Source organism: Eurosta solidaginis, unplaced genomic scaffold (assembly GCF_040869045.1).
Source record: "Eurosta solidaginis isolate ZX-2024a unplaced genomic scaffold, ASM4086904v1 ctg00000120.1, whole genome shotgun sequence".
Classification (NCBI taxonomy): domain Eukaryota; kingdom Metazoa; phylum Arthropoda; class Insecta; order Diptera; family Tephritidae; genus Eurosta; species Eurosta solidaginis.
The window spans coordinates 378,269-450,357 of record NW_027136879.1 but is presented as its reverse complement, the minus strand read 5'-3'; the positions used below and the strand labels follow the sequence as shown (position 1 = coordinate 450,357).

Genomic DNA, 72,089 nt, shown 5'->3' with positions numbered 1-72,089 from the left:
CTTTATTTTTGGCTGAATATTTGACATATAGCTATACCATTGTCTTTCTTTGTTTTGCGAAACATTTTTATCCTCTTCGGTTAATTTAATCATAATTTTTGATTTTACATACATAGGCAATTAACAAGGAAAACTATTTGCCGTATGTGCTATGATGTGAGCAAATTGTAGAATAAAAACCATGTAAACAACTAAAAGCTTAAGACTTTAGAATGAAACACAGAGACTCTTGTGGAGTGCCTAACAGTACCTGTAACATGGTTCTGATACAACATGACACTAATAAGCTATCAATGGCCCACCCTTGACTTCTCTGACTGGGCCAGCCTATGAAACACACGGCAGTACCCAGAAATACCACACTTGACCTATTCGGGAAGATCCATTAAATTAAAAGAGAGAATGTAGTCATTCATGAAGCTTTTTACTATTTTTACTGATGAGGGTTTGTTTGTTGATTCTCTCACGGAGATCTTTAACTCTTAGGTCCGGTGTTTCAATACAAGTTCAACTCAGTTTTAAACTACGTTTAAACTTATCCAGCAGCTTTTCCGTCTAATTTAACTGAAGTTTAAGCTGAGCTTAAGCGGCCGATCTGGCAGGGTTAAACTCTAGTTAACCTATCGGTGATTTGCGTTCGTTCGAAATGGCGTCGAATATACCCAACAAGCATTTGGGCTTGAGTACGATTAGAGCCCGTGTTGATAACTAGCATACCTTTAAATTCTCAAGAGTTGTTACGAAACAGTGGCTCAAACTGAGAATCATAGTGTACTCAGCAAATGAGGAAATTTATATAAAGCGAAAAATGCTATTACTTAAGTTGAAAAAATGATAGTTCCCAACTTGTGGTTCATTGACTGGACTCAAGTGTAAGATTCCAGTACTACATTTTTTTTTTACGAAAATAAAATAAAATCATGTTGATTTCTTGTTATATTCAGCTGAGCAGAGCTCACAGAATATATAAATTTTGTTCGTATAACGGTAATCCGTAACGGCATAAACTAATCGATACAGATATAGACTTCTATATATCAAAATGATCTGGGCGAAAAAAGAAATTTAGCCATGTCCGTAAACACGATAACGTGACTAAATTTTGAGGTATCTTAATGAAATTTGGTATGTAAGTTCCTGGGCACTCATCTCAGATCGCTATTATAATGAACGAAATCGGACTATAACCACGCCCACTTTTTCGATAGCAAAAATTTCGAAAAACCGAAAAAGTGCGATAATTCATTACCAAAGACGGATAAAGCGATGAAACTTGGTAGGTGGGTTGACCTTATGACGCAGAATAGAAAATTAGTAAAATTTTGGACAATGGGCATGGCACCGCCCACTTTAAAAAGAATGTAATTTAAAAGTTTTGCAATCTGCAATTTGGCAGTCGTTGAAGATATCATGATCAAATTTGACAGGGACGTTCCTCCTATTACTATGTGTGCTAAATAAATTGAATGACGAACACGTTCACTTAAAAAAAAAATTTGTTTAAGTCAAATTTTAACAAAAAATTTATTATCTTTACAGTATATAAGTAAATTATGTCAACATTCAACTCCAGTAATGATATGGTGCAACAAAATACAAAAATAACTTAAAATTTCAAAACGGGCGTGGCTCCGCCCTTACTCATTTAATTTGTCTAGAATACTTTTAATGCCATAAGTCGAACAAAAATTTACCAATCCTTGTGTAATTTGGAAAGGACATAGCTTCTATGCCGGTAACTGTTTTCTGTGAAAAGGGCGAAATCGGTTGAAGCCACGCCCAGTTTTTATACACAGTCGACGGTCTGCCCTTCCTCTTGGCCGTTAACACGACAACTTGAGCAAAAATCGATATATCATTATTAAATTTAGTTCACGTACTTATCTGAACTCACTTTATCTTGGTATTAAAAATGGGCGAAATCGGACTATGACCACGCCCACTTTTTCGATATCGAAAATTTCGAAAAATTAAATAAATGCCATAATTCTATTATACCAAATACGAAAAAAGGGATGAAACATGGTGATTGGATTGGTTTATTGACGCAAAATATAACTCTAGAAAAAAAACTTTGTAAAATGGGTGTGACACCTACCATATTAAGTAGAAGAAAATGAAAAAGTTCTGCCGGGCGAAATCAAAAGCCCTTGGAATCATGGCAGAAATACTGTTCGCGGTATTACATATATAAAAAAAATTGCCGGTACCCGACAGATGATGTTCTGGGTCAGCCTAGTCCACATTCTGGTCGATAACTCGAAAACGCCTTCACATATCCAACTAAGGGCCACTTCCTTTTAAAACTTTCATTAATACCTTTAATTTTATACCAATATCGTACAAACACATTGTGGAGTCACCCCTGATCCACCTTTACGGCGATATCTCGAAAAGACGTCCACCTATAGAACTATGGCCCACTCCCTTCTAAAATACTCCTTAGGACCTCCATTTGATACCCATGTCATAAAAACACATTCCAGGGTTACCCTTGGTTCATTTTCCTACATGGTGATTTTCCCTAATTTTGTCTCAAAAGCTCTCAGCTGTGTATGTAATGTTCGGTTACACCCGAACTTAGCCTTCCTTACTTGTTTTTCACATACAAAGGTAGATGAGGGCACTGCTGCCGCCATCGCCCATCCATGCAACTAAGTTCAACTAAGAAATGGACTTCAGCACATTTGCTGATAAGCAACACCGCTACTTGTGAAATAAGGTCCAAGTTATTAAAAAAGAATGAAGAAATTTTTTTTTAACGGGTTAAATGAGTAGGTGCCCACAAAAGTGCATATGCTATATGCACGCATGTGATAAAGTATGAGATTACAGCCCTGTATTCAGTGCCGGATTAAGCAATTCTGAGAGTGCTGAGTAAAATTTTGCGATACTAATAAGTTTTGTTATTCAATTTAAAAAAATTAACTTTTTTGGGAATTTTTTCAGCTTATTTATAGGAAATTAATTCGTACAAAATTTGGTCGACATCTCAGAAAACGTTGCAAAACGTTTCTTCGCTATTTCTGTACACATTTTGGTCGTTTTATTATTTGTTACTTTTTTAATTTGGTGCCATATAATCCAGAAAATATTAAGTTGATATACTTTTGTCTTCTGCTTGACCAGAGCCGATTGAGATATTAAAATTCAAATCGGTTTGCTGCAGTAGTCCTGTTAACGCCTTTCAAAGATCTTTCGGTAACCTGAATTTTTGATCTTCGACTAGCTCAAACTTTTTAAATAAAACAAGTTTTTGCTCTTGCCAGAGACATTTCAGATTATTTTACAAATGCTCAGATGAACCATGATAAAAGTGAATAAAAAATTACGAAAATACGCCCAAACTAGCTCCTTAGAAGATATTCCGCTTTTTGTCAGCCTATGAAGACTGCTAAATAAATTATGTGTAACCAACGAGGATGTCAAGACCAAAATACTGAAATATGAAATTTTAATGTAATTTAATTTTAATGTAATGTAATATTTTATTTTTGGGCCAACATTGTACCTTACCTTTCGCTTTAATGTAGTTTTCGGCCCAGAATTGAAAAGTTTAATTTTCCTAGTGTTTTTTTTTTTTTAGTAAAATATTCGGACTCCCTGAAGAAGAAGATGTAAGGCATCGAAACGCGTACAAGAAAAATTTTATTTTCCCTTCTCAATTCTCGGCTGAAAAGCTCCATTAAAGCAAATAAAGTTTTATTTTGATTTATCATAGATAAGTCCCAAATTTAGGGTGGTATTTTGCAGCTTTTTAGTTTATGTGGGTCGGTTGTTGTTGTTGTTGTTGTAGCGATTAGTTACTCCCCGAAGGCTTTGGGGAGTGTTATCGATGTGTCGGTCACCCAGTTCAATGGTACATCTGTTTGCATATACATATATGTTTGTATAACTCTCTCAAATCATGTTTTGACTTTTAGATGCGGCATATATCTGTCGCTGAGAGGTAAAGTCGTAACAGCACTTATGACCCAAATGGAGTTTACACCATTTTAAGCTTGAGCCTGTCTTCTTGACCTTCTGGCAAAAAATATCAACCCAGATATTGTTGATTGTCTATACTTTTTTATTTCAGAATGTTGTAACTCCGATTTTCATTGAGGTGAAGAATTTTCTTGTTTTGCTCTTTTCTCATTATTTATTTTTTTGTACATACGACTGTTTACCTCTCAGCTAAAGATATAGAAATTTGTACTGTAGCTTGACTTTGCTAGAAGCATTATATCAGCCAGTAATGACGTCTTCCAAAGACATGCAGAGTTTTCGAAGCAGTAGCCTACGCTATAGGAAGACGGACTAGACTCCTGTCGTAACACAGCCAACTAAGCGAGCTTTGTCGATGCAAGATGGCCTAAAAAACATTCGAATGAAAAGTGATGAAATGGGAAATGGTTAATGTTGAGTGCCGCTCAATATCGGCGAAGAAAAGGTTGATGAGGGTCAGAAGTTATTAGGTGATCTCTTAGGGAAGTTTTCTGAAAAATGTTGTTGAGTATAACTCGTCAGCTTATCTCCTGATACAATCAATGTTTTGTTTTATAATAGGTGACACTTTTAAACTCCACAAAGCTATTTTGAAAACAAATCGGAAAAAGAAAGCTACCATCATATGAACTAACCGTGATGAGGTCGAAGTCTCAAAGTTATTATCACCTTGATAATAGTTTCTTTTCAAACTAAATAAGTCTTTAGTGAGGGTACTTAGAGGAGACAGCAGTGGAAAATGTATTACAGGGTGCCAACACACTCAGAGAAAAAATTGTTCTAAAACGAACGAACAAGTTCAAAACTAAGAACATTCGTTGACAAAAGTCTGTTAAGTACCTTTTTTCTTAACTCGTGACCGATGGGCTTTTTTTAAGAACAGTTTTTCCAAGCACACCGTTCGTATTTTATGACCACTTTGGTATTGATTTGTGAACCTTCTATGCTCGTTTCAAACACTACTCGGGCTTGATTTAAGATTTTCGTTCTCACGATTCGAGAAAGATTTGTGGTCGATTTAACAGTTTTCGGTCTCAATTTAAGAACGGTTTGTGCTTGACCATTGGTGGGAGGAAGATAATTTTTTAATTATTACCCATTTATTTATTTATATTTTTTATTAATAAATAATTTTTTTGTTATTAATAAGAAATATTAATAACAAAGAACTATTATTAAATGCCATTTGCCAATGCATTTTTTTTTCATAGATTTCTCGATAAGAGAAATCTTTCTTATTTGATGATGCAATCTGAATATATATTTAAAACTTTTCATAACAAGTTTGAGAATTACCTGAATGGAACTGAACGAAAAATAAGAGTTAAAAAAATAGAATATAAAAAAATTGTTTTAAAAAACTTCAGAGTTTGACGGCGATCGAACTCGCGCCACACGATCGTAACCGCAACAACATAGCCTCTGGGCCACTACAACTGCTTGGTAGCTTGTGCCAAATGTTGTATTTAACATTGTAGTGCACACGAATTATACCGTTTCTTTTTTCTTGAACTTAATTTAAGAACATTCGTTCTCATTAATAGAACATTTGTTCATAATTTAAGACCAGCCGTTCTCTTTTTAAGAAAATGGTGTTAGTTCAAGAACCAAAAAGTAAGAAAAGCTTAAATTGAGTCCGGTGGTGATGGATTTTAGAACGGGGTTTTTCTCTGAGTGTAGGCGCCATTATGGAAGCAGAGGAAGAGGGCGGGCGCACTCCGCTGGAAGGAACAGGCGGAAATCGGTTTAAATTCTTTTGGTGTGACCAACTGGCGCCAGTTATTAGAACGAAGAAGCGACTGGTGAGCGTTTTTGGACGGGCATAACCGTTTAAACCGTTAAGCGTTAATTAAGTAAGCAAGTAATAGGCGCCATTTCCAAAACCTGCGAGAATGGAGAGCATTGCGACTATTGACAGTAGTCATAATAAGCGTATCCGAGCAGAAGTATGGGCATTGTAATGAACGTCTTCTCATCCTAACCAAAGTCTGACGATAATATCATATGATGCAAATAACATCTAAAATACCTTCACACATATGTATGTTCATATGTATGTACATATTTTTATACTCAGCTGAGCAGAGCTCACAGAGTATATTAACTTTGTTCGCATAACGGTAATCCGTAACGGCATAAACTGATCGAGATAGATATAGACTTCTATATATCAAAATGATCTGGGCGAAAAAAAAAAATCATTTAGCCATGTCCGTCCGTCCGCCCGTAAACACGATAACTTGAGTAAATTTTGAGGTACTTTGATGAAATTTGGTATGTAGGTTCCTGGGTGCTCATCTCAGATCGCTATTTAAAATGAACGATATCTGACTACAACCACGCCCACTTTTTCGATATAGAAAATTTCGAAAACCCGAAAAAGTGCGATAATTCATTACCAAAGACGAATAAAGCGGTGAAACTTGGTTTGTGCGTTGATCTTATGACGCATAATAGAAAGTTAGTAAAATTTTGGACAATGGGCATGGCAACGCCCACTTTTAAAAGATGGTAATTTAAAAGTTTTGCAAGCTGTAATTTGGCAGTCGTTGAAGATATCATGATGAAGTTTGGCAGGCACATTCCTCCTATTATTATATATGTGCTGAATAAAAATTAGAAAAATCGGATTATGAACACGCCCACATTAAAAAAAATTTTTTTTTTAAGTCAAATTTTAACAAAAAATTTAATATCTTTACAGTATATAAGTAAATTATGTCAACATTCAACTCCAGTAATGATATGGTGCAACAAAATATAAAAACAAAAGAAAATTTTAAAATGGGCGTGGCTCCGCCCTTTTTAATTTAATTCGTCTAGAATACTTTCAAGGCCATAAGTCGAACAAAAATTTACCAATCCTTGAGAAATTTGGTAGGTGCATAGATTCTATGAAATTCTGTGAGAATGGGCGAAATCGGTTGAAGCCACGCCCAGTTTTTATACACAGTCGACCGTCTGTCCTTCCGCTCGGCCCTTAACACGACAACTTGAGCAAAAATCGATATATCTTTAGTAAACTAAGTTCACGTACTTATCTGAACCCACTTTATCTTGGTATAAAAAATGGCCGAAATCCGACTATGACCACGCCCACTTTTTCGATATTCAAAATTACGAAAAATAAAAAATGCCATAATTCTATACCAAATATGAAAAAAGGGATGAAACATGGTAATTGGATTGCATTATTGACGCAAAATATAACTTTAGAAAACACAATCAAAAGCCCTTGGAATCTTGGCAGGAATACTGTTCGTGGTATTACATATATAAATAAATTAGCGGTACACGACAGACGAAGTTCTAGGTCAGCCTGGTCCTCATTTTGGTCGATATCTCGAAAACGCCTTCACATATACAACTAAGGGCCACTCCCTTTTGAAACCCTCATTAATACCTTTAATTTGATACCCATATCGTACAAACACATTAAAGAGTCTCTCCTGTTCCCACCTTATTGCGATATCTCGAAAAGGCGTCCACCTATAGAACTAAGGCCCAATACGTTTTAAATAATCATTAACACCTTTCATTTGGTGCCCATATCGTACAACACACATTCTGGAGTCACCCCTTGTCCACCTTTATGGCGATATCCTGAAATTGCGTCCACCTATAGCACTATGGCGCACTCCCTTTTAAAATACTCTTTAGTACCTTCCTTTTGAAATCCATGTCATACAAACACATTCCAGGGTTACTCTAGGTTCATTTTGCTAAATGGTGATTTTCCCTTATTTTGTCTCCAAAGCTCTCAGCTGAGTATGTAATGTTCGGTTACACCCGAACTTAGCCTTCCTTACTTGTTACCTCTAATTTTATTTATAGTCATAACTACAGTTTTTTTCGATGCATTGTTTTAAGCAAGTATGTGCAGAAATACAATATGCAAATTAGTAAATATGATCTTGAATTGGGTCACGGTATATCTAGCAATTATCACAAACATAGAAACACAAAAACATTCAAATGTAAATGCATGAAAAGTACCAATTCATAGTCCTTCAGTTAATTTAGTGGTTGTAATTATTGTAATAAATACACTTCTTATATGGTACATATGTGTATGTATAGTTAAAATACTTTACTTCTACCAGTTGATAGCTAAGTGTATTACAAACATAAGCGTCACATGGTGTTTTGTTTGCATATGAACCGAAAACGAAAATTAACATTTAATGTTACGTAACGTTAACAGTGCCTTGTAGTATGGTAACATATTTTCGGAAAGTTTTCGGATACCGGTTCCCCTTATTGCTCATGTTATACCGTAATACAGAACAACAAAATTTTTTTTTTGCGCTCATAACAGTTCTTTGTAGAAAGTTCAAATTTAACAGTATTTTAACATATCCCACCAAACAAATTTAACATCGTTGTTAACACTACAACAGCATCAACTTTTTCATGCCAGTGACGCCAGATTGTGGGAAATTTACTTTTTTAAGCAAAAGCCTGTAAAAAGGGGAAAAAGCGACATTTAAAAAACAAGATTTCTTGTAGCAAAACCACCTATGTATGATAAGCTCATCATAACCCAACTTAAAATTAACAGCACTCTGAACAATACTGTAAAATGATACGTTGCTTTAATTCGTTTCTAACCTCGCACAATATCACTAGGAACTATATTTGTATATCTGGCAACTCAAGAGACAATTGTCATTATTTGTATTGCTTCGCCTTTATCGTATTTTGCACAATTCACAACAGCATGAATTTATTAAGTACCCTACAAATTTTGCGACTTTCTTCAGAAGATATAATATGAAATATTTCACAAAATTCGTAAGTCCTCTGCAAATAAAACGTATTTCCAAAAAAAGTAGCCAGGAGAACAAAGAGTACAGTGGCTGGTTGGAATCTGTGGCGAACGATCCATTCGAAGCCTTTTGTAAGGCGTGCAACGTTTCAACTCTAACTCAAACATATTTGATAGCTCGGAATCCCCTTTTTTATATAAAACATTCTGTTCTCATCTATCTTAAGAAATACTTAAGTTACTTAGCTGATGATATCGCTTCTATAGCTAAGAAGCTCTTGATCTCGACGCTTAGCAAACCGCTTCCCATCAACATCTCGGCAACCCCCAGCGGGCTAGGGGGCCGAGAATATACCCGCGGCAAGTATGCCTGTCATACCAGGCGACTCAAATACCAAATTTATTCAGGAGGTTGTGTAGCGCAGTCTTTTCAAGGGGTTGCCAGCGCAATATAAAGCTTCTCCAAACCAATTGTCAACCTTACCTATCCGTGGCGAATACTGTTTCTTTTATACCCGAGGCTCTGGCGACTCCAATATCCTCATGAATCTAGGAGGGTGGGATGGCCTATACGGTTTCATGTGGTCATAATGAATCGTTCCCTAGATGGTTGGCATAGTACCTTAATGGTGCTTGTTATCGAAACGTATAGGATCTGCAACCGGCAAAGGACCATCAACATCGATAACACTCAAATTAACAGGATTAGCTTTGTGTGTCATGTGGCCACTAGAAGACAGTGCATTGCCCCAAAGTTCTACAAAAGAAATAAACACTTTAAATCCGGAGGGAATTTCATGGGATTTTTTTATTTAGGATGTGAGAAATTAAGGAATTTTGTTTAATTTTTGTGGATAATTCCACTGTTTCAAGTCCGTACTTGTGCCAACGTGCTATTTGCTTTGTTCCTAATGTTGTTCACACTATGTAAGCAGTGATGCTGACATGCCAACCTAATAAAACCGCACTGCGTTTTTTTAGCGCACGCAAACAACCGGCGTTTTTTGCCCAAACCCAAATAAGCATGCGTTGCGACAATGTAAAGCATGTGTGCAAACGTCAAATCTAAATATCACGCAGAACAAAAATTTGAAATCGAGTTAGGTTTTCACGCAGCAAATTCAATTTGGGTTGCTCTCATACAAGTTGTATGTGCATGAGACATTTTTGACAGAAAATGTCTTGCGTTCGTTTATATTACGTTGGCATTTGAGAGCGCATCAACACGCGACTCAGTACGATATAACGCTATCTTAACACGTTCGCCACTCAGCGTCACATATATGTGACGTGGGGTATTTAAAAAAAACTCATGTCACATATGTATATGTGTCGTAAAATTACTAAAATGTATTGAGCTGTTATTTCATGAAGGTTTGTAGGAAGTATTGCATGTTTTAGTATCTGGCAAGGTGTCAAATATATACAAAATCTGCGGTTTGGGTATGGGCTAAGCCGTTATTTTAAAATTTCGCTTTTTAAAGGGGTATTCCCCGAATTTTTTCAATGTGCTAATTAATGTGAAAATAAGTTTGAAGTATGCTTTCATCAGTTCATTCGTGTCACAATAGCATTAGAAGAAGGTTCTTATAAGTAAAAGTGTGCATATTTTTTAAGGTAAGTTTTTTTACAATGCTTCAACTATTTTATACTAACATAGAAAACATATAACTATTTATATATATGTGTATATTTTTCGTTTATTGTTTAGAATGGAGGGTCGTAGACGAAGGCAAATATCTGAGGAGGAAATTCTTGAAGCCATTTTGAATTCCAGCGAAAGCGACCTGGACTTTGAGGATTCTGGAAGCAGCTTCGCCCCAGAAAGTGAGGACGAAGAGTCTGGGGAAGAAAATTACTCAGAAGGTGGGATAGAGATAGAAGAAACCGATCTTGGTGGAGACGTTACCAATGAAAATGAGTGGATGGATTTAGAGCCCGAAATCCAAAACATGGAATTTACAGGTGAAGAGAAAATTTCTATTGATTTACCACCTAGTGCAAAACCCATAGATTATTTTATGAAAATATTTGATGAAGTGCTTGTAAAGAAAATTGTTTTGTGGACAAATGCACGTGCTAATTTTTTATCTAAAAATGAGGAATTGGGGACGAAATCTAATCTTCTCAGATGGAAGGACGTAACCGCTGAGGAAATAAAAAAGGTAATCGGTTTATGTATTACAATGCCCTTAAATAAAAAGCCGGAAATGAGATAGTTTTGGAGCAAAGATCCTCTTTATTTTCAAAATATTTTCGGAGGAACTATGAGTCACATAAAATTTGAAAATATACTTCGTTGTATGTGTTTCTATTTTCATGACCAATGTGATAGATCCAACCGTCTACACAAAATTGAAAATGTGGTAAACCATATTCTTCAAAATATAAAAAAAAATCTATAGTCCCCCGCAAAACTTATCTTTGGGTGAAGCTCTTCTTTTGTGGAGGGGAAGGCTTTTATTTCGGCAGTATATTCCAAATAAAAGACATAAATATGGAATAAAATTTTACGAACTGTGTACCTCAGATGGATTTTTAATCAATTTACTTATATACACTGGAAAAACTACCGTGTGCAATGAAAAAGGACATGCATTTGGTGTTGTCGCTAAATTAATGGAGAATTACTTACAAAAAGGGCATACGCTTTACTTGGACAACTATTACAATAGTGTAGATCTCGCTGAATATTTATTGAGTAATAAAACAAAAATGTGTGGAACGTTGAGAAAAAATAGAAAACGGAACCCCTCATATGTCATCAAAAGCAAACTGACCCAAGGAACAACAGCATGGAGACGAAACGCAAAAGGTGTTGTTGTTTTAAAATGGAAAGATAAACGGGACGTACTCATGATTTCTACAAAGCATAATGCTTAAAACGTAAACACAACATCGAAGAGAGGAGTAAGTACAGTCAAACCGAAAATGGTTCATGACTATAATAAAAATATGTCAGGTATCGATCGTTCCGGTGTCGTATTATGCGTGTCCCAGACGATCAATTCGCTGGTATATGAAGGTATATTTTCACCTAATAGATATATCGCTTTGGAATGCCTGCTGGATTTACAACAAAATAAATTTCGAAAATCCATTGACACTCCTGTCGTTTAGAGAAAAAATTATAAAAGCATATTTGGTTGAACCTCCAAGACAAAGATTATCTGTTCATGTAACACCCAGTACATCTACTGCTGCTCATTTTCCAGACATGACCTCTTCAAGCAAACGATGTCGCCAGTGCAGTAAAACTAAAACGAGGACCGCAACTAAATATATATGTGGAGTCTGCAGAGACAAAAATGGCGATGTAATTGGATTATGCCCATATCCATGTTTTAGGGACTGGCATATCCAATAAAGCAGACATATGTACATATATAGAAAATAATAAAAATGTTTAATATATAATAAAAAAATTCAGTTTATGTTTTATTGATAGAAATCAAACTATGTAGTGACTCCCATATGTGACACAAGTACTTCCCAAAACTCATGACACTTATATGTGACTTTTGTGTATGTCACAAATACGTGGCACACAGATTCTCTTAAGAAAATTGCTTAGAAAACTCATGTCACATATATGTGACATATTTTTTTTTGTTCGTGAGTTTTTTTTGAAAGCACAAAAAATCAACGAGTGGCGAACGTGTTAAACAACAAAAATATATACCGCAACACAACCATATCTATCACTAATCCGAACATCATTTAAAACGCCACCAAACCTACACATACATACATAAGCTGTTAACACTAACCACCGTCAAGTAGAACAGCAACGCCTCCCTCTCAAAAGGAACATGGTAAACTTGCAAAATAAACATCGCAGCGAGGCGGTAAATGCATATTTCGTGTACATATGTCACGTCAGCGGCAGCAGCCACAAAAACACACAAGCAATTTCACAAAAGATTGGAAATGTAAGAACAAAGAGAGTAGATAATCTATCTACTCTCTTTGCCTGCGACACAGCCACACAAAAATCATCACAAGAAATTGTAGTAGCAACTAGAACGTCGCGTTGTAAGTACACGTGTTGTTTCCAAAATTTAATTGAATAAAAATTTGTTTGAAATTTATGAAAACTGTAAACATTAATGGATTTAATAAAAAAAAGTGTGGAATAAAACGAAAGATGAAATTGGAAAATGAAAATAAAATTTTGTACGTAAAGTTTGCATAGAAAAAAGGATAAGAAAGCGCGTGTTGCAAAAATACGCAAACTAGAGCGGAATTAAAAAAAAAAAATAAAAATTTTTAAAATAAATAACAAAAAAAGTATATTTGGAGACATTTACTAAAAATGTTCACTGTGCAGTAACTATGAGAAATTATTGACGAATTTCGTAAAAGAACAACCGGTTTCTTTAACATTGTGAATAACTACAAACACAACATTTGAAGTGTGAACTCGAAAATATATAATTATAAAAAGATAGATATGTACTAATTGGCAATATAAATAAGAAAAGTGAACTGCATTTTTGGAGCACACTGTGTGAAACCTTTTCCACAAAAAATTTTGTTTAATTATGCCACGCGCCGCCATTTTCCAACGGAAATCAAAATTACGGTAAACGCCAACACTTACAAAAACTCAATTTCAATATTATCTGCTTAGCACTATTGGCTGGCTGCTAGAGTATATTCTAAAATTTGTGTGTTAAAATGTATTTCGCTATAGGTACTACGAAATTGCCGTAGTGAAAAATTACTATGTGAAAATCATTGCCGTCGCTAAAGCTGTATTTACTGATTTTCACACTTTGGTATTGAAAATAAGCTAAAATAAAGATTAACGTTGTTAATTACCTAAATAATTTAAATCCAATGTTGTCTTGTTTGGTGCCGTCGTCATCACGTTTTGGCCAAGAGGATAATATTATAAGTCAAAGTATGCCATCATCACCAGCTTTTGCCGTACAATGTAAGTTCACATTTTTGAAAATTTGTCTTTTTAGCTTAGAGTAAAAATAAAGATTGACTCCTTAAAAATGTTCCTTTCCTTTCCATTTCACCTTTCGTTGTTAATTTGTTTATTAAATTTTGTTTATCTATGAAATAAGAAACGTACAGTGTTTTTGGAATCTTTGAGTCTTCTATAATAAAATTGTCAAGTTCTAGGGAAATCTCAAAACGGCTTATAAGATCACCCAACAAACATCAAAAATATTTCTCTGGTCTTCAAGAAATATATAGTTCTCAAGTTGATATCCAACATCATTCTTCGATTATTTTCCAGTTTTTGACAATTTATTTGAAATGTATAGCTCTCGAGTTGATCTCCAACATCATTATTGGGCTATCTCGTTTATATGTTAGAAAATGTTATATTTCAGGAAACCAAGAGCACCTATCCTAGAATTAGTGGGAACAAAAAATTTTTTCACAGACCCCGCCTTCAAATTTTATTCAAAACATACCATAACAAAAACTGAGATATGACTTTTTTGACAAACATGTTGAGATAGTGTGTTGCAACAGGCAACAGATTATTTACCTTAATATGAAAAAATTTTATGACGTGATATTTTATGATTAACTTCATCGATCCAACATTAAAAAAAGAAACACCCATATCATATAAAATTACATGCGCGCTTTCTTCAGTATGCTGAGGGCCGTTTCCTGTCTTCTTCTATATGACAGCCCATTAAGACTCAAGAAAAATGTGTTAACTAATGTAATTAGAAAATGTTCGGTACGAGTCACGCAAGATTTCTTAACTAATTTAAGTAGAATTCGAGAGAGATTAACCATCCTCTTTTCCTTCTTTAGTTCCCAGTTTATAAAGAACAAGCTTTGAAAGCGCTGTATGATGTATTTAAAAACCTTATTGTATTTATTATATTGAGTAAATTCGGCCATAGATATACGAATATACATACATATTTTTGTAAGATTTTATGAGCCAGTTGATAATAACTGTTTATATTTTATTAGTTTTAGATCCTTTGATAGAAAAAATCATCAATCATCATCGTCAGTCCAATTTGTATTTTTAATAGACATCGGGGTCGAGATCTGGATCAATAGGAAGCTCACTAAAAAATCTGAAATTTAGAAACTATGATTATCTCCAGACTTTCCAGTTCAATACCTAACGACCTGTATACTCGATTTATTAACACCTCCACTAATCAACAAGAAAAGACTGTAAACATTTGAAATTGCATTGGCGCATATGGGAGAGGCAGTCAGTTTTTCACGTTTTCTGAACATTGCGATTTTTTAAGTTGATCGCTGTTTATCTAGGTGTGCGATATGATATAAAATTTAATGCCCGATTTCTTCAGAACAATAAATTTTTAATCTTATTAGAATGCTGAGGGCGATTTCCGGTGTTCTTCTAAGTGACAGCCGATTGTGACCCAAGCAAAATATCTTATCTAATTTAAGCAGAGTTTTGAATCTCGAGCTAAGCGCCGTAAGATTAATTTAAAAACTTCATTCTCTTAATTTCTATCAAATAAGCTAACTCAGAAGGGTGGAGCCGTGTATACAAGTCCACGAAAGTGGGGAAAGCTTCTGACCGCCATTTACCTGGGAATGGCCAGAGCGATTCTTTTGCATGCGGTTCAAGCAGCTCACTACTACCGGTCGCTTGCGGCCAAGTATCATCTAATTTGAGAAGGCGACAACCTGCCCAGGCCACTCTGACATAATCGGTTTAAGGGCTAGCTGGGGGAGATCTCATCGGCAGCGTCTGTACACCTCTAGTTGAGCCTGCAAGCGGGCGTCAGCCTTGGAGCAAGCGGCTCGCTGTATAAACGTGCAGGTAATATTTTCACCTACTCTGAGCGGGCTGTGCGTTGGGCTTGGGACCCGCCACGTAAAACCATACTCCAATGAAATATAACACCAAGCCTCGGATAAATACACCCTCTATTGATGACGACCATGGCAAACGTTTGAAGGACAATGAATTGAGGGCATGCACCTGGAACGTCCGCTCCCTGAATGGGATTGGTGCAGATGCCCGGCTGGTTGATGTCCTCGTCAAAGCAAAATCTGATATCACCGCCATCAAAGAAATGCGTGTGACGAAGCAAGGAAGAAAAAAGGTCAACAATTGTGACATCTATTGAAGTGGTCATACGAATAAGCGCAGTATAATAAGGTATTCAAATAATCGTTGAGTTGCGATTAGTTATTTATCTAAAGCAAATCTAAAATCTTATAATCGAATACACGACTAATCGAATTATTCCAATAGTTTAAAGCCGTGTGTAGAAGTCCACGAATGTGGGGAAAGCTTCTCACCTCAATTCACCTGGAAATGGCCAGAGCGATTCTTTTGCGTGCGGTTCAAGCAGCTCACTACTGCCGGTCGCTTGCGGCCAAGTATCCTCTGGGTAGCCGCTAAACATCCGTTAAGCGGTGAGCTAATATGAGAAGGCGACAACCTGGATAGGCCACTCTGACATAATCGGTTTAAGGGCTAGCCGGGGAGATCTCATCGGCAGCGTCTGTACACCTCTAGGGGCGGCTGCAAGCGGGCGTCTATCTTGGAACAAGCGGCTCGCTATATAAACGTGCAAGTAATATTTTCACCCCCGCAGAACGGGTTGTGCACAGAGCTTGAGACCCGCCAGGTAAAACCATACTCCAATGAAATATACCAACAAGCCTCGAATAAATACACTCTATTGTAGACGACCATGACAAACGTTTGAAGGGCAATGAATTGAGGGCATGCACCTGGAACATCCGCTCCCTGAATGGGATTGGTGCAGATGCCCGGCTGGTTGATGTCCTCGTCAAAGCAAAATCTAACATCACCGCCATCCAAGAAATGCGTTGGACGAAGCAAGGAAGAAAGAAGATCAAAAATTTTGACATCTATTGGAGTGGCCATACGAATAAGCGCAGTTTCGGCGTCGGAATCGTGCGTCTCGCCGCTATCCGAATAAAAGGAAAATGTTTTAATATATCATTCATCTGCAACAATGCGCCGACAGAGGAGAAAAACGATGAGGCGCTTTTTATGAACAATTAGAACGCACATACGAGCGCTGACCCCGCTATGATATAAAAGTCGTGCTTGGCGACCTTAACGCCAGGGTGGGCAAAGAAGGTGTTCTTGGCACTACAGTCGGAAAGTTTAGCCTACACAATGAAACTTCTCCTAACGGGCTGAGGCTGATTGACTTTGCCGGTGCTCGAAACATGGTCATACCAGCACGAGGTTCATGCATAAAATGATACATAAAGCTACATAGCTGTCTCCTGATCGAAATAATCGCAATCAGATCGATCACGTTGTGATAGACGGACGGCACGCCTCCAGAGTTTTAGATTTGCGCACGATACGAGTACCTAACATCGACTCGGACCATTATCTTGTTGCAGCCAAAATACGCACCCGCCTCAGCGCGGCTAAAACCAAGGAACAAAAAACACAAGGAAAGCTAGACGTCGAACAGCTTCAATCACAACAGACTGCCAATGATTTCGCAACTCGACTCTCACACCTGCTCTCTGAGAGCACAACTCATCCTGAAGAAATACAGGGGCAGTGGGAGCATATCTCCAAAGCACTTCGTTTTGCCGTCGAGGAAAAATTTGGTTAACGGCGGCCACGAAAAAACAACTGGTACGATGAAGAATGCCGCGTTGCAACCGAAAGAAAAGACGCTGCCTACAGGGCTACGTTAAAAGCGAGCGCGACAAGAGGAGTGTGTGAACGCTATCGTGAGTTGAAAAGGGAAGAGAGACACCTTTTCAGGAAGAAAAAAGCAGAAGCAGAAAGGCGTGAGTGCGAGGAGCTTGAGCTGCTAGCCACCAGAAATAACACCCGAAAATTTTACCAGAAAATACGGCGACAGACGGAAGATTTTAAGACCGGGGCAAACCCCTGTAGGAACGAAAACGGCGACCTTGTAACTGATGTCTTGTGCTTAGATTATGGAGGGAACACTTCTCTGCTCTCCTAAATGGAGGCAGCAATTCACCGCGCAGACATGAAGAACCCGATCCCGCAATCGATGATGATAGAATATATGTCCCCCGCCCAATTATGACGAAGTTAAAATAGCAATAACCAGATTGAAAAACAACAAGGCCGTGGGCGCTGATGGATTGCCTGCGGAGGTATTCAAGTACGGCGGCGAGGAGTTGCTAAGGCGCATGCAGCAGCTCCTTAGCAAAATATGGGCTGCCGAGTGCATGCCCGACGATTGGAATCTAAGTGTTCTTTGCCCAGTCCACAAGAAGGGGGATACTGCAAAATGCACCAACTATCGTGGAATCAGCCTTCTTAATATCGCATATAAGGCCCTTTTAAGTGTATTGTGTGAAAGATTGAAGCCCACCGTGAACCGGCTGATTGGACCTTATCAGTGTGGCTTCAGATTTGGCAAATCCACCATCGACCAGATTTTCACAATATACTATAAAAGCGGCCATACAAGTCACTTATCGTACCCGTCCTGCTATATGGGGCAGAAGCATGGACCATGACAACAGCAGATGAAGCGGCTTTGGGAGTGTTCGAGAGAAAAGTTCTTCGAAAGATTTATGAACCTCTACGCGTTGGCGTTGGCGAGTACCGAAGAAGATTTAATGATGAGCTGTACGAGCTATACGCAGACATCAACATAGTCCAGCGAATTAAAACGCAGCGGCTGCGCTGGCTAGGCCATGTTATGCGAATGAAAGATGATGCTCCGGCCAAGAAAGTGTTTCTATCGGAACCCGCCTATGGAAGCAGAGGTAGAGGGCGGCCCCCACTCCGTTGAAAGGACCAGGTGGAAAACTCCCTTGGTGTGACCAATTGGCGCCGGTTGGCGGAGCGAAGGAGCGACTGGCGCGCCTTGTTGGACGGCCATAACCGTTTAGACGGTTAAGCGCCAATTAAGTAAGATTTGGGTAAAAGTGTGGTATTACAAACACAAAATGAAATATACAGACCATTGTGTTAAAGAATTTTATTTTGTTCGTGAATGCAAAAAATGTCCACAAACATACAAAAAAACAATTAAGTTTAAAAATTCCAACTTAACACAAAATTTAACAAATCTGTCACAAATCTGAAAATAAATTATAAATTTCAAAGAAACCCCATGAAAAAGCAAATTTTTATAAACAACATTTTATAATATACGTACCGAGAAGCAAATTTTTTTTATAAATATACAACATATGTATGTATGTATATGATTTTGTTGTTTTGTAAAATTTTCTTATCATAAAATATTGTTGAACTCAAGTGTACCGTTGATGTAAAAGTATTTTGTAGCCATAAAAACAAGAAAGAAAACACAGCCAATCACTGCGATTAGTAAATATTTTGCAGTAGTACAATGCATCAACAAATAAATATTTTTCTGTAGGTACGAGAGCGTTTGATTCATTCATAATTCTTAAATAATAAAAATTAAATATAAGTAAACATATGTACCATATTCACTTAATATTTTTGTCGCTTAGCAGTAGATTTTTTTCTTTCGTTGCTTTCTTTCCATTGAAAATATTTTATCAACAAAAATAAGTTTATAAATTTCGTTCTTGTTTTTTGCACTTACTTATTTCGTTTAAAAATTCCTCGCAGTATATATCTATTTTATTTGTAAGAGGTTCATACCAATATTTTTTTGTTTTTATAATACCTTTTACCAAAAGTATTGTAACGAATTTACTTGCAAATCCTCTTATTTGCAATCCTCTGCTAAGTTCGAATCACTAAACTGTTGAATAAATAACTCCAATTTGTAATAATGCAAAATGACTTTTATTAAAGTACTTCACAATAACACTCTAAATGTGCAACGAATAGCTTGCTTAATAACCAAACTGATTGATAGCTCAAGTGAAACTCTACTATTCAAAATAATACTGCTCTTGCTCGCTAGATAGCGTCTTAGTCGAAACTGCTTGACAACTCAAATCAAACTGAATTCCAGCGCCTCTACAATTGCCGCCTTTTATACTCTTGGATTTCAACGTTCGCATCTTCTAGGCGCTTCCAGAATCTACTAGTCCAGCAGCTCTCAAACTTCTCAGCTGTAACTACAATTGCACAATATTATAGTTTTTCTCATTGCATACTTTCATGAGTATCTCATATATATGCATTGACTCTCCGCTGCTCGTATACGTACATTGTACATATGCGTAGACGCAATTATTGTTTCGTTTATGTAGATACATAATGATTGATCTATGGATGTGAATTCGCGTCACTGCTTAGAATCGGCTTAGAGACGATAGCATCGCTCAGTGCTGCTAACATTCGTTACAATATTTTTAAGAATCAATCGGAAAACTAATTATATTTTTGGAATTTAATTTCATACCTCCATAATTCGAACCTAACAATAATTTAATATTGAACAACAAAAATAAAATTTTACAGATGTTACCATGTAGCCAAGAGGGAAAATCTCAAGAAAAAAAGTTAGGATTTTCCCACCTCTTATAAAGTAACATAACACCTTGTATAAATTATTTTTTGTTGGTTACACTAAATTTGCTGTCAGGTCTTCATATTATAAGTATTTTCGAAAATTCGAATATAAGAATTTAAACAAAGTTACCAGTTCTTGACTATGTTGCTGTTTTCCATTATACTAATCCGTCACACTTTTAAAAGGAATTCGTTACAATAAAATTCATGGATATGCATTTTTATATCGTTAACAGGCTTTTGAACTTAAACAAAAAAAAACTACGCTGCTGATTGTTGTTTTTGCTATTTTGCTCAATATTTAATTAAACAAAAACCTACTGCCCTTTTCTAAAAATATTCATTTCATGGTAAATAAATAAATAAAAACAAACTTTTAAAAAGAAATCAACAATCAATATAATATATCCAATTTAAAAACATTTAAAGTACTTTACCGTACGCTCTCATTAGTCATCATTAATTCCTATTAATTTAAAATTTTCATACGCCAACGGTTTGCGTCTCCAATTTAAAAACAAAGAACTACCTACAATGTAAATTTATAAGCACGTTTTTTATGCTTAATTTTTGGGATGCTGTACTCGTATATAATTACATATATATGTATGTCTGTGTCGTTTTCAAGATAACTAAAACCCAGTGTGTGGTCTCTAAAACCAGCATTGAGCCCATCGAATATACACACAAAGTCTCTAAAAAGGGATAATAAGCATAATGCTTAAAGTACAATATAACCAAAAATCATACTTCATATAATAAACAAATAAATTCACCTTAAACCGTAGCAGAAAAAAATTGTATACAAATAAACATACTCACATGGGCATGCATCAAATTACAGATCATCACAACAATACACTGTATCTTGCTGTGAGGTAAGAAAAAAATTATTAAGAGTTTGAGCTTAGCACGCTTTTGTCAACAACACCGCCTGCATAAAAAATTAAGGATATCAATCTATATATATATGGGGTATTCCATTTCGACCAATTTTGAACCCGACCCCTTTAGAATTGGCTGAAAGTTTTTCGTCTTTTTCTAGCTTACGAAAGACGTTTTTCAGAAGTTTTTCAAATTTTTTCATACAACCTCAAAAAAGTTATGAATTTAAAAAAAACACCGTTTTTGTTTTCAAAATGCTATAACTTTTTCAAAAATTTACCGTTTGGGATCTTTTTTTTAAATTTGTTTTTAAATGTACTTTTCGGAAAAAATTCAAAGAATTTTTTAAAGTTTTTTTTTTGGTATTTTTCAGTTTTTCGAGACTTTTCGAATTTCGCCATTTTTTTTCTTATAAAAAACTTCAATCAATTCTGCAATCATCCTCACTAATCCCGGAGTGGGCCGAGAATTTTTTTTTTATTTAATTGAAAAAAAAACTTAAAATTTTTTTTTGTATTTTTTCCGAAAAGTACATTTCAAAACATATTTAAAAAAAAAAATGATCCCAAACGGTCACTTTTTGAAAAAGTTATAGCATTTTGAAAAAAAAAAAAAACACCGTTTTCCAACTCAAAATAAGTTTTAAATATTTTTAAAAAAAAAACGGTGTTTTTTTTTTCAAAATGCTATAACTTTTTCAAAAATTGACCGCTTGGGATCATTTTTTTCTTAAATATGTTTTTAAATGTACTTTTCGAAAAAAATACAAAAAAAAATAAAAAATTTTTTTTTTTCAATTAAATAAGAAAAAAAAAAAAATTCTCGGCCCACTCCGGGATTAGTGGGGATGATTGCAGAATTGATTGAAGTTTTTTATGAGAAAAAAAAGGCGATATTCGAAAAATCTCGAAAAACTGAAAAATTACAAAAAAAACTTTAAAAATTTTTTTGAATTTTTTTCCGAAAAGTACATTTAAAAACAAATTTAAAAAAAAAATAAGATCCCAAACGGTAAATTTTTGAAAAAGTTATATCATTTTGAAAACAAAAACGGTGTTTTTTAAAAATTCATAACTTTTTTTGAGTTGGATGAAAAAATTTGAAAAACTTCTGAAAAACGTCCTTCGTAAGCTAGAAAAAGAAGAAAAACTTTCAGCCAATTCTAAAGGGGTCGTGTTCAAAATTGGTCGAAATAGGATGGAATACCCCATATACATACATACATTGTATATGTACTTCAAAATTACTTATATGAGAAGACGTCTTTAGGTGGCATACATTGTTACCTCAACGCTCGATAACTCAGCTCAGAAGAGTAATAATAATAAACACCTTAAACGCTGCTTCATCAATTTGAGATCGAATACGTATGTACGAGTAGCAACGAAACCAAGCGTAGGGGTATATGAAATTAAAAAAAAAATGTTTTTGTAAACAAAAAAGAACAAACAGCGTTAAATTTTTAAAAAATTATATTATTGTATATTGTTTTTAAAAAGAACAGGGGTCTTTCAACTCGTTTCACTTAAAATAAAAATAAACATCTGACATCAGCCAAACAGAGATTTGTTTGCACTGTGACAAAGTGGTAACACAAAAAACGTAGGCAAATTAACATCTATTTTATTAGAGGCCAAAATGATGAAATATTCCTTACTTTATTAGTTTTTGCGATATGAAGCTAGTTGTTAAATAAAGATATACTTTCTGCATCTATATGAAATACAATAGATGAGTTGTGTGAAGAGTTATAGAAATAAGAGAAATAAGGGTTGTCGCAACTGGCCAATTGAATACCTAAAAGTAATTTGAATGTACAGAATGTAACACTAGAACTCACGTTCATTATGGATCATCAAGTATATCTGAAAAATGTTCTGTGTCGAAAATAATATATCTGGTACTGGTTTGATCCCCTACCTCAGTTTTCTTTATTCTATCTCACACCTTCTAAATTTCCCAACAAACATCGTAAAACTATTTCTCCAGCCTTCAATGAATATGTATGTAGTTCCCAAGGTGATATCCGACAACACTACCAAATTATTCTCCAACATTAGAGAAATTTGTTTAATGGTATGTTCAATTTATACTTATTATTTAACAAATCTACAAGCAGGATAGCCTAGTGGTTAGGGTAACTACAGTTTCACTGTGTGATTCGCGGTCGAAATCGCCTGATGATGATTACGTGGCGGTTTGCGAAATGGTACCATCGCAATATGCCAGTAAATCTTTGTTTCTTTCTTTTCAGTTTCTCTTAGAAAAACATAATAATTGAATATTTAATTATTATAAGCCGATGTTAAGCTCATGAATTCTTAGGATAGAGAAATTTGTTTGAAAATTATAGTTCTTTAATTGTTCTTCAATATTATTCTGAAACTATTCTCCGACGTTAGAGAAATTTTGACATTGGATCTCTAGTTGAGGCGAAGTTGAAAATTAAAATGCTCTCAAAGATGGCAACACTAAAGTCAACAGCGGTTCTTTGAAGCGTTATAAACTAGAAATTATTTATACATGGTGAATTATGATTTTTTCCTTAAAATACTGCAGTACTGCAATCTTACATTTGAGTTCCATTAGAGAATCACACTTGAGTACAAGTTGACAACTCTCTTTTACTAAGCTTGAGAAACAGTATTTTTTCCCATAAAAACACTTTTTGCTTACGAATCTTTCTATTTTCTTTTTTGCAATATGCATCCTGAATATTAACTAAATGTATCCCAACGTACTAGTGTTCCGAATATTTCGACTCTTATTGCAGGTCGCAAGCTATATCTGAAGGCTTACGTTCCTAGCTTACGGGGAAGCTTTTAGATTAGATTAGATTTATTCATTCATTCCGTTCTTAAAATGTAACATTTCAACTTAAAATTAACAACATAGATATTAGCATTGAAATTTCAAGACATACAATTCTAATATATAGAAAAAGTTAATTAAAAGTGAGGGCCCACAAACACATAGCATCAGGAACTTTGCCTCGAGAATATTGATATATAATATTTGAGGACAAGAGCGGGAGGGATTTCAAACTTAACCCCACCTAACCATCTCACCTATTAGAGATAGTGGAAATCTAATCGGCTGCGATGTTACACAGCTCTCTTGCAGGTGATTCTAAGACAAGAACAAGCTTTCATTGAAAGCGCAGCCCAGCAAAAGAATCGGAAGTCTTTCATGCGTTGCCAGGTTTTTGTTCATCCATCTCTAGAGGTCTCGTTATAAATTAGCGAACAGAAAATATTGGTATTGAGGACAAAAATATCAAACATGATTTTTACAATTATATATGATATACATAATATGTATTACAAGAATAACTACTAAGATAAATTTTAGAACCCGCTTTACTGCTGAAAAATATTCTAAAGCCGTTGTATCCAGTAATCCCTCATTAGGATAGGCACCTTGTCGTTGGTGTGAGGGCTTAGCCGAACTCCATAGCGCCCGACTATGAGGCGGAGCTGTTTAGGACTAACATCTACGCCGTTTCGCCTCATAGGAGGGCGGCAGGATGTCGGTGACCAAGAACCGCCAGCCCCCTAAGCCAGGGTGTTATGCGGACCGTGCCTATTGGACGATTTGCAGCCAGGGGATAAATTCGGATGTATTCGAACGGGGACTTCCCCATACCGGGCCACCTCGGGAAGTATTGATAGCCTTACCACAGTAAGGGGCGCTGCTGTGGCGGATGGTTCTTTCCCCGTATATAATACTGGACCGCTGATCCCACTTTGTCGGGCAGGTGGTCGTACGACCAAGATGAACGACTCATTAACTAATTGTAATAAGGACGATGATAAGAGGAGGACTGAGTCGCAAGCGAAGGACGACAAATACGCATTAAGCGATGCGTCGGACTCGGGGAGCGAGAGTAGTGCTGTTTCAATGAACTGGAGAAGCACACAAATGAAAACGGAGTAGAGGAGTGGAGAAGGGTACGGAACAGAGGAAGTAAAAAAGCTCTCTCGCAGTACCTTGCAGCACTAAGAATTGTCCAACGCCTGGGAGCAGTGGTCAACCCAACAGAAGTGGAGATCGAGCGCTTGGAATGGGCCCATGAGGCGGTAGAAGTAGGTCGATGGCAGTTCAAAAGATTTGCTGCGATAAACCCTCGGTTCTGCAACCGGTACGAGGAGGAGGAAGCGTCGAATGGCAGAATGAAGAGGCAACGTTCGGCGGAAGCGACAAGCCTGCTTTCAAGAGGCAGAAAGGCCCCCACCCCTAGAACCGCGAGGCAGGGCAGTCGCATAGACAAGACAAGTAGGCCCAAAGCTGTAGGACAGATGTGCCCCAATATATATGATAAAGCGCAAATCCCCACGGTACCAAAAGTTAAGGTATGGATTCCATGCGTGATGAAGTCGGAGGATACACTGCGACTTCTGCAGAATCAGAATCCGAACATACTGACACGGGATTGGAAGTTACTTACTGTATCTCGGCCTACCGAGGAAAGTCAGTTCTACATCTTCCAAATAAACAAGCAGGCGGAGGATATATTGTTCACGCAGCTTGGAAAAATGTCCTTTGGCACTGGCAATATTTACATGCGACTCAGGAAAAGAAGTCCCAAGGATAAAAATCCCAACACGCTAGAGGTGGGCGAGGTCGAAAAGGACCTCAAAAGCCTAAGGAAAAAGAGACAGCCTACAGATAAACCTCCAACACAGTAAAGTGGCGTCGAGCGAACTCCTCCTAACCCTTGAGGAGGGTACGTTTGACGTGGCGCTGATCCAGGAGCCATGGCTCTCATCGGGGGGAAAGGTTTCTGGACTTAGCGCGCGCGGGTTTGGCGTTTACTACGCGCAAACGGAAGGACGGGTGCGAGCTGTAGTAATGACAAGGAAACAGCTGCACTCATACATGCTGCCTAATTGCACTACTGAGGACGTCGTAGTGGTTGCCGTTGAGCAAAAGAATAAGCACATGGCCCATGCTGCGGAAGTTTCACCGATGGAGTGTAAAAGGCTAGTACAGGAGGAAGGGCGCAAAGGGCGGTTGGTCATAGGCGCAGATGCAAATGCGCACCACAATGCGTGGGGAGGAGCAGATACGAACGAGAGAGGCGAATCTATATTTTGTTATATCCTGCAAACCAATTTGCAGATATCCAACGGGAAATCTCCCTACATACATTGGTCCAACATCCCGCAATGTTCTGGATATTACATTGAGCTCCGAGCGTGATATATCAAGGTATGATTGGATGGTTCTTGATAGACCATCCTTCTCCGACCATGCGTATATCAGCTTCAGCATCCCCCTAAAGAGGGTAGAGAAGGGAGGAACCTTTAGAAACCCTAGGTCAACGAACTGGACTAAATTCCAGAAACAGGTAGAAACAAAACTGGGTACAACCCAAAGAGATTGCCAATGTGGAGGAACTGGAGGAGTCGAATGAGTTCCTAACAGGGACGCTTATGACTGCATATAACATATAAGAAGATTCAGAGGAAAATCAAAGCCGCCATGTTGGAGCAATGAGCTGAGACTCCTAAGAAGACAGGTAAAAAAAATATTTAAGCTCGCAAAGACCGCGGAAAGCGAAGCGTGTCGGGACGAGTACAGGCATCTACTGAGGATCTACAAGCGTGAAATTTCCAGGAAGCAGAGAATCTCATGGAAAAGTTTCTGTACTGATATAGAGTTCTCCAGCGACACAGCACGGTTGAAAAAAGTCCTAGCAAGGGGAAACATAGTCCAGGGACTAATAAAGAAAGAGAACGGGGAATGGTCACGTAATAGGAATCCCTTGAGGTGCTTCTCGACACACATTTCCCATCGGGAGACGGTTTTGAAGACTCAGCAGAAATCACTCACACTTCGATCACAGAGCGGGTAGTCCCGGGCTTGGTGACCGATACCAAGATCGAATGGGCAGTGAAAACGTTTTCTAAGTTTAAATCGCCGGGCCCAGATGGTATATTTCCGGCCATGCTTCAAGTTTTAAGTTTGGCGGCCGTGGAATGGCTTAAAATAATATTCGATGGGTTCATAAGGCTGAATCATGTACTGCACTCTTGGAGAACTGCTCGTGTGCTTTCCTACCAAAGGCGGGGAATATCGGTCACGTTTATCCCAAAGGCTATAGACCCATTAGCTTAACATCATTTCTGCTCAAAACCTTTGAGAGGCTGATAGATGTGTACATAAAGTCCAACGTGTATGAAAAGCTGCTCTCCACAACACAGCATGCGTACACTAAAGGCAAGTAGGTAGACACCGCATTGCATATGGTGGTAATTAGCATAGAGAAATCCCTGGAATATAAGGAGTATGCTCTGGGAGTCTTCTTGGATATTGCCGGGGCTTTCAATAATGTTTCTAAATGTGGGTTTATGGATGGTCTTAATTACATTAAAGTACATCCCGCCTTAATCAGATGGATCGGCTGCATGTTAAATTGCAGCAAGATTACATAACAATGGGGATTGTACGAGGCCACGAAACCAGTGGACAGTCCCAATTAGACTGTGCCAGATTAAGCGAAGGCGAGAGTTGCACATGATCGACCAAGCAGGAAAGGCTAACAAAGTTGCTTCTATCATTAAAAAGAGAGGACTGTAGACTCACGACGGGTATTCTGACTGGATACTGCCTTCTGGCGTCACATGCCTTCAAATTAGGCTTGGTCAGTGATAGCAGATGTAGGAAGTGCGGGTTGGAGGAAGAAACGATCGAGCACGTTCTGTGCTCGTGCCCTGCACTTGCCAGACTAAGACTCCAGCTATTGGGAGTGATAAAGCTGTCAGATCTGGAAGCAGGAAGTAGCTTAAGTCCTAGGAAGCTTCTAATATTTGCCAATGGGGCGGAGTTATTTTATAACATAGGTCCTGGTTTTTGATAGGGTTTTTCAGCTTGGTCGTTAAAACAAACTTCTGGTAACACTACAGACTCAATCAGTCTATGTGAGGTCCTCATAGACCGGCCAGTTCAACATAACCTAACCTAACCTATACAGTAATGGTAAAAAAAAATTTGCAATATCTGTAAAATAGAAATATTATAACAAATATTATATAGGTAACAGATATAAACAACATTTTCGATAACTTTCAAATATAGAATTTATTGACCATCCTCACGCTAGGTTTCCCGGACAAAAAATTTCGCTATATACGAGATTATCTTGTTAAAGCTTGTAGCTGTTGAAATGAAGCAAAAATGAAGAAAACCTTCTAATATGAAAAGTCGGTTGTATGAGAGATATATGTTGTAGTGGTCCGACCTGGTCGTTTCCGACAAATATCTCATACCCGCTCACCAAATTTAATTAGGTGAGTAGCCTTTGTATTTGTATTGCTTATGTGTCTGCTTTGGGTGGCACCTCTTAGTAATTGACCAATTGAATTTTGAATTCGTCACATTATGGCAGCGGTTTGGCTCAATAAGTGTTTGCACATGCTCATCCACTACAAATGTTAACGAAATTCAGTAAAATTCCTTCTTTTTCTGAACCATTACGAAAACGCGACAAATTGCGTGTAAACTTTTACTTTTATTTTAATACCACACAAACAATTAATACTCAGAGAAATTATAATTTTTACTTTAGTATGTAATTATCTACATCTCAACAGCATTTAAGCAACCATTAACGCCATCATTTTTCAACACGCCATTTGTTAAAATGTCATAACAACCTGTTAAACCATATAATTTGTAGCATTAACAAAACAAACAAGTGTATAGAGCTTGTTGATATTCCCGTACCCAGAAGCATGGAATCATACGTTTTGTATTGAACATAACTGGCACCTCTACCAATTATGAAACAAGTAACCTACCTACTCACGAACATGTAAACAAATAAACAAAAACATAGGTAAGCAGACAAAAATCACCTTTCCTCATTCCATAGACATGTTCTGTCATGATATACAATGAAGTCAGGTAACAAGCTAACAGTTTTTAACCCTCATTTCGTGCCAACACACACATACATACAAATACAACAATGCAAGTGTGCAGCGAAATGGCGCTCTGATAAACAAGCGTGTTTTGCTATGAATGGTTACAGACGTAGTATTTGTATGTTTGAGGGTTTTGACATGCGCACGCGAACAGGTATTCGAACACCGAACAAGACAGAATTACCACAAAAACACATGCTGCGGAGTTTATGTTGTGGCAGGTGATACACCTGAGCACAAGTGAAGCTAATGATATATGTTGTACATACATGACTACCTGTTTTTGTCGGTCAAAGAGAAAAAGGTAAATAAATTTTGTTGAGTTAAGATGTGGGTAATCCTGAATTTATGACCAGACAGCGGTCAGACAGCAGCACAGGAGGCGGCTTTCAACTCGTATTTTACATGAAAGGCAGTCAAAAAGTCAACAGCCAACATGGCATACTTTCTACCACACTTGCTATGACTTGACAAATAATTGCTTACATTGTATGTAGGTTTGTGTAGTTGTTTGATTTCAGATTCTATTCTATTTATGCTTCTGTTGATTTATGAGTCTCCTCATTGCTAATGTACGGTTATCCTGCAATTTGTAGACTTTACAATCTGTATTTCGTTTGTTTATTTGATTGCTACCTTTTTGGTTACCTTCGTTGCTTTCATGTAATTAGTACGTGCGTTTTGTTTGTGTGTTTTCGTTTCAGTTAATTCATAATCTGTTTTTTTTACCTTTGGCCTCTCTAGTTATTCCAATGTTCGTATAGGTTGTTGATAAGCGCTAGCATGGTTTTTACTTTTTTTTCGATTAGTGCAGGTTGTTTTTGTTCTTCTTTATATAAGTAGAAAAATTGATTTATTACTGTTTTATCTATTCATGTTAGTGACATATCACAGTCGTTGGCTTATCAACGTATTCGTGGACAGTATTTAAATTATTAATAGCCAAATATTGCTGAAGTGTTATTTAGAGTCAGAAATACCACATACATATGTATTAAATACGTGGAATGGAATATTATGTTTTTAACACGTTTTTATTAGCTTCACTTGTATGTATGCTTGTTTGTAACTCTCTAGGCTAGGCGCGCAAAGGATAGTTAGACCCATCTAGCGGTAATTCTTGAAGACTCGCGGCAGTGGTTAAATAACTCGGTTCTATCAACATCAAATATCTAAGTAAATTGTAAATACTAAAACGGCACCATATTTGCGTGTTTTTTAGTTTTCTTAAACTATATTTATTTGTAAAGGTGTTTTATTGATCTTTTTCCTGTTTTTTTTCTTAAATTTTGATATATCTTATCTCAACAACTTTTTTTGTTTTTATTGGCCTATTGATAAAGCATTCCTGGTTCGAATTCGAGCTCAAGGCCTATAACGTACTGATGATGAAGGCTTAGGAACCTTTGAAATGGGTATATCTGCGCAACTATGGCAGGTGTCTGAGAAATTTCTATCCTTTATACCAAATAATAGCGTCTCGTTAATTTGGGAATTTGAACATGGAACATAAAGCACAGGGGCATTACAATTTTAATTGAAAATGCACTCTCCGTATTAGTCGGCAAATCATTTAATCTATATTAACATATTGGAGTTTTTTACAGAAAAATTAGGATATAAAACTCGCATAATCATATTCATGAAAAGGGGACAAATTTTCTAAAAAGCTGTCCGATATATCGATGTTGTTGATCTTTTTATTAAAAAAAATAACAATAATTATCTCTTTGGGGTCAGCATACAAAATTTATAGAAACAATTTTAGGTTCTTACCTATTAAGAGAGAAGCTCGACCTAAAACACTTCGAAATTGTATTATAACACAATTATTATCTATTGCGATCCAATTAAACTGAAATTTGAAGGTAAATTAAATGAAAGCGGATTCAAAAACCGTTTAAGGACTGACTTTAGATACCTAAATAGATCAGCGGAACTTTTTTATTGAGTGAAGAGTTATACCTCCCTTGTCTACTTAATATTATAAACATGTTTGTGTCATCTTCCTATTTTCGGTGGCTATTGTTCTGAAAAGAGGCCAAATCTAACCATATTTACGCCATCCAACGAAATATTCTTTGATTATATCTGATAGAAATTACGTTTCAAATCTGTAGTATGCCAGAGTTTAGAATAAAGAAGTTTCTAAAAAGTAGACTGTAACGTTCTTATATTTGGTATAACTTCTCTACATATCTCCAGGCGTGAGCCATGTAAATTTGTTCAGCTATGTTGCACCGTAACAGTATTCTGAATTAAAAAGCTGGAAATCTACTTAAACATTCATTTAATGGCAGTGGGAGAGACGTTATAATAAAAAGAAATTTTTGTTTTTCAAATATTTTGTTCGAAATAAAATCTGGATTAAATATTTACCTGTCGACTGCTGAGTGGAATATCACGTTATCTCTACTGCTAGCTCAACAGCCTTAAATCGATTTTTCAAAACGGCTTATTATCTATATTATTATATTATACTCAACAGTAGATATATGGATCCATGAGGGGAATATCACTCTCTCTCTCTCGGCTGCCAGTTCGAAAGCGAACTGTTTCGGGGTTGTTTTTTTTTTTAAGCGTCCTAACTCAGAACCCAATTACGGAATATTTTATCCTAAAATATTCTTCATAGTTTATTGAAATTATACTGACTTTCTTTAAGAGTCTCTGCGATAGTTGTTTCAGCAGAATTCTGAGTTGTGGCATATTTCAACCAGTCGTCGTATTTAAGGAACATTTTGATGAAATATTATTACTTCTACTATAAATGCATATTTACCGTATTATTCCTATTTCACCCTATTTGCTGTTCAGCAATTGGAGCGAAATCCTTAAAGTGAATCTTTCGAATGAAAAAAATTTTTTTTTGAAAATTAATAAATTGCAAATAATATGTATGTATTAAAAGTTGTAATTTAATTTAATTATAAAAGTAATAAATCAAAAAAATTTAAATAACCAAAGTCACTTTAAATTTGTTAACATATGAGCTCTTTTAATTAACTTCTAACATTTAGCAAGTTCAACAACAATCTACACTTACACCCCTATTATTAATTTTCATACGATAGACGATAAACGCTTCCTAGCGTATCGTAAATAATCAGCTTTCATATTGCGATTTCCACACGCCCGATAGATGTACTATTGTGAATAACAGCAGAGTTTTGTTTACAAATTTTTTGTGAATCTATACGAAACAGATAGCAAAACAAAACGTAAATACTAACAATTCATTTGTCTTGTACGTAAAAGTGGCAAAATTTTTTAAAAGCTGTTATAATAAAATGTTTTATGCAACCTCTGTTACCTTTTATATAAACTCAAATGAACAAATTGACGAAACTTGCATAGATTCCACAGAAAGAAGAAAATTGAGAGATGCTTTCAATCTTCTTGAAATGAACTCTGCACTGTAAGTACTTGACATACTAAAAGCAAAAAAAGTTAATTAAACAAAATTGATGTCAGAGTATGTCTTAACAGAAATAGAAGGCAGTTTGCGCGCTCGTAAAAAAAGCCATCCATCCCAAAATTTTGAAGGTTTGTGCCACTTTAAGGCTTCTTGCCCAGGGTGTTGCAACAGAGTGTTGGGAATGAGCCTGTAGTTGGATTATTTTGGATTATGTAATAATTGTATATTTGCTTTTATTTAAATAGTTCCCAACGTATCGTGGAAAAATTTATCAACGATAGCTAGCATAGAAAATTGAACAGTGTATGCGATAGTTAGCGTATGGTAATACCACGATAAACGATAAACGCTAACGATCGGGTTTCACACGCTAGAATTTATTTCATAATACGGTAGAACAGATTGCAAGCGTTTATCGTGTATCGTACGAGTTCATAATAGGGGTGTTAATTAAAAATTCGCCGCTGACCTTTGCGGCGGCATGAAAATTTCTAAGGGTATAACTGAATTTTTTTTTCATAATTACTGTTTCCACGCCATTCATATTTTCACAGCAAGCAATTTAATAGAAATATTATTATTTTTATAATATTACTTCGTTTTTTGCATGCAAAACACATTTGTGGCGCCAAATTATTGATATTTTCCAAATCAGTCTATCGTATTCGCGAGTACACAATTTTATATTTTCTTTATTAAAATAAGTTTAGACAAAATACAGAAAAAGCAGCATATATTCGCAGTCAATTTGTTTAAATTTGTATTTTTTTATACAAACATACATATATAAAAATTATGCGAAACCAACGAGACGCGCTAAACATAAAAATTGTGTAGACGATAGAGATAACGGCGATCGAAATAATAAATCGAAAAAATATTAATTCAAAAAAAAAAAAAAAGAAAAAGAGGAAGTGAATAAGGTATCAAAATCGAAAAACAACGAGCAATCAATGAAAATAATTCTTCAAAAAGATATATGGGTTCAATTTAAGAATATTTGTTTATAAAGTTTGCTTATGTACACATATGCGCGCATATGCTAATCGAGCTTTCCATGAAAAATTTAAAATTTCAGCGGATATTCCCAATTGCTTTTTTGATTAATATATTTCAAATGTAAGAAAAATAGTAGAGAAAACATTTTTTTTGTTATAAAATTTTTTATCAAATACAAATAAAAAAAATTTTGTCATAACAAAAAAAAAAAAAAAATGTTTATAACAAAGCTCTAATACATATTTACAAAAATTTTTGTCAACCTATTTTGATATTAAAATTTTTTTTGTTCTGAAAAAATAAAAAGTAAAAAATATGTTTTAATTTTTGCTATAAAAAAATTTTATTTTTTTTTTTTTGTTATAAAAAATATGGAATAGCCGAACAAATCCAGGAAGTTGTGCCTCGGAGGCATCTAAGCCTGTACCCGAAATTTTCAAATTTCAGAGAAGTTACATAAATCATACTTTAGATAACCACAGCATCAATTTTTCTATAAAGAAGATGAAGAAATCAGATTTTAAAAAATTAATTTCAAAGTGTCCCGTACAAACTCGCGCGTGACCCGTTCAAACAATTTCGTTATAGGGTTGTCCACTTTTCTGATGTGATTACAATGCTATTTATTTTGTTGTAGCAAACCTTGATCTAATTGGTATCTAACACAGGTTTTAGCTTTCTTTTTTCAAATATCATTATTAATCTCTAAAAACCCACCTGAGTTACAGCAACCGTGGAATGGTTCTCATAGCAACCGTAAGTGCTGCTCTCATGCAGCGCTCAGATGGTTTTGTAAGTATTGAAAATTTAATACGATTTTCAATTAAGACAAACAAGTGTCGTACACATACACACTTAATTTTAGATATAGGTGTATATCCAATTTATGTAAGACTTTTATATTGTTTTATGTGCGACTCACTGACTGACTGCTACACGTAACACCGACGGCAAGTGTAAGGGCATACTTATGCACTTACAAACTTTCCACTCTACATACTGGGTATGTATGTTTGTAGTTATTGTAAAGTACTTTCTAAAGCTTTCCGTTTTCCATGTCGAAGTTGAACATAAACAAAACATAAACCTATCAATGCAATAAACTCATTTCAACAAATTGAAGGTGCGAACTAAATATGCCGCAACAATATGAACGAATATATAAACACACATACACACAAGTCTATATATGCATAAATAATTAAAGTTACATCCGTATGATGCTTACATCTGCGTGTAGGTGTGAAAGAGGTGTTTTACATGCAATATTGTTGGGTGGTTATAGTGGGCGCATCTGCAATTCCGATTCGATACCCTCGAATGCAAATTCACACAGTTAATTGAATTTCAACGCTGTATTGCCGCGCGTACTGCCAAAGCAATTAACGTTTTGTGGAAATTTATGAAATGTATGCATAAAGGTGTATGGCGAGTGATGTGTATCGATTGGTTGTTGTGCTCAAAATAACAACAAGTACAACTACAATATGTTGTTAGATTTGAAATAGCAATAAAAGAACATTGTTGTAGAAATGTGAGAAAAAACAAGTTTGAAGTAAAATAATTGACAGCGAATTAGACGCATGTGCAGATGCAGAAAACAGGGTTCAGCTTTTTGCAGAGAATACAATCGATTCGAAATCGGTCATGAAGAAGTTTCAGGTTTAAGTTCGGAAATGCAGCGGTTTCAGATTCTGAGATGTGCTTCAATTTAGGTTTGTTTATTTTAAATGAGCATCCCTTTTAATTTTTAAATTAAAACCGATAGCTTAGTGGAATATTACTCAACATCGACTACCTTTTGCAAAAACGTACTGTCACAGAATTTATTTAAAAAAGCTCTACCTCAGAATTTGTCGCAAAAATTCGCATATCAGCTGAAAGTATTTAATTTATTCTCAGATAGACTATTTAAATAAAATTCTCACATAAAATTTTAATTCTCAGTAAAATTATCGAATATAGTATTTTAAAAAAGTCCCAAACATGGTCCGTATAATGCTATACGATCACGTATCGAAAAGCAATTTCACTCAAACGATAAACCAGAAACTGTCAAAAGATTCGTCAAAATTAATATAAGTACTGGTAGGCACTATTTCACATATTTCTCTAATCCGATTACCAATTTCAGAACTATTGCGTTTTAAAAATTAATTTCGATCAGGGATCGTATAACGCGATACGGCGCTATTCAAATAAAATCTCAAATAGGGCCCGTCTATAAAATATGAAGATTCGCATTTGAAATGATATACAGTTTTGGATCTAATGAGTTTTGGTAGCCACCGCATAATCCGATTAACTATTTCAATGCCTTTAAACAATTGATTTCGATCACGGATCTTAATAACACGATACGGCCAAGAGCATTTCTGATTAATTTCTGGGTTTGTAATGGTCACCAGGATTGGATGATGGTCCACCCAACGTCATTCTGAAACATGATAACGTCTTTAAGTACCAAATTTTAAAATGCAAACTACCCTGTTGTTTTAGCAGTAGCAAGGTTTGCAATGCCCACTATCAGGCCTCTTAAGTAGATATTTCTCAAGGTTTTTAGTTTAAAATGTTGAGTATGTTAAAAAAAACATATGCCGAAAAAATTGCATTGTGGAGAATGTTGAGAAAAAATTTAGCCTAAATTCTACAATGTGCGGTAGACGCCCTCACTGTCCTTAGTGTGGTTGCCCCTGCTACAACCTGCAGAATAATAGGGTACACTTTATTTAGATAGGAAACGGGGTCTCAGGGTTAGGATCCTTGCTTCACTGTCATTCCATGACTTTTTCCTCACGCTACAAAGAATAAAATTGAAAGCCTTTAGAATTGTTTGAGCAAAACAGTTCACCTCCTGGGCCTAATTCTATAATTCAAATTTACAAAAATTACAAAATTTATGCACTATAGCGTTATAGAGATATTTTTAGAGCTTACTTTTATTTTTTAACTTATTAACTCCTTTGTTATTATCAAATTTATTGAATAAGTCATTTTATTTAATGTTTTGTAAATATTATTTTATTTTCGCGGGTTCGAATCGAGCTCAAGGCCTAACAATAATTTTTTATCATTATTATTGTTATGATAATTTTTTTCTTAATTGAAAAAATTTTTAAATTAGAATAGAAGAAAGAAAAAATTTAGACAACTGCCAAAGCTCGTTGTATAGATCCATTTCGGGAACTGCTAAATTCCTTCATCGGCAACGTTTAGGCGCCGCTGCTATAACCATTCAGCCACCACAGCGGTTTTTTGTTTGTCTTCATTAATCCTACTTCTATTCTGGTTCGTGCCAATTGATATTCACAACACTGCGACATGCATGTCGTATATTTTATATCAATCATATAATAAATTTTATTTTATTTTGTTATATTTTGTTTCAGTTTATTGTTTTTTAGTTCTATTTTATTTTATGTGTTCTATTTCATTTTAATTAATACCATTTAGTATAATTTAATTATTTTTTTCTGAGTGTTCTTTATTTTATATTATTTAATTTTATTTTATTTTGTTTTATTTTACTTTATTTGTTTTGTCGTTTATTTATTGCTTTTTTTGTTTATTAAGGTTTTGCTAATTCAAATCTGACTAAACTTTATGTTATATTATTATTAATGCTATTACGATATTTTATTATTTTTTTGCGCTTTATTTTTTTTCATTCCATGTTGCATTCCTGCTTTGTTTTATTATTTTGCCTTATTTTACTTATTTTGCCAATTTCTTTTAATTTTTATGTTTATAAGTTTTTCAATTTTAATTTTTTTTCTTTATTACGTAATATAGTTATTTATTCCATTTTATTTTTTATTTTACGTTATCTTGTTAAGTTATTTAAATTTTTTTTTTATCTTTTATTCAATGTATATATATTTTTTTTCATTTACTTATTTAATTTTTTTCTTTTGAATACTCAAATCTCTTTTCTTTTTTTGTTTTGCAAATGCATTATCAAATTTTCTTTACACAGCAAAAACTTCAGAATAAAGAAAATTTTAATGATTATTTTCAAAAAGTTTCATTGTCGAAAAATCACATTTCGGAAACAATTTTTTTGCGCATAAGAAAATCCTTCAGAAATAGTTCAACAAAGACAAGCGAACGTAATCCTGCATAATTAGTACATGTGTTTACCAGAGCGTCGGAAAATTAATTGCCTACCAGACAAGCAACATAGCTCTATGCTCTCTTTCTACACACATACATATATAAATATGTACATAACACACTTAAATTCTACATTTTAATATTCAAAGTAAGGCAGTACTACGACTATTATACCTATACTTCTTATATCAGTCAGTATTCGAAAGGCAGAGAGCACACTCTACTAAACATGGCTATTCGACTTACATACATACATACTTGTTTATACAATTTCTCTGAGGACCCCGTTTTTGCGTTATATTTAAAATAATATAACAAATTTTAAGATTTATGTACTAGTTTGACACCGCGGTTGCGGCGACACGAAGAATGCACTCAACGGATGTTGACATCGTAATCAATCACGAGAAGAACAAAAGAAAACCTGTATAATATTTTATTTTTAAAATAGGTCAATATCAATTATACACTATATCAAATACACATTGATACTTATATAAGTTTGTACATATGTTTAAAAAGGTGTCATAATAATTAATTGACTTTGAGATAAAACACACGTAAAATGTAGGCGTGTACAGTGAGACATCGATATGCTTAACTAAATTTGATTTGAATATTAAGCGTCATATATAAATTTATAAATTAAAGCTAGCAATCTTTTAGTAGTTTTTTCTTAGCAAAACATACATTTTTCAGTTCCATTTAACAACCATTTACTGTAATTTTTTTTTAACAAATTTTAATAATTTTTGTGCTCATATACATATTTCTATTTACTAAAAAAAAATATTTCATTATTATGCGTCAAGTTAATTTGAGTTGATTTAATTTTGATATCTTTAAACAGCTGAGTGTTGTTGGCAAAACACCTTACAACAACACCAGCAAATAAAGCTAATATGTATGTATATATTTTTGTTAAAATTAATTGATACCACATTGAAAAGTTATGTTTGACAATTTATTTTTATTTAAACAAACACACAATAATATTAATTGTTCATGCTGGAAGTAGCTCACGAATTATTTACAAATTTATGAAAATGTGTAGTATCGTGATTTGAAAAATTATGGCAGCTAACACAAATACATTCACACAAACACATACACAGCTACACCTAAGAAAAACAGGTGACATACAAGCATTGCGACAAGCAAACTTACTTAGTAAAATTATTGAAACACCAGAGATATATATCTACACAAATACATAGTCTTAAGAGACGAGACAGCACTAATAAATCAGAATTTTCCTTTATTTCCTATTTGTTTTTGCCTCTTTAAGAGCGGTAACCTAGTGACGTCTGAACGAATGTGTTTTTTTTTTGTTTCTTGTGGCTTATGTGTGTGTGTGCATGTGTAGAAACATGTTTGCCAAAAGCCAAAGGTATTTCGTGGTTTAAATTTGTGGCATCCATATTGCGGGAAGGCTTTTAAGTGGACATATGTTTTACGCAAAAATCAACAACATCAATAAGCGCTTATTGTATATATATATATATATATATATATATATACATATATTGTTAATATCACGAGGCTAGTTAATAATCACGCAACAACAAAAACATGAAGCAGCCACTCTTATGTACATGTACCCATTAAAGCTAGCCAGCCACAATTACATATGTACAAGGCAACCAAGAGATACCTCACACACACAGATGTAGTCATCAGCCGTAGTTGTTACTCACACATACACACCCATAATGTAGCTCAATTACCAAGCAGGAGATATAGAAGTTCTAGAAGGCGAAACGTCTAGACCTTAGTAGATATATGCGGACGAGGCAACAGAGAGTATAACAGCAGCGCAAGCTGAGGAATGATTATTCAGTTTTTTTTTAAACACGCTATTGGTTGTGAAGTATAATTATGAAGTACTACTCCCAAAGTAATCTAAATAAAGACCTATTTGCAATACTGAATATGGGAGTGATTTATTCAACAGTTTAGCGATTCGAACGTTAGCAGAAGGTGTACATATATCAGTAATCCCCAGATTCCGTACTTATGTAAACATGTTTGGTATGTATATTTCTGTCTAACTTAAGTTCAACGCCTTTGACATTATTACATTTTTTCTCTTGTAGACCATTTTAAATATTTTTAGTTAAGTTTATTTAGTTAGCGAGATAGCCTCGTCTTGCTCTATAGAATTTTTCTTAATTCATATTAGCGATAATTTACAAAGATGGCACATTCCGGCAGTTACTAGGCCATGTTTCTGAATTTCACTTCTTTCTCAGCTAGCTTTTCGGGTGCTGAGTTTTGAACACGAATTCACCTGCATTCATTGTGGTGGTAAGACAGATACCTCTATCCCCTCAGCCATTCGAAGGCCTTCCTGCACGCTTTGTAATTTGTTTCTAAGTATTGCCTTTTTGGTGCTATTTATTTTTGGTACATATTTACTCTATATTTTTAATCGAAACTGTGTGGAATATTTTTAGGCTCGTTCAGCAGAACTTGATCTGTGTTTTTAGTTAATAGTTAGCCAAAAAAGTTTATTTTTTGCAGATTGTCTCCCAGTTTTGGATTAAGCCTTATAGCTGTTTTCTCAAGTAAACTTTTAGATTTATCGGTTTGATAAAACACATTTTTTGTGAAAAAAAGCTTGTGTTTATAGGGCGGATGAATTTTTCAGTTCACACGAGAAAACTTAAAGTATTCGTTGTACATAGTTTAACAATTTGTAATACCACAAATTTTTTCAATTTTAAAATTTTAACTAAATTTCTGAAATTAAGAGCCAATTTCTCGCACCGAGTTGATTGAATGAATTTATGAAAATATACCTGGGCTCGTATTGTGTTATACGATCCGTGATCGAATTCGTTTTTTTAAATCATGACAGCACTGAAATGGGGATTGGATAATATGGGAAATAGTGGCTACAAGTAATAATTACATTCATAATGTTTTTTTTCATTTTAACGAAAAGCTTAACAGATTCATATTTATCGTAAGAGTGAAATTGGTTTTCGATATAACGCTATACGGTCCCTGAACGGTCCCTGAACTGACCAATTAATATTGCTTTTTTCAGCTTTTTCGGTTTTATTTTTAATACTAATAGAACAAAAGAGGCTAAAATCTTAAAATGGTTTTAAAACAAAACCAAAGTGTTTTTTTTTTGCATTTTTGTTTAATTTTATTTGTGAAATCAAATGCAAGTAAAAGGCACTTTTCAAAAAAATTTTTTGTTGCACATATGAAGTGTTAGGATATGTTTTTATATCCAAGTGATTATGCAGTGTGTACAGCACGTGACTCGGTTATCAGACTTCCAGCTCTGTGGAGTCACTTTCATAAAACCTCGAACTTTTTTAATTTTAAATCAATTTTTGTTATGACCTATGAAGGTAATGCAAAAAGTTTAAATTTAAACCAAAATTTTTAACCATGTATTTGATATGTTTCTTGTAAAGCGTTTAAATTTCCATAATATGTAATTTCATTTGAAACGTATGCATTTCCAATTACATCAGCCCATCACATCGTCCCGTCACATCATCACATCACATCAATCACAATGTGAACCCAAAGAGTCCTAATGTTTTTAGTACGATAAAAAATACAAAAAAAACATACATCCTTCGTGATTAAACAGTTCTAAAAGAAAGTGAGAAGAAAACGTAAAGGAAAAGTTGATGAGAAGATGGGGGCGCTGAAGTTGCCATCTGTCTTAAATTTTATTCTACTTTCCATTTATTTAATTCATAATCAAATAAATGTGTATATTTTATAAGCTTATATACCAAATCGATTGTGCATATCAGTAAAATCAGAAATGCAAATCTATTAAAATTGCGTGTCTTTCACAAAAAAGAAACTAGGCAGCAAAGATTTAGCTACATAAGACGGCGAAAGCTATAATATAATAATGAATAAAACAAATTCAAAAACTGGCCAACTAAAATAGCAAACCAGCAGGCGGCATACAAATTTGGCAAAATTTCAAGAAATTTTCCACTTGGCAGACGCTGGACGCTGCGGCTGAAACGCTATACAAGAAACGAAAGAAAAAAAAAAACAACTATAGCAAAAGAAACCTTTTATTATCAACGAAAAGTTCAAATTTGTTAGCATACGTTCATCAAATAGCTTAACTGTTTGTTTGTGTTATGTTGAAAATTAATGAAAGTTTACCTTACGAAAATTAAGGCGGAGGAGTAGAAACTTAAAGTGTACTGAAACTAAGCAATGGCAACAGCAGCGAAGGAGTTAGTTTGATGCGCCTTGAAGCGACTGAGTAAATTAATTAGTAACAATAAAGATTAGTTTGTTTGAGATTAAAATAAATTATATACCTATCAAATGTAAGCTGAAGCGATATAAATTAGCTTACATTTATAGTAATTTTGCTTCGAATATTAGAAACTATATAAGTATGTATGCATGAATATACTGAGAATATGGTAGCCATCTTATGAGACTCAAGACTGCACCACAGCAGATATTCCATCTTAAAGATGTAAAGGAACGAAAACAAAATTATTTTCTTCATACAATAGCATCGGTTATTAGACATGCTGACACTCAACGTCAACTTGTCGACAAACATTACAAATGATTAATTACCAACAAAAGTGGCTGAGCTAAGCCTGCTATAGGGTTTTTGACTTGGAAAAAAAAGAAGAAATGTGAAGATGCTTGGATGTACATACATATTAAGAAATAGTGCGAACAGAAGAAAAAACTGTACAATTTTAACTTGTATTGCATAAAAAAGATAAAAATCTTATGTACCAGAAATATATAGGTAGTTATCTCAAGATAGTTAGTAAATACAAACTTGCTTACACTCATTTCTAAGTCCATTCCTTTATGAAAACCCAAAAATTCGCTTATAAAAAATTTTTTTTTCAGTAATCCAAGAAGTTTAAGATGATTAGACTTTTATTTCAATTTTATTTTTTTATATATATATGTACACTCAATGTCATGAAACAAAAACTTAGGACAGATTAGTTTTTTAAAAAGTTATGAAAAAAAGTTTAGTTGTAGTTTCATTAACAAATGTATTAACAAGTCAACAAAATATGAAAAAGTTAAACAAACAAAAAACAAAACAAAAGAAATAAAAAAATATCACATATTTTAAATTGAAAAATTGCTAAGAAAAATTTGCCTACTTGTTGAATTTGATTTATCGCAACGCCAAGAAGGAATTTCTTGATCATAGGCCAAACGACTGAATTGAAAAGGAGACCACTTTTAACACTATGCTATCAGCAACTAAAAGTAAATGATGAGGACATCTGCAAAGGCTATAAATTGCGAAATATTTTTTATCTTATCCGAACAAACTGCGTATTTTTTTGATAAAAACGATCGCTTAACTTAAAGCTCACACTAAATAATTTGTAGTCTCTTTGTAACTTCTCCGACACCGGTCCAAATCAGTTTCGATACATAATTTTTTTGGAAAACCACCACTAAACAAGAGAAAACTCCGCACTTTGTCCTACGCTCCTCTGAACTATGTGTGAGGTTGCAAGTTTGTAGCGCAATATGGAGAGTTAATTATAACTTGAACGCAAGATTCCCGCGTTTATCACTTATTTAATGCATTGTCATCAGGTTTTCAGCCACGTATGAGATTTTAAGGTTGTCGTTCGATGTGAAGTATCTCCAAAGCTGATAGCAAGTTTAAAATCTGTACCATTTTCCTCAATATCTATTTCCGTGAAACATGTAGTGAAACCATTTTTCATATGTGTTAAATTGCGATTGATTATGACGTGGCGGTTTTTGAAATGGCACACCATTGCAATGTCCTGTTTTATGTCACATACTATGATATATCGTAAAAAATATTATATTTGAAAGAAAGCTAACATTAATGACAATCTGCAATAAGCAGGTTCTACAGAAATTTGCGTTTAAGATGTTATTCGCGATAAGCCTTCATATATTTGTATATAAAAACGATTGTTGAGATGAAAAGGTTTTCTTAATCTTCCATAAAAACTTGAAATTTCTCTGAGATGTTTATAGATAGCTAGAACCATGACTGTTAAAAGTTTAAACTTTAACTTGAAACTTTTTTTGTGTTGCATAATTTTCTGCTGGGGCTCAGCAAATTTAGTGTAACCAAAGTTGATATTTTAAACTTATTGCTCGAATAAGTTTAAAGTTAAAATCGAAAAAAAATTTAAACGCATTCCATAGCGACGGGTGGGACCATTTGACTAGATCAAACTTTTAACTTATTTTTCTTTAACTATTAATTTTGAAATTTTATCACCTAAAGGCGGACACTCATAAAACTAAGGTGTATTTTTTAGTCGAGAAATTATCCTTTTCTAATAGTGACATGTAGGACTACGAAATCACCCGCTTTTGTCAGTTAACGAACTCACTTTAGAATTTGACATACTATAAAAAAATGTTTTGAAAATTAGTTCCACCTTATGTTTTAATGGGAAACTAAAGTCAAATTTTGTGACGGGTAAAACAAGTTATCATTGGAAGCTGATTGGAGCTGATTGCTTCGCGGTAAATATTTATTTTATAGTTGATAAACCAAAAAAACTTAATGAAATGGGCTTCCTAGAGAATAATTATATCTGCTTCACGTTTTTCATGCATTAAAAGATAATAATTTAATTCCAGTTTTTTATCTGTGGTGACTGTTTTTACGGATTTACCCAGTAGTGAGTTCAGAGTTTAGTACAAAAAATTTTGAAAAACTACTAACACCGATGAATGGTTTATACTAAGCTTAGGCTGACATTGTTAACCGTGTATCAAAATAATATCTATTTGGGATTTGGTGGAAAGACTGCCATTTCGGCGAATTGGCCACAATCTTCAAAATTGGTTGATCAGTAACAGAGTTGCAGGGCAAAATATATATTGCTTTCGACAAACAAATATGAAAAAATAAATTAAGTCTGTGCAAATGTGTTTATCAGTGAATCGTGGTATTCGGGTAAAAAACGCTCAAATAAACTTTTTTATACACAAATACATATGTATCTGGGTTTATAAGCAATAATCACCTAATTCCCATGTAAAAGGATAGGACTTAGGCGATTATTGCTTGTGATCACAGATATATCCCTTGAAGCCAAACTTGAAGTTTATTTATTTAAAAAAGTATAAACATATATTTTTTTATAAATTTTCTTTCGAAATGCGTGATGCCACAGCAAATTTAAGCCTGCAATGCAACTTGTTCTTGCAACAAGCATGTCGAAAGAAATTTAAAAAAAAAGTATAAAGAAAGGAAAATATATATTTTAAAATTTCAAACAACTACAAAAAATTTCTTTGACTTCTTCTTTTTAAAACTATACTGCTCTTGAATGAACAAATTTTGAATAGTAGGTTTTTTTAAATATATAAATTGCGGCACTTTGCATTGGGATGGAAAAGCACTTCCAGAAATAACATGTCGTGAAAAGGTGAAACGACTTCCAGTCGTTGTTACTTAGTGGAATGGCAAACAGTTAATAGGAGCTCCAAAATTATATGCTGCAACAGGCTCGGAAATAGCTGACATGTTGTATGAACTGTTATTTGAATGGGATCTGAAGGATGATATTGTGGCCTGTTGTTTTGATACGACATCGGTTAACACAGGCGTTATAAAAGGAGCTGCAACGTTATTAGAAAAAAAACTTGAGCGAAAACTTTTGTATCTACCTTGTCGTAATCATATTTATGAAGTTTTGCTGAGAGTTATTTTCCAGTAAATACTAGTAAGGACATTCAGTTAATTCGGCGATTTCAAGAAAATTGCAAAAACATCGACAAAAATAGTTTTAGAGACAAAATAACGAATTGAAATTACTTTTAAGCGATAGCAATGATACTATTTTTAAAAAACCCTCTAAGGAATAGTTGAAAAAGAAAATAGTAAGAGATGAATTAACGTCTATATGTCTCGGAGCAAGTGATGGCATAAAGTTTCGTGTACCAAAGCCCACTCATCATACTCGGTGGATGTCTAAGGCATTGTATTGCTTAAAAATCTATTTATTTCGTGAACAGTTTAAACTGATGGAGTATGAAAAGAATTCGATAGCAATTGCTTAAATACTTAAGTATTTGCGCGTTTATTATATAATTCTATGTTAAGCTTTGGTTTTACTGTACCAATCCTCATAGAGCACCTTTTCAAGACTTATCTTTTATTAAAGAAATTTATAAATACAGAAATCTTAATAAAAAATATCTGACATTGTAATAAAAAAGTTTTGTAACCACCTATGCTACCTGTCTGAAGAATGTATTGCTTTGGCATTGTTCGATGATGACGTCTCTTCTACCATGAAGAAAAATATTGTGGAAAAAATTAAAAGCATAGACAACTGCGACAAGGAAACAGAAAATTAAAGAGGTTACACTTAAGGCCCAGTGAAATCAATAAACTCATAGAAAAAGAACTACACGATTTTGTAACAGGAAATACAATTGATTTCTTTGGTCGGATTGGGATATCATCTCAATTTCTGGGATATCATTTCTATACTGGGGGATACAGGAACCTATAAAAAATTCTAAGGATACTGTTATAAATATAAAAGTAGTTAACGACACAGCAGAACGGGGAGTAAAGCTTATGGAAGAATATAATAAAATACTTACAAATGACGAACAAGAAAAACAATATTTTTTACAAGTTGTAACTGATTACAAAAAACATTTGAATCACATACTAAATCATCTTAATTAGATCCTAGGAAATAATATCATAATATATACGTGTCAGCTAAAGTTTCACAACATATATGTATATGTTTTAAAAATGTATTTTCAAAAAAAATTATAATAAAAAAATTTTAAACAAACTCATTTACGTATACTCATTATATACACATTTTTGAAGTAATGACACCGTGTTTAAGGCATAATTTATTTTATAACTTTATTATTATTTGACCAATTTTTGTTGTTTTAGATTTATTTGAAAGTCAAATATCTGTGGAACTTACTAATAACACGATAAATTACGTTTCGCCCATAACAAATGAAGTAGGGTTGACCAAATTTAAGAAATTGTAAAAATTCGTAATTTTTCAGGACTTCAAGCTCTTTGCGCCACCTCCAACCCTTTTTTCGATTGACCTAAAACTTTGTATATTCTAGTTTTTAGGCTATTCGCATATTTATAGGGGGTGAGATCGAGAAGCGGAATACTTTGGAAAATAAGGCCCAGCCTAATGAACATACATTTTCGATGTAAGCGCAGAGTCAGATTTATTTTATTTAAAAAATTTCTTTGTATCTAAAGTAGTGGCTTTCGGTGCCAATAAGCAACTGTTGATAATTTATACTCATATACCCACAAGTATTTTAGCATATGCATACACCACACAGTGTTTTACATATGAACAATGCAACCATATGTAGGTACCGCTGTACTTCCCCCACCATCATCCATTACTCTTACTCAACCTTCCGGAAAAGACCAGAGTCTCCGCCGCCTGTGTCAAGTTTTTGTGCAAATTAATTTTGTTTACTCCACACATTGCAGTTGATTTTGTTGCGTATTTGTTGTTGTTTTTGCATTTTTCGTTAAAAGTAAATTGTTTGCCAATATTTCTTTTGTTGCAATTATTTTAATTTTATTTGGCTTTTGCATATATGCAGATATATTTTTCGACGAAGTTGTTAAATAAAATGCGAACTCCTCTTATGTGCTCATAAGTATGTATGTATATACTCCTGTCTATTTATTGGAACTCATCCCAACCTTTGCACAGTTGGCTGAAATTGTCTTCGAAACAATTATTCAATGCAAATTGCATGGAGTTCAGGTCCCGCTCCAGCGCTCGCCTCCAGCTGTAAGCACCTTTCTTGCGTGCAGCAGATTGTTTTTTTTTTACTAATTTTATTTTTTATACAATTTTTGTTTACTTTTTAGCTTTCGCATACAACATATGCAATTGTTGAAAGTAAAATAAATGCATTCGAATATATTTAAAGATCGCATTTTTTGGAAATTTTCATTTTTGTTTTATTTGTTAATTGTGCTCAAAGGCAAAATATAAGAGTACACGCTCACCAGTTGTTTTAACAAAAATTTTTTTTTTTGTATTTTTATTTTATTTATTTTTCGGAAAGAATCCTTTGTACTGATGCCGAAAAAAGGTACCCAAAGGGTATTTAAAATTGCAATAGCAACATCAACCAATTTACATGTGTTTTGCACATGTGTGTTTACCTATAAAATATACCAGCAAAGTGAATTTTTGATTTTTTTTTTTTCAAGGAAATTTTGGCAAAGTATTTGCGCTTGCATTGGTCGGTTGTCCGTGCGTGCAATGCTTTTGAGTTGCATGTTGGTGTGTATTTTCATTATTTTTTTATGCGTATATAAATTTTTACTTATTTTGTTTGTTTGGTATGAGAATTTGTGTATTGATTTTTTTTTGTTTTTGATTTTGCTAATAATTTTCATTGCGCGCATTGCTTTTGTACAAACGTAGCGCAAAAAGGGAATTAACATGTAAGCAATTTCGGTAGCCCCAACAAACATAAACCCCCATGCACATGCACTCACACACACACACATGTACTCACACACTCATAAAGAGGACCTCAGAGGTGGAGCTTTCTTTATGCCGGTTGTTTTGGCGCACACAACTGTATAATTGAAACCTGTTACTTTTTGTTTTATTTATTTATTTTTTTTTGTGCTCGCTTGGTTTGGCTTGGTATTTTGGCTCAATTGCAATAAATTTCATGCGATTGCACTGTAATTGTTACTGAAAATACCAAAATAAATACCGTTGAACAAATATTACAATGTATCAAATGAAGTTTTTAAAACCCATTTTTATCTTCGTTATTGGAGTTTTTAACGAATTATTGCTCAGTGGCGCGAGTGGATGTGTGGAAAATGTTTATTGCATGCATATTTTTTTAAAGACCCAGTTAAGAATGACTTTCAGCAAATGCATGTAATCTAAAGCCCAAATTGAGTTTTTAATTGCTTTAATTGTAACCGCATATGTCAAGATTACGAATTTTTGAAGATCAGCATACAATGTAAAGAGCGGTTTTTATTACACTCATTGCAAGTAATCGTTACTTTAACTATAATCGTATATTTTATCGTAACTGTAAACGTAACCGTAACTTTAGCTGTAATTGTTACCGTCGCAGTTATCTTGGACGGCATTCGTTACTGTATCTGTAAACGTAACCGCAACTGTAAGCATAACCTTTACTGTAATCGAAATCGTGATTGTAATCGTTAGCCTCACTGTAACCTTCATCGTAACTGGTAATTGTAATAATCGTATTCAGAACCGTAATTGTAATCATAATCGCAATTACGACTGTAACTAGAATTGCATCCGTAACCGTAACCATAACCTTAACCCTCCCCACAACAGTAGCAAGCCCATTACGATAACCATTAACAAAACCATAACAATAACTAGAAACCTAGTCGTGATTGACTTTTAACCATAGCTCTAAACTCAATCGCGGCCGTAACTTCCACCATACGCGTAAAGGTAGATTTAAAGAGGCTTACCTTCTTATTAATAGGCTCCGTATTTGTCAAGAGTTCGTCATCATCTTAAGCTTAGTTTTTATCTTCTTTTCATTACTCTAAACACCATTATCAGCATCATCATTTTCATTATCAAAACTATTCTCCTTTGTTCCTCGCTCTTCCTCTCATCCATACTTATTTTATCCTTCCCTTTCCTTTTATTATTCTTTCCATTCCCCTTTCTCCCTTCCATATTCTTTTACCCTATCTTTTCCTTTTAATTATCTTATGCATTGCCCTTTCCCTTATTCTACATTCAACTACAATGCTTATATCAGGAACACTTCTCCCAAAGTTATGCTCTACCTCCTCCCCATAACTAAAAACAAACGCAAAGCAAACCCTACTGCTTTTAGATTGGCCTGGAGAAACATTTGATTTGTGCATGTTCAGTCTCGAAAACTTGCGTGAACTCATTATGCTATATTTTTCCTGGAATGGAACAACATCAGTGTATAAGACCCTCAGTCCTCGAGCGTGTCTTCACGCATGGCTCCATGTATTCCTCACTCTCCTTCAGTATATGACTGCCGATCCATTGTAGTCTATTTTAAGCTGAATTAAAAGATATTAAAAGAATTCCACATTTGGTAATTTTATCTTAAATCATGTATCGATTAAGGCCCTCCAGGGCTGGGACACTTCGTCAACGGAGCTGTGCTTCCGGCGAACTAGCGAGGATCAGCTGAAGGGCATTACTCTTCTTCCAGCTATGTGTAAGTACGGCCTGCTATCTCTTTTCACTGAGAAAGCTAATGGCAAATATATACTGCAACCTACATGTGAAATGTCCAGACAAACTTGGAACCGCATAAATGGGAATCGAGCTTGGTTACTTATTAATTTGCATCACCACTCTAACCTAACCTAACCTTTTTTCTCCTTTATTCTTTATGTACCTTAACCTTTCTGTTTCCCGTTATTTTATTATTTTTTTGTACTGATTAGGTTTATATTCACTCTCTGAGTTTTTTTTTCATGGTATCATGGAATAGTAGCCCGTACTGTGTTGCTTGATGGGTGTATATTATCGCGGCTTGAACCTATCGGTTTCGACCAATGATTAATAGAAGGTCACGTTACGTACGCTCACCAAACTCCTTTTAATCCTAACGGTAAAACTTATTGATTGGCCTATACATTCTACGTCGCAAAACTAAATCCTTCTCAAAGATAAAAATCATACATTATTTTTTTTAATTTTACCCTGCTGATCTTTAACATTTAACATTGACCATTAGGTGCTTATAACGCACATGAATTATATCCATATAAACAGTATCCGATTAACATTTACCAACCAGAACCACTTCAGAAAAAAATTACGCTTACCTTAATCACTTGAACATTTTTAGATCAGCACACATGAGGAAAATATGCCCAGACAAATGCGTAGGTACCGTCAATTATTTCTACCTACCATTTGGTCAAACCAAATAGACAGAGGACGTGCTATATATGAGGGCTACTTACCTATACATACAAATGGAACTCAAGTGTTTGGTGTACAATTGGAAGGCGTATACCAACAACAACCTAAATGCGTACAATGGGTCAAATCGGTATTAGTAGCATTTATGAACGAATGCCTCTTTGTTACCTCATTGAGTCAGTCCATACATAGCTGTATGTAGTAACTATACGCTAAATTTAGATAAAATAGCGCTGCTTGAGTTACAGTCTCTACTTGTATTTGTTCTTGCTGTTACGAGTTTGCTATGCATGACAGCACTCAAGTGGTATCTTCTCTGCTGTACTCTTAAAAATATAATGCACCTTTACAATGTAAAGAAAAGGTGACTTAGGTAAGCAATTGCTGTAAATAAACCGCTTGAGATTTTTCATGGTGAGCCGGGATAGAGGTATTGGCAGATTGTAAAGTCAATTAATAGCAAGCGGAACACATGTGTAGTGCAACTTCTTTATATGTGGGAATATCGTGCATATGTAGAATGTGTTGCATACCCACCAACAAGTTCGCTCGTTATATATAAGGTTGATATGTATCCATCAGAAGGCATGTACCTGGGGAAGCCAGATTATTAGATATTGACATCAGCACTATAAAATTTGCGTTACAAGTTTGAAAACTTTTGTATAGCTTTAATGACAAAAAATAGGTAAATCTTAACGATAAGACATTCGCTTATTTTAAGGCTTAATTTCTATACAGCATTGTTTAACCGCTCGTTTGTATTATAAATATAGTACCAATACTTTCATTTAATGCTATCGGGTACGCGATCCTTGAAGAACGATATTTGTAATGACTACAGTATCGGTACTTTACTTTCGATATCATGTCCCTAACCCAAATAGCCGAAGTAGAAGAGTAGCAAATTTTATTTAATAGCTTATTTAGCGGAATACCACCAATAGGGCTGATTACATTTAGACGGCGGCGTAGCCGCCACATCTGTCATATTAGTTTTACACATGCTCTTACGAGTGTCGTTATCTTCGGCGCGACAGAGCAGCACGACAATCAATCACGAAAGCCGTTGTAGCCAGTTTAAACCTAATTCTATTTTTGGGTAGCGACAGTGAGTGGCGTCCTTTTTATTTTGTCAATAAAAACTAAAATATAAGTAAATAACAGATAATAAAAGCTGAAATAATTCTTTTGGGCGTTTTTTTTAAAGATAATTAAAACTTTATTCTAAATTTTCGCTACTCTTTGCTGTAATTTATATTGGTGGCTGCCGCTTTCAAAGTAATCAAGGAGCCAATGCTTGGCTACGGTTGTCGTCAAGCTTTGGTTTATTGTGTTTGTGGTCTGTAGACGCCGTGTTGAATGTGATCAGCCCTATTACGTGCTAATTTTTTTTGCATGTAATCAATGCACTCTCTCTAATATTTAGCATCTGTTTCTGAGAATAATTGATCTCAATTCCATATGTTCCCCTCATATTGATCAGTGTTGCCGTTTTGGGTTACTTGTTACCAAATTTGGTTACCGGAAATTTCGTTTGGTTACGTGGTTACCGCTTGCTTATTTTGGTTACCGTTTAAACTGTCCACCTTGATACCTATAATTTTTTTTTTCGAGCTTTATTGTGCAACATGTACCTAACATGTAGAGTTATTTTGATATATTAAGGGAAATTTGATTTAAAATTCAATGGTGTAGCCTCTGTGTAAAGCGACGACACTGCCGTGTATTATTATTATTTGTAATTGCATTTATTTTTGATCTCATTACACATTTAGGTATGTAGTTACATCTAATGTAAAAAATATGTTTCATAGTCATACACACAGCAAGTGCAATAACATGTTTTTATGTTTTTGTTTTATCAAATTTTATGTAAAAATGTGTACTTTGTTTACGTTATATGTACGCTAAAATAAAATAAATATCAATGCAGCCAGCAAAAACGCAAGCTGTTGACAGTCCGTCTGAGAAAGTCAAATGTCGCAATTGGAGAAGTAGGGAACATTTTTTTGGAGAATACTGTCAGTAGTTATTTAGAAAGATTTGAGTAGTTCTTATAAATACAATGGAGCACTTTTTCCAGTCTCACCCCATCAAAAAGTTATAAACAGCTAAACCTATCACATATTAATTTTCTTCCCGGTGAAGGGGTGTTGCACAGTGGTTAAAGTAAAGATTTTTCTATGGCGACTCAAAAAATTAAAATTTTTTGTTTTATGTAATACTCAAAATTGATAGTATTATATGTGGAGGTCCACACAAAAACAAAACTTTTTTATACGAAAATCATATACAAATGTTTCGTTTTGGTGTGGACCTCTCTACATATATGTATACCTGACGATATGACGTATAAATTGTGGTCCGAAATGGAAACAGTTTAAAGGTGTAGTTTGGAGTCCAAGTTCAGATTACCCTATCAAGACACAATATATGTACTAGCACACCCACGACTAATCCATAAACAAAGCACCGCTGTTACGGAACACTTGATTAATATCGGTTGTTTAATTTTTTTTATTCTTCGCTCATGTCTGTAAAAAACTAACCTTTCTAAACTTTTTACCTATTATATACATGCATTGATCAGCTAAGATTGCTAAAAGAAAAATATTGAATATGAAACGATTTAAAATAAATATTGTGCGAAAACGGTGCGACTGTATGTTTTAATCGTGGGTGATGCTTGTAATATAATCTGAAAGTAAATCCTGTCGGTCTAATTTTCCGTACACCTTTTTTCTTAGAATCGCTTACAACTTTATTGGTTGGGTAATTACAACATCACAGTGTTTTACTCTAATATTTTATTCCAGTTTTACTTATTTGCCTACGCGAGTAGTGCTTAAAATGTGCGCAAATACATCTTGTAGACTATTTCAACTCTATAGAGTCCCCTTGACCATCTTTTTATTTATTTTTATTTAAAAATATTTTTTTCCTATTTCATATTGTTACAATGTTGTATTCATCTATCCTGCTCCTTGTCTGGCCATTCACTATGTGCATAGTATGCTTGATTTACATATGCAACATAAGCCGTGTTTTTTTACATGCGTATACGTTTCGTTTGCGCGTGAAAAAAAACGCCTACCTTCGCTTAGATAATGCTAGGAGACCCATCTTGCGTCTGTGGTTAAACAACTAGCTAAAGCAACAGGGTGTACTGAAAAGCGGAGACACAACGCTCTGATGGCCATAGGGTACAACATATAGCTGAACCAGTTGCGATGAATTGTGGACACACATAGAATACATATAATTAGTGTAGAGGGTGAAACAAAGGCACATATTTCAGTTACATCTGAGTATAATGCGTATTGAAATTTAGTAAGACAAAATTTATGTGCAGCAATTTCAGAGGTGTATTTAAAGTTTTTCGCTTATAAAGTTTAAGCGTAAAGGGATATACGCGTGTTAAAAAACACGGCTATATTTACTCATTTATACTTTAGGTAGCAAAAATTACAACCGCCATCACCAGCTCCACTTTCTAAAGGTGCATCACGCAGTCAATCTGACGCTAGTTCACAGCCGTTTAGTTGCGTTAACATCTGCATACATATAACATATAATACCTACTAAGTACTATATATAGAAATCTGCATCCATGACGTTCTGCATGAAAAATGCACATTTTTTGTATGCCCTTTGCAGTGCAGCTGAGGCTCAGGCTGAGACTTTAGCTGTTGCTAGCTGCTAGTTGCCGCCAATTTTTTTGTGGTGCTAAACTTTTTATTCTTGTTAATTTGCGATGTTTTGTAGTTTTTATGAGCAATGTACTTTACATAGTGTTTAAAGTCTTTTCTTTTTTTTTTTTTTGCTACAACTTTGTGTGAAAATGTTGCCCTGGATTTGCTGTGAATTTTAATAGTCTTCAGGAGTTCTATATAAGGCAAAAACAGCAGAAGAGCTTTAAAGATGCGTTTTGAACACTGAATACCCAGAAAATTTATGTCGCCAAGTGAATTCAGAAACAAAGTAAATGAGATAAAAAAATTTCATTGAAAAAAGTACGCAACCTTGAAAAAGTATAACAGATTCATGACGCAATAAAACGAGACAGGTGATCTCAGTAGTACAACACGAAAACTTCGGCGGCCCTCATAATCTGGTCATGAAATTTAAAGCAGTAGTTAGAAAAAATCTTTGGTACTATTTTGTTACTTTTTTACTACCATAGCAATGTAATGAGCGGAAAAGAGTCAAACTCGATATATCTCCACAATGGAAAAGAGAACATGAAAGAAAAGAGCCGAGAAAACAGAGGAAATAGGAAGAAATATTTGAGGAAGTTGGAGAGAAGTCGGAAAATTAAAGAGAACAAGAGGAAAGTGGAGAGTGAGAGTGAAAGTAAAAATAAGGGCAATGCTTTCAGACAAAGTAATAACAAAAGGTTAACAGGAAGATTAAGAATAAGGATAAGATTAAGAGTAGTAGTGCGAGTTGGTAAGGTAAACTAGAAAATACAGAAGGGAGAGGATATAAGATAGGAAGTGGGTTAGACAGAGGAGAGGCGGGTGAATTGATAGAGAAAGTCAGAACAACGTCTGCCGAGTTTGATCATACGACTGGCAGTTTTTCATGTTTGTCTAAACCTTTCCAGGGTTAGCCAGAGCTGTTTAAAATAAAGTTCTCATAAGCCAAGCATTTTTTTTGCCATCAGGTAAATCTATAAGCTCTAGTTTGTTAAAGCAACGTTGTTGTAATACCTCTGCCGCTATATATTTTCACACCAGCTTTCAGTTCAATGAGCCTACCTCAATGCTTGGCGTACATAGATAAAGGTTGGATGTCGGGTCCATATGCCGTGAATTCCGATTTTTATTACTAAAAGCCTCGCAGATTCTCATCCGCAATATCATGAGATTGTTCCAGAACAGATTTTTTGGTTCGCTGAATTTTTGTTTGTTTGTTTCTCATTTTTTTATGTATCTTTTATTGCACGTGTAAATCATGATACAAACAAGTAAGGAAGGTTAAATTCGGGTGTAACCGAACATTACATACTCAGTTGAGAGCTATGGTGGCAACATAAGGGAAAATAACCATGTAGGAAAATGAACCGAGGGTAACCCTGCAATGTGTTTGTATGACATGTGTATCAAATGAAAGGCATTAAAGGGTATTTTAAGAGGGAGTGGGCCATAGTTCTATAGGTGGACGGACGCCATTTAGGGATATCGCCATAAAGGTGGACCAGGGTTGACTCTAGAATTTGTTTGTACGATATGGGTATCAAATGAAAGGTGTTAATGAGTATTTTAAAAGGGCGTTCGAGATATCGCCATAAAGGTGGACCAGGGGTGACCCTAGAATTTGGGTGTACGATATGGGTATCAAATGAAAGGGGTTAATGAACATTTTAAAAGGGAGTGGGCCTTTTACCAACACAAACCACCGCTGTATAGCTAAATGGTTAGCGCAGCGGGCCTAAAGCGTACTGATGATGAAGGGTTAGCACCCTTCGAAATGGATCTAACTGCGCAGCTATGGCAGGTTGTCTGAAATAATTTTCTACTTACTACTCCAAAAACAAAATACAATTTTTCAATTTTAGAAAAATTAAAAAATAACAATAATTATCATTAGAAAAAAATTATTGTTCTGGCCTTGAGCTCGAATCGAACCTTGAATCAGTTTCATTATATTTAAATTTTTTCTATTTACTCTGTTTTTATTTCATTTTTTTAAATTTACATATATATTTTTATTATTTTGAAATATTTTAATTAATTTCCCTCCATTTTCTTTTATTTATAGCTTCTTTGCTTTATTTTACTTTTGTATATTTGTCTGTTCTTTAATTTATATTTGTATATGCTTCCAATAAATTTTTATACATTAATTATATTTTCTTTCTATTTTAGTTTTATATCATTTTTCGTTTTAGTTTTTTTAATGTATTAAATTTTTTTAATTTAATTTAAATGTATTATTTATTGGTTTGCTATCTCTTTCTATGATCTACGTCCAATACTCGTAAAGAAAGTGAAAATAATTTCTTCCCTGTCGTACAATGAACTTTGATGACCCTAAATACATATACATATATGTACATGTATTCCGTACATAGCAACACTTTGCCACAACAAACAGTTGCATTCATTCATTCAACGTAGAAATTTAAATGGTTGGGGCAATAACAGCAACAACACAATTTGTAATGCGACTATGCATTGCTGGAGCAATAATAACAATTGTAATTGTAAACGTTGCACTTCAAATGCAATCAATGACCCAGCAGAAGTAACTACAATAACAATATTACAAAAAGATATATGTGTATATGTAGCAAAAAAATGTTATTTATAGCGGCTAAAGCTATTGAGGTACCTAATCTCATATTGACAGAAACATATTCATACACATATCCATATATATTTACTTACATAGGTACATATATATGCAAGAAGAAGAAATATATTTACGTACAATTTTAAGCAAAAAGGTACCTATAAACAATTTTATTAATAGGGGGACTCATGATAGCATATAAACTTATAAGGTGTAAAATTATATCCATTTACACACGCTGTTATATGAACGCACCTAGTAATACTCTTCATAAACTTGATTGTTTTTCAGCTGTATTATTGCCAAAAAAAATTTTTTGATTGTTATACAAATTAAAAAATACAAAGATTAAGTGAAAAATCAAAACTAAAACGCCTTTACTTGCTGATGTTGGAGATTTCTGATGAAAATGCCGGCTGTAATGTCTGCAAGGTTGCATTCCTTTGAGTTTACCGCGTTTACACAATGAAATGTGCGCGTAAATTTATACAAATTGTGTAAATAATTTTTCATACAAAATTTGACAGCTCGTGCGTAAACTAGATAAATTTATACGTTTACACACTTTATAAGGCATTTATACGGTTACATGAGTCCCCCTAATGTTGATTTCGACAATTCGCTGCACATTTTTTTGTATACGCTTCGGTGGCTTTTATTTTCTTTTTTTATTGTTGTTGTTGCGGCCATTATATTTAATAAAAAGTAGTCTCATATGTAATACAGTAAGTTACAAAAAAAAAAAAACAATAAAAATAAGAAGAAATCAATTGAAGATCGTTGTGGTTTGGCTAGCATGTTTCAGAGTACTTTGACATGCAGCCGCTGCAGGCGAGAAATGTAACAACAAAGCAAGTGCCCATATGCACGCATATGTACCTTCAGTAAAAATTCATCCTCTGGTTCGCACATTGATCAATCAAATGTTGTTGCTGTTGTATGTCTGCTGTTTGTGCCTTGCCAGCCTGCCAACCGTTTATTGAGGTAAATTAAGGTAAACTATCAAATGACAATAACCACAACAAGCCAAATAAAGCACAAATAAGAATTTATGTATACCTACTCTGTGTATTACTGCAACAATAAAAATAACCCAACAAATTGACTTTGTCATAGGGGAAAGCGGCAATTGAGTGAGATGGATGCATTTGGTCGTGTACGTAGGTACCAAAAGCATAAATAAATAATAGTTTAAAAAAACTAAAAACCGAACTAAAAAATAGAAAATAATTTTCAATTAAAAAGGGTTTATATAACAGTAGTAAAAGGTTAAACAATCATTTATAGTTAATCACCTCAAAATAAAATTATAATGAAATTTAAGTTATTAACAGAATACCATATAGTGGAGCGATCCAAGAAGGCATCAGCAGAGCTGTACACCTGCAAGAGGGCAATAGGCACCTCCTGGGGATTCTCCCCTAAGGTGACCTACTGGATTTACACAGCCATTGTGCGTCCGATTCTTTTTTATGGTGCCTTGGTCTGGTGGCCTGCACTAGCTAAAAGTACCTATCTTAAAATGCTTCAAAAGGTGCAACGGAGTTCGGAGCTCTGCATTACCGGGGCTCTCGGCTCCACTCCAGATTCATTAATAAAGGAATGCGTTTTTCGCATTATGTGCAAGGTTTCAAATCTATGGTCATTTGGGGTGGTCATAAGTTAAATTGACCTTATGTCAGTTAACCTTATGTCACCCCACCATCACATTATTGCATTGCCATTTGTCTTGATACGTGTGCAAAGTTTCAATCAAACTTATGGCCATTCAAAGTCGTAATAAGGCCAACTGACCTTATGGCCGTTGACCTTATGTCACCACACCATCACATTAATGCATTGTCATCGAGCCTTGATACGTGTGCAAAGTTTAATCAAACTTATGGCCTTCCAAAGTAGTAATAACGCCAATTGACCTTATGGCCGTTGACCTTATGTCACCCCACCATCGCATTAATACATTTTCATCGAGCCTTGATACGCGTGCAAAGTTTAATCAAACTTATGGCCTTCCAAAGTGGTAATAACGCCAATTGACCTTATGGCCGTTGACCTTATGTCACGCACCCTTACATTATTGCATTGTCATTTGTCTTGATACGTGTGCAAAGTTTCAATCAAACTTATGGCCATTGGAAGTGGTAATAAGGCCAACTGACCATATGGCCGTTGACCTTATGTCACCACACCATCACATTGATGCATTGTCATCGAGCCTTGATACGTGTGCAAAGTTTCAATTAAACGTATGGTCATTCAAAGTGGTAATAAGGCCGATTGACTTTATGGCCGTTGGCCTTATGTTACCGCACCATCACATTAATGCATTGTCATTGAGCCTTGATACGTGTGCAAAGTTTCTATCAAACCTATGGCCATTCAAAGTGGTAATAAGGCCAATTGACCTTGTGGCCGTTGACCTTATGTCACCACACCATCACATTAATGCATTGTCATCGAGCCTTGATATGTGTGCAAAGTTTCAATCAAACTTATGGCCATTCAAAGTGGTAATAAGGCCAATTGACCTTATGGCCGTTGACCTTATGACACCACACCATCACGTTAATGCATTGTCATCGGTCCTTGATACGTATGCAAAGTTTCAAATTAATCAGACTTCCAGAAACCGGTGAAAATTAAGCTCAAAGATTCCGTTACATACAGGCCGAGCTAATAAAAGCGTGTTAAAAAGCATTGCGCACACTCATATCATTTTTAACAAAACCTTAACAAAATCAATTTCTTTTAATAGCTACAAAGAAATAACTAAACGAGATCGAAGTGATAAGAGTCTAGCAATGTTGTGGATTTACATATAAGAAAGAATATACCCACATTGTATATACATATTACATCTTCATATGCATGAGATTGCGTTAAGTGCTTCACACAGCTTTCTTCCTGTGCAATGATATGATACCTACATTAACCTGGGTCGATTTGTATAGACGACAGTTAACTGATATCATGCCATCGATTTTTCGATAGGATTTGGGCTCAGGAAAAAAAGTTCCACTACGCATACCCAAAAAATAATTTTCGAGCCTGCGAAATTTCATTTTTTTTTTACTATTTTTCGACTTTGATTTTTAAGACTTTTTCATGAACTACTACTAAAAAAATTTTTTATATGTATACCCTGCCCGCTAAAAACGTTGGCTAACAGTTTTTTGAAAAAAATAAAACAGGGTATACATGAAAATTTTACAATCAAATGAAAATTTTTTAGTAGGTCATGAAAAAACCTTAAAAATCAAAGTCGAAAAAAAGTCAAAAAAAAATGAAATTTCGCAGGCTCGAAAACTATTTTATTGGGTATGTGTAGTGGAGCTTTTCTTTCCTGAGCCCAAATCCTATCAAAAAATCGATATCGGTTAATAAATCGACCCAGACTAACCTACATCCATACGTACGCTGACGATGGGGCGCACTGCAGTTCGTTACGTCCAGTATTCACTTTAATTGAAATTAATAATAGACGCATACCTATATTATTAAAACACATTAAACGCAGCGCTCAATAATATCTTTTGTAGTTTTGTTACAGCAAAGACTCTAAATATAAGATGGTACATTGTAGAGTTCTAAAGCTTTGTGGAAATTGTGGGACGGCTGTACGAGGAATTTACCATACCTTTTGCTATGCTGTCCGCCTCAACATAGCTGACTTTTTAAGGCTGTATAACTCTGTAATTTATTTTGCCTTTGGAAAAATTACCTATTTGAAAATAAGCTGGCTGAAAAATATTGACATAACAGCTAAGTTAAATCAACAAATGAAAATCTCAGCCAAGCGATGTGTAAAAAAAAGCTAAGTTGTCTAGTTGTTACTTTTTCGATATAGGGTGGTTTCGAGCTGCAGCAGTGTTACTTTTTATGACAGCGGATAACGTTCTTCAGCAACATTTGAGCAGATGTGGCAATTTCGCGCGTTCGTTGAACGAAATGTTGACAATCTATTGATCATCTCTAGGAAATTAGCGACATTCCATCAACTAAGCAGCACTTTAGCAATACTACTGTTATTATTTGGCTGCTCAAACACGCCCATATTAATTGTGCATTAAATCTAAAATATAAAACTCAAAAATGACTCCGGTTGTTATGTCCGCAGCATTTATTTGGTTCAAATTCACAGCCAATAATAGCCAAAGCCGTAATAATTTACACGGGTCATCAATTCATTCTCTGATTAAAAAGCTGAACTACCAGTGCTACCGTCATCAGCTCAGTGTCATCATTGTAAGAAGCGCCAATAACACCAAACTCGTGCCTGACACACAAAAATCGTTTCATTCAATAGCGCAAGTGAAATGTACTACGCACTCACTACTAAGTAGCGTCAAAAATTCGCTTGGAGACAATTGGCGCTGGCGCCATGCATTTTACACCACTAAAATTGCACGAATGCCCAGGCTCATGACTTTTTTAATCCATATGGTGAAAACGAAGCAGGGGCAAAACGTATGGTGTATTCCTGGTGCAGCCGTCCCACTCTGTGGAGAATTAACGACTCTACAATGCTCCCTCTTATTAATCTACTCTCTTTGGCATAGGTACAATATGTGTATAAGTATATTGTGTATATGAGATGTATGGGCTTGTATGTACTTCAAGTAGACTTAAGCCCCCATTACTGATACTTAGCAAAGACTTGACTTGGCGTAAACTTGGCAACTTAGCCACGATTATACTCCACTTGGCGAATACAACCTGGCTTCATAATCAGCGTTGAAATTTATTTTTAAATAAATGTCAATTTGTATGACAAAATGTCAAAATGAAATGGAAACAAACAAGTGGCATCTCAAAATGTAAACGTCACTTAGAACTTACATAGAAAATCAAAATTCAACAGACTTCTAAGTCAAGTTAAGTGTTGCTAAGTTTTCAGTAATCAGTAACATGCAATGTTCATTTAACAGAACTGTAAGTGACAGTTCTCAAGCCAAATGAAGTCTATGCTAAGTATCAGTAATGGGCCCTTTACTTCGACAAACATCAGGAGTCATGCAGAGAGTAAGCTGAAATTTGTATGTGAATGTTAAAGAGATAAATTCGTGCCTCGGGGTTTAGTTCCCTGTATAGTTATGTGCTGAACTGAGTTTTTATTATAGAGGTATATACTTTGTATGAATGTACATAGTATGTATGTGTATCAATAGGTATAAATGTGTATGAGAGCGTATATAAGCACATATGTATGTTCAAAGAATCACTTCACATTCAACCATAAAATTAAGAAGGAATTGATCTTTATGCAATGGCTTAAGTAATAAAAAGAAACTTGAGTCTTATGAAAAGTACACAGTACAATTGCGCACATAGATTTGCCAAACTCGCGAAAGCATTTTTGCGTGTCTTCCTCTTTAAAAAATATATCTGAAGAAAGGAATGCAAAACAATTAAAGAGATGAATCTATAAATAGTTGCATAAACGAAACAGTTGTTACACTTGTCTTTCATGTTTTCAGACCGTGGTTCAATAAGAACAAAAACACGAATTACATGCAATGGTTTGATTATGCTAATATGCTATAAGATTTTGTAGAAATCATTGGTGTTTTTTGGTTATTGAATAAGCAATCTTCTAACTTTATTTGTACGGAACCTTATAGTAAATGCCATCCAACAGATACTGGTTCATTGGTTCTTAAATAACCAATATATGTATATAAGTTATTATATTTCTCTTAAATTATTTATTACCTTACCGTTATCACTGTTCTTTAGTCGTCTTTGATAACTTTATATAATTTCTTATTTATTTTCTGTTTTGCAGTTCCCTCATTGGCATCCAGTTTACATCATCCTCATCATCAAAACAGTTCCAAGAACAACAGTAACAGTGAAGGGGAGCATACGTCTATGACTGGCGCGATATCACCGCATACAGATTTTATGGTGAAATGTCCACAATGTCCAATGAGGCTAGGATTTCAAGTGAGTAATACAATAAATTAAAAGATTTTTTAGGAACATCAAGAAGAATTTCCGAGCTCTAGGCCACACATATATATTATTAAGAAAAATGCAATTAATTATACCATATATGTTGTATTTATTTATTTTGTCGATATTTCGATTTCAATTAGAAATCATCTTCAGGGACTTGTAAATGCACCTTGTCGCCTAGAGCTCGGAAATTCTTTTTGATATCACTTTCGAAAGGCCGAAAATAAAAATAAAAACAACATCAATTTTTTAGAAGCTTCCAATTCCAAATCAATCAGATTGATATAAGTTAAGCAGCTCTTCAATTATGAAACTTATATAGTTGCAAAGTTAACATTTAAGTTGAACAGCAAAGCAATTAGTGATATAAACAGTTTTTCAACGTCTTGCTTGAAATATGTTCTTATTTCAGCTGCGGTTTGGAAAACGCCCTATATCACTAAACTTTTTCAGAACACTCACTTTCAAATTGTTTCTATTTCAGAATTCTTAAAAAAAAAACCATCTATCTCAGAATTTTATTGAAGAATGCCCTGTCGCAGAAATTTTTTCAAACCATTTTCTAAGCATAAATTAAATATGTTTGCTTCTAAAACGATGCGTTTTATAATCAAGTTCTGAGATAAACCGTTCTGGAAACCAATGCTGAAATGATGTGTTTTTGAGAAAAATTCTGAGATAGGGAGCTCTAAAAGCAAATTCTGAGAAGAGTTTGATTTTGAACTAAAACTCCTACTACGGGCGTTTTCAAACAAATAGCCGAGAAAAAGTGGTCTGTCGTAAGGCAAACGATATAGAAAATAATTCTAAAATAACAAACTCCTCTTCCAATTTCAGTCTCTTCGAGAACACATCGCCAACGAGCATCCGCATGAAAAACTTAATATCGACTATTTTCCATCCAGCCTAGGCTATAATCATCATAATCTGCATAATAGAATACAACAACACCACCAACATTCTCAACAATCATACAGTAACGAACAAAATATTCTCGATATTGATGAGGATAATGAAGATAACGACGACAACAGTAGTAACAAAAATAGTAATAGTAATAGTAGCAGCACTTTAAAATTCATAAACTCACCAAATAACAATAGCAACATCAACAACGATAGCAATATTAAAAACAACAACAACAATAGTATTACAAGTATTGATTATACATCACGTCGTTCACCAACAGCTACAAATCCCACCCAACTTAATAGCAATCCAAATTCACCCAACGCCAAGAACATACAAAATCAATCTAACAAAATGATACCAAATTTAACACCCACCGTTTCACCAACACCACCAAATGATCTCAATGCTGCAGCATCACCATTTGCAGCAGCCGCAGCAGCAGCAGCAGCGGCAGCGGCCGCCGCCACACAACATCAATTACCACCATTGCCTCCACATTTAACTCATCATCCACATGGTATGCATCCACATTTGCCTGCCGCAGTTTAACTTATGGCCGCTATGGCTGCTATGCAAGCACAACAACAACAACAACAACAACAAAATGGTCCTAACAACGGTTTAAGTAATGGTGTACTAGGTAAAGGAGGTTCTGCGAATTCGTTAACTTCTACTACATCGTCTTCACGCAATTCACCCACCAGTCAATTGTTAGCTTTAGCCACAAATGGTCATCATACGCATGCAGCGGCGCATGCGCTGGCGAATAGCATGAATGGTGTGGAAGTGTTGGTGGTGGTAGCTGTTGTGGTAGTGTATACGATATGGATGGAGCGCGCTCAACATCAAGTCCTGGTTCGATTGGAGTTGGTGAGTTGGGTCTATATCATTGTGTGCAATGTACAGCGACATTCCAGATACGCGAACAATTGGAAAAACATTAAGTGCTGCATTCGCCAAGCGCGTAAACGCAAACGTCCAATCAAGTAAAAACAAAACACAAAAAAAAAAAAACACAAAGCTATGGAATGCCAATAGGAAACCCACTTTCTACAACCATAGCAGATATAATAATGGATGATTTACTGGAAAATACCATCTCCGAACTAAAACAACTTCACAACATTGAGATGAAATTCATAGTAAAGTACGTGGATGACTTTTTTGCGATCGTTAAACGAAACGACCTGGATATTATTCTGACAACGCTAAATAAGTACCATAATAAGCTGCAACTTCCCATGGAAAAAGAGGAAAATTCAGTTATACCCTTTTTGGATGTTCTTATCCACAGGGAAAATTACCAACTCATATTTGACTGGTACTCCAAACCCATCGCCTCCCGACGTATTATAAATTTCATATCATCACAACCCAAAAAATATAAAACAAACACAGCGAACAATTTAATACACGTAATATTTTCGATAAGCCACCAAAAGTTCTGCGAAAAAACAAAACGAAAATACACAACATACTCACCAATAACAATTACCCAAGTGGCCTAATTATATCACTACTAAAACAAGAACTATTAGAAGGAAATAGAAAACGAAATAAGGCATCAACAGAGATCGCAACGTAGACAAAGCAATACCACAGTGTCACATATGTACATACCCAAGTTTACTGAAAACTGCAACCAGAACATGAAGAAACAAAAACGAAATATATCCCTCGCTTACAAATCCAGCAGCGCACTTTCAACTATCTTTACACGAACAAAAAGCCCCATAGAACCCATACAACAAAAGAACGTAGTATATGAGATTCAATGCACGGGGAGAGACAATGAGAACTGTGACAAAATCTACGTTGGAACAACGAAAAGAGCACTAGGACCCCGATTGGCAGAGCACGAATCTGACATTAAGAAGAACAAGACCTGCACAGCTCTTGCTCAACACGTATTATGACATGGACACACAGCTGAACTAATGAACGCGAAAATAATAGACATAGAAAAGAGGGAAAGAACGAGATTCACGTTGGAAAGTCTACACATATTACAAAAAAGGGAGAGGAAAATTAACAAAAAAAGGACGCAAAATTTATTGCTGCTAGCTATTTGCCATGCTTATGATACTCAGTTATAATCACTTTGTTTTTGTGATATTAGTTATATGTGTTAAATTATTTCTATCTATATAAGTTTTTGTAGAAACAAATGTTTGTTATAGTGATAAAATATGTTAAAATTAATTTTGTTCTATCATTTTTCGGTGCAAATTAAAGATTTAACCCCTGATGATGCCAAGGAGCTTGGCGAAACGTTGGTTATAAATGGAGGAAAACTAAAGTTTTTTAATATTTTCATTTCAAATTGAAAAGACCAGCAAAGCCTATACAAAAAACAATCACAAAAAAAAAAAAGAGTATTTTTTCTTCACAAGCTTAAATGTGGTAGAATGACAAAAAAAAAAACAAGTAAGGAAGGCTAAGTTCGGGTGTAACCGAACATTACATACTCAGTTGAGAGCTGTGGAGACAAAGTAAGGGAAATCACCATGTTGTAAAAGGAACCTAGGGTAACCCTGGAATGTGTTTGTATGACATGTGTATCAAATGTATTTTAAGAGGAAGTGGGACATAGATCTATAGATGGACGCCATTTAGGGATATCGCCATAAAGGTGGACCAGGCTTGACTCGAGAGTTTGTTTGTACGATATGGGTATCAAATGAAATGTGTTAATGATAATTTTAAAAGGGAGTGGGCCTAAGTTCTATAGGTGGACGTCTTTTCGAGATATCGCCATAAAGGTGGACCAGGGGTGACTCTAGAATTTATTTTGTACGATATGTGTATCAATAAAAGGTATTAATGAGTATTTTAAAAGAGCGCGGGCCTAAGTACTATAGATGGGCGCCTTTTTGAGATATCGCCATAAAGATGGACCAGGAGTGACTCTAGAATTTGTTTGTACGATATGAGTATCAAATGACCGGTGTTAATGAGTGTTTTAAGAGGGAGTGGGCCTTAGTTCTATTTGTGGACGCCTTTTCGAGATATCGCCATAAACGTGGACCAGGGGTGACTCTAGAATTTGTTTGTACTATATGGGTATCAAATGAAAGGTGTTAATGAGTATTTTAAAAGGGAGTGGGCCTTAGTTCTATAGGTGGACGCCTTTTCGGAATATCGTTATAAAAGTGGACATGGGTTGACTCTAGAATGCGTTTGTACAATATGGGTGTCAAACGAAAAGTGTAATAAGTTTTTTAAAAGGGAGTGGGCCTTTGGTCTATGGGTGGACGCCTTTTCGGGATATCGCCATAAACGTGGACCAGGGGTGACTCTAGAATGCGTTTGTACAATATGGGTATCAAATGAAAGGTGCTAATGAGTATTTTAAAAGGGTGTGGGCCTTAGTTCTATAGGTGGACGCCTTTTCGAGATATCGCCATAAAGGTGGATCAGAGGTGACTCTAGAATTTGTTTGTACGATATCAGTATCAAATGAAAGGTGTTAATGACTATTTTAAAAGGGCGTGGGTCTTAGTTCTATAGGTGGACGCCTTTTCGAGATATCGACATAAAGGTGGACCAGGGGTGACTCTAGAATTTGTTTATACGATATGGGTATCAAACGAAAGGTGTTAATGAGTATTTTAAAAGGGAGTGGGCCTTAGTTCTATAGGTGGATGCCTTTTCGAGATATCGACATAAAGGTGGACCAGGGGTGACTCTAGAATTTGTTTGTACGATATGAGTATCAAATGAAAGGTGTTAATGAGTATTTTAAAAAGGCGTGGGCCTTAGTTCTATAGGTGGACGCCTTTTCGAGATATCGACATAAAGGTGGACCAGGGGTGACTCTAGAACTTGTTTGCACGATATGGGTATCAAATGAAAGGTGTTAATGAGTATTTTAAAAAGGCGTGGGCCTTAGTTCTATAGGTGGACGCCTTTTCGAGATATCGACATAAAGGTGGACCAGGGGGGACTCTAGAATTTGTTTGTACGATATGAGTATCAAACGAAAGGTGTTAATGAGTATTTTAAAAAGGCGTGGGCCTTAGTTCTATAGGTGGACGCCTTTTCGAGATATCGACATAAAGGTGAACCAGGGGTGACTCTAGAATTTGTTTGTACGATATGGGTATCACATGAAAGGTGTTAATGAGTATTTTAAAAAGGCGTGGGCCTTAGTTCTATAGGTGGATGCCTTTTCGAGATATCGACATAAAGGTGGACCAGGGGTGACTCTAGAATTTGTTTGTACGATATGGGTATCAAATGAAAGGTGTTAATGAGTATTTTAAAAAGGAGTGGGCCTTAGATATATAGGTGGACGCCTTTTCGAGATATCGACAAAAAGGTGGACCAGGGGTGACTCTAGAATTTGCTTGTACGATATGAGTATCAAATGAAAGGTGTTAATGAGTATTTTAAAAAGGCGTGGGCCTTAGTTCTATAGGTAGACGCCTTTTCGAGATATCGACATAAAGGTGGACCAGGGGTGACTCTAGAATTTGTTTGTACGATATGGGTATCAAATGAAAAGTGTTAATGAGTATTTTAAAAGGGAGTGGGCCTTAGTTCTATAGGTGGATGCCTTTTCGAGATATCGACATAAAGGTGGACCAGGGGTGACTCTAGAATTTGTTTGTACGATATGAGTATCAAATGAAACGTGTTAATGAGTATTTTAAAAAGGCGTGGGCCTTAGTTCTATAGGTGGACGCCTTTTCGAGATATCGAAATAAAGGTGGACCAGGGGTGACTCTAGAATTTGTTTGTACGATATGAGTATCAAATGAAAGGTGTTAATGAGTATTTTAAAAAGGCGTGGGCCTTAGTTCTATAGGTGGACGCCTTTTCGAGATATCGACATAAAGGTGGACCAGAATTTGTTTGTACGATATGGGTATCAAATGAAAGGTGTTAATGAGTATTTTAAAAAGGCGTGGACCTTAGTTCTATAGGTGGATGCCTTTTCGAGATATCGACATAAAGGTGGACCAGGGGTGACTCTAGGATTTGTTTGTACGATATGGGTATCAAATGAAAGGTGTTAATGAGTATTTTAAAAAGGAGTGGGCCTTAGTTCTATATGTGAACGCCTTTTCGAGATATCGCCATAAACGTGGACCAGGGGTGACTCTAGAATGTGTTTGTACGATATGGGTATCAAATTAGAGGTATTAATGAGGGTTTTAAAAGGGAGTGGCCCTTAGTTGTACATGTGAAGGCGTTTTCGAGATATCTACCAAAATGTGGACCAGGGTGATCCAGAACATCATCTGTCGGGTACCGCTAGTTTATTTGTATATGTAATACCACGTACAGTATTCCTTCCAAGATTCCAAGGGCTTTTGATTTCGCCCTGCAAAACTTTTTCATTTTCTTCTACTTAATATGGTAGGTGTCACACCCATTTTAATAGTTTTTTTCTAAAGTTATATTTTGCGTCAATAGACCAATACAATTACCATGTTTCATCAATTTTTTTGTATTTGGTATATAATTATGGCATTTTTTTCATTTTTCGTAATTTTCGATATCGAAAAAGTGGGCGTGGTCATAGTCGGATTTCGGCTATTTTTTATACCAATACAAAGTGAGTTCAGATAAGTACGTGAACTGAGTTTAGTAAAGATATATCGATTTTTGCTCAAGTTATCGTGTTAAAGGCCGAGCGGAAGGACAGACGGTCGACTGTGTATAAAAACCGTGCGTGGCTTCAACCGATTTCGCCCTTTTTCACAGAAAACAGTTACCGTCCTAGAAGCTAAGCCTCTACCAAATTTCACAAGGATTGGTTAATTTTTGTTCGACTTATGGCATTACAAGCATCCTAGACAAATTAAATGAAAAAGGGCGAAGCCACGCCCATTTTGAAATTTTCTTTAATTTTTGTATTTTTTTGCACCATATTATTACTGGAGTTGAATATTGGCATAATTAACTTATATGCTGTAAAGATATTAACTTTTCTTTTAAAATTTGAATTAAAAAAAAAAAATTTTTAAAAAGTGGGCGTGGTCGTTCTCCGATTTTGCTAATTTTTATTATGCAGACATAAAGTAATAAGAGTAACGTTCCTGCCAAATTTCATCATGATATCTTCAACGACTGCCAAATTACAGCTTGCAAAACTTCTAAATTACCTTCATTTAAAAGTGGGCGGTGCCACGCCCATTGTCCAAAATTTTACTAGTTTTCTATTCTGCGTCATAAGCTCAACTCACCTACCAAGTTTCATCGCTTAATGCGTATTTGGTAATGAATTATCGCACTTTTTCGATTTTTCGAAATTTTCGATATCGAAAAAGTGGGCGTGGTTATTGTCCGATATCGTTCATTTTAAATAGCGATCTGAGATGAGTGCCCAGGAACCTACGTACCAAATTTCATCAAGATAACTCAAAATTTACTCAAGTTATCGTGTTAACGGACAGACGGACGGACGGACGGACATGGCTCAATCGAATTTTTTTTTGATACTGATGATTTTGATATATGGAAGTCTATATCAATCTCGATTCCTTTATACCTGTACAACCAACCATTATGCAATCAAAGTTAATATACTCTGTGAGCTCTGCTCAACTGAGTATAAAAAAGAATGAAGAATGTGAATTCATATATCGGCAATGATGCATAACAGTTTAATGAGACTTTAAATTGTATTTTTTTGTTAATGTTAAAGGTCTTTTGTAGTTTATGTTAGGTTAGTTGAAGTGATGGCTTAACAAAACCAATGTCTTGAAGGGCCATGTAGAGAAACAAAGCCCGTGTATTGTATGAAGGTTGAAAGATCAAATGATTTCGAAGGTGATAGCGGTTTGCAATTATAGTTGGAAAAAATGTTACTGTAATTAATAGAACAAAATAAAGAATAAACTAAATATAATTAAATTACACACCATTTAAAAAAATGTAAAATGAAAACTTAACTGAACTTAAATAAAAAAATAAATTTAAATTAAATTAAATAAAACAGCATTAAACAAATTTTAAAAACAAAAAATATAAAATAAAATAATATAACATTTGACAATTTAAAGAAAACTAAAATAAAATTGAATAAACTAGAATGAAAATAAAAACAAAATGAAATACACACAATAGAATTTAAACAATGCGATAAATAAAAAATAAAAATAAAAAAAATTAACAAAAACCAATAAATTCAGAACGGAATGAAATAACAAACAAATAAAATAAAATACAATTAAATCAAAAAAATATAAAATAAATGTATACATAATAAACATGTTGAAAGAGTCAAAAATATCAAAATACAATAAAATGTTGTTATTTAGGTAATAAAAAAATAACTGGTTCATAAAAAAACAAAAACAAAAAATTAAATAAAAGTATGTATACTCATATGATCATACTAGCCTCCCACAGCAAAATTAATTTTTACTACGAATATTCATAAAAATCTCGTATCTTAAGAAAAAAAGAGCCGCCTTTGTTGTCGCTACCTATCTTTTTCCATAAGCGAACAAAAAAAAGTAAAGTATGCGTACATACTCTTGCGATAACTCAGATATTCAAATCAACTTTGTAAAAAACGAATGTGAATAAATAAATTGTCACTTGAGAATGAAAACGCCTATTGCCAGTATGAAAGAATGAAGTTGATTGGAGTTTCTTGATTGCGCAGTAGCAAGTCTTGCGGGACAGTTGGTTGAGAAAACGGAAGAAAAAATTTAAATTAACTAGCTCTAACCCCATAAACAAAAAGAGAAAAATTAGCAAAATTGGGGAAGAAATAACACATAATTATATCATCCTTGTGACTAAGAGTTGAGTGCTTCTAAATTGAGATTGAAGAAAGGTGTTCATTGGGTAACTTGCATATGTACTAAACATATAGGATACGATATATGAAACCTTATCAAGTTGCCGGCTCTCGGTGAATGAGGAGGGTCATATTATATATATTTTAAGGCATTGTTTCAAGTTTATATTGGAAGAACAGTGTTATTTAGACTAATCCCGATTTTATACTTTTGCAAAGCGAGCAACGGTGCAATCACATGGCAGAGTGGTTAAAGGGATCTGCCGTTACACTAGTATAAAGTCTGAATGTTGGAGATTTCGAGTTCAATACTCAGCTCCCGAGAAGCTAGCTGATGAAGAAGTGAAATTCAGAAACGTATCCTAGTAACCATCGCCGTTTGTAAATTTTTCAATTTTTCTCTAATATCAATAACAAAACTATTTTTGTTATCATTACATACATTATTATTTATTCTTTATTATTATATTTTGTGAGTTTACATTATTTAATTATATTCATACCTTTAATGAAAATTAAAAGTTATATTAGTCCGAATCTCGAAAATTGTAAGTCCTTATAGGAACATAGTATACCCACCAATAAGTGCACCGAAATGATGAGGCTGGCGAGCTGAATTGGTTATGCCATTGCGAATGATAACTAAGTGCGATATCTTCTGCATAGACGTCAAAATTCCAAAATGAT

At 34.8% G+C, this 72,089-nt stretch overlaps 1 protein-coding gene across 2 annotated transcripts; it reads left to right on the top strand.

Annotated features, from left to right (window-relative positions):
* Positions 1 to 12,588: 12,588 nt before the first annotated feature.
* Positions 12,589 to 65,695, top strand: LOC137235624 (zinc finger protein 1-like). Of its 2 annotated transcripts, none has more exons than XM_067758518.1 (4): positions 12,589 to 12,931; positions 13,452 to 13,694; positions 62,559 to 62,719; positions 63,569 to 65,695. In XM_067758518.1, exons 2-4 carry the CDS (start codon positions 13,598 to 13,600, stop codon positions 64,190 to 64,192), a joined length of 882 nt encoding a protein of 293 aa, XP_067614619.1. In that variant the 5' UTR covers positions 12,589 to 12,931; positions 13,452 to 13,597; the 3' UTR covers positions 64,193 to 65,695. The 2 variants fall into 2 exon arrangements, with proteins under 2 accessions (XP_067614619.1, XP_067614618.1); XM_067758517.1 differs by having other exon boundaries at positions 12,589 to 13,340.
* The last annotated feature ends 6,394 nt before the right edge of the window (positions 65,696 to 72,089 follow it).

Excerpts from the sequence above, each read along its gene's own strand:
- LOC137235624 (XM_067758518.1), top strand. The coding sequence starts at position 13,598 with ATGTTGTCTTGTTTGGTGCCGTCGTCATCACGTTTTGGCCAAGAGGAT. Across the intron at positions 13,695-62,558 it reads ACCAGCTTTTGCCGTACAAT|TTCCCTCATTGGCATCCAGT; the intron begins GTAAGTTCACAT and ends TCTGTTTTGCAG. Across the intron at positions 62,720-63,568 it reads CAATGAGGCTAGGATTTCAA|TCTCTTCGAGAACACATCGC; the intron begins GTGAGTAATACA and ends TTCCAATTTCAG.